The 72,089-nt window shown below is 44.5% G+C and overlaps 1 long non-coding RNA gene across 1 annotated transcript; it reads left to right on the plus strand.

The window, feature by feature from the left end:
• Positions 1 to 46,328: 46,328 nt before the first annotated feature.
• LOC142923750 (uncharacterized) lies at positions 46,329 to 54,357 on the plus strand. Its single transcript, XR_012940821.1, has 4 exons — positions 46,329 to 46,494; positions 52,758 to 52,874; positions 53,418 to 53,453; positions 54,214 to 54,357. It is a non-coding gene; the product is annotated as an uncharacterized LOC142923750 (long non-coding RNA).
• The last annotated feature ends 17,732 nt before the right edge of the window (positions 54,358 to 72,089 follow it).

Consider the following 72,089-nt stretch of genomic DNA (forward strand, 5'->3'; position numbering starts at 1 on the left):
CCGTTGACAACTTAGGCAATTCATCTTAAGTACAAGATACTATTTTTTGAATTTTGTGTACCGTGCCAAATCTTACTTAGATGTTTAGCTTTTTGCTTTTTCAAAACTCGAGCTCATTTCTCAATTACTCCCACGATATATGGTATTTTAATTGTTTAATAACCTGATTCAGCATTATTGCTGTTCGATCTTGGTTTAGCATGTATTGCTGTTAATTTGAGCATTATTGTAGACATTCAATCGTAGCGTTTCTTTGACATGTTCAATCTCTCTCCCCAGACATTCACCATCTGACACTGTTTTAGCCAGATGTATGAGCATCTTGATGAGAGAGGTTTTCTGTACGGGGTGATGATGCGAAGCTGCATTCAGATAGGCATCAGTATGCGTTCCCTTTTGGTAAACGCTGTGTGTGTTATTTTACCATTTAGGCCTCGTCCGATAAATCACCTCTCCCAAGGAAATAAGTATTTAGAGGCCACACGGGACGGGGGGGGGGGGGGAGTTTATCGTTGTGTCTGTTGCTGAGAGCAGATAGCGCGCAATGGAGAGCTTGCTCAGAGCGGAGCTGGGCACGTACTCGGCGAGGACGCTGGGCGCTTCGGCCAGTGGAGGCTGCATCAGCACCGGGCAGAGCTACGAGACGGGGCGCGGACACGTGCTCACCAAGATCAACGCCAAGAGCGGGGCACCCTCCTCTACGCCTCCTCTACGCCTCCTCACCACCTCACCTCCTCTACCCTTCTCCTCGCCTCCTCTACGCCTCCTCACTACGCCACCTCACCACGCCACCTCACCTCCTCACCACGCCACCTCACCTCCTCACGCCACCTCACCTCCTCACCACGCCACCTCACCTCCTCACCACGCCACCTCAACACCTCACCACCTCACCTCCTCTACCCTCCTCTTGGCCTCCTCTACACCACCCCGCATCCTTGCCTCAACCTTCATTCATTCAGCCCTGTCATTAATGTATCACTTTTTTTTTAGCTGCGACTACTAGCTAATTTGTCAGTTACTCCCACAATATATGGTATTTTAATTGTTTAATAACCTGATTCAGCAGTATTGCTGTTTGATCTTGGTTTAGAATTCACTGCTCTGTTAATTTGAGCATTATTGTAGACATTCAATCGTAGCGTTTCTTTGACATGTTTAATCTCTCTCCTCAGACTTTGACCATCTGACACTGTTTTAGCCAGATGTATGAGCATCTTGTTGAGAAAGGATTTCTGTGCGGGGTGATGATGCCAATCTGCATTCAGATAGGCATCAGTATGTGTTCCCTTTCGGTAAACGCTGTGTGTGTTACTTTACCATTTAGGCCTCGTCCGAGCAAAATATCCAGGAAAGGGAGTGTGTTATTCACCTCCATTTCCATGGTGAACTGGATGGCCGGTTTTTGTGAATTGAGATGATTTAGACATTCATTCATTAAGTGTATCCTTCCCATGTCGCCAGACAACCAAAGTGTCATCTACATATCTACACCAAAAAGTGGGTTTTAATGTACTTGAAGCAAGTGCTCTTGCAACCCGGGGGTTGAGGACCCCTGTGTTAGAGGCCACACGGGACGGGGGGGGTGGGGAAGTTTAACGTTGTGTTTGTCGCTGCGAGCAGACAGCGTGCAATGGAGAGCTTGCTCAGAGCGGAGCTGTGCACGGACTCGGCGAGGCCGCTGGGCGCTGCGGCCGGTGGAGGCTGCATCAGCACCGGGCAGAGCTACGAGACGGGGCGCGGACACGTGTTCACCAAGATCAACGCCAAGAGCGGGGCACCCTCCTCTACGCCTCCTCACCACCTCACCTCCTCTACCCTCCTCTTCGCCTCCTCTACACCACCTTGCATCCTGGCCTCAACCTTCATTCAGTCAGCCCTGTATCACTTTTTTTCGCTGCGACTACTAGCACCACCGTGGTGAATGTTGCAGTGAACTTCCCCTCGTTGATTCCCCCCTCCACCCACGTTAAGGGACTCGGTCTACCAGACACTTTGACCGCTTCGTCTCATCCACTCCGCGTTCAACCACCGCGCCTCACTGCAGTTCACAACAACGCACTCAACTAAACAACTCGGTCACCCACTCATCCAGTCACTAACCCAATCACCCTATCACACATTCATCCAGTCACTAACTCATCCAGTCACTAACTCAATCACCCTATCACACACTCATCTCGTCACTAATTCAATCACCCTATCACCCACTCATCCAGTTAACCACTCATCCAGTCACCCACTCATTCAGTCACCCACTCATTCAGTCACCCACTCATCCAGTCACCCACTCATTCAGTCACCCACTCAATCACCCTATCACCCACTCATCAAATCAGCCACGCATCCAGTCACCCACTCATCCAGTCATCCACGCAATCACCCTATAACCCACTCATCCAGTCACCCACTCAATCACCCTATCACATACTCATCTAGTCACTAATTAAATCACCCTATCACCCACTCATCCAGTCACCCACTCATCTAGTCACCCACTCATTTAGTCACCCACTCAATCACCCACTCATCTAATCACCCACGCATTCAGTCACCCACGCATCCAGTCACCCACTCATCCGGTCACTGACTCAATCACCCTATCACACACTCCTCCACTCGTTTACTCAAACACTCACCCATTTACTCACCCACCCACTCACCACCATGCAGGTCACCTCACTCTTCTTTTCAGATTTATCAGTTTGCACTGCTCCACTCTGGAATCCACTCCCGGTCTTCCTGTTTTCCCAAACTCTTGCAACAATAAACTTGATCAATTTAAGGAACGCGTTTCTTTGATCTTAATTATCTAATTACTCATTGGACAGTTATGTATTATTATTTTTTATTGTTACTGGCCGTTTGGCGTTTTGTATTGTGTGGGGTTTGCATCGCTGTCAACCCCTCATCAGTGCCTACCTTATTACAGAACAATTCAGACCTTGTTGGTCACCCCGTGCCCCTTATGAGTCCCATGACAAGGGAGAAACACACAAATAAACTTAACAAAAATGTTGCCCGTATTGAAACGGCCGTCTGCCGTATGGACCTGACAACTCACTTTCCCCCAACAGAATACGGGTAAACCGTGTGGGTTGGCGGCTATGGGTTTTGTTGTGTTTGCGAGTCCAAGTTATAGGACTGCACCCTGGGTTGTGCGTGGTTCTCATTGGTGGGAGATTCCCTTCGCTGTGTTGCACGCCAGTGGCTGGGGGCTGCCTGGGGCTAGTGACGTGTAAGCCGGTCCCAATGTGCACCGGCAAACATTTACCGCCAGGTGGCCCCAGTGTTTATTGCCCGTCTCCACGTGGATACCTGAAACCCACGTCAATCCACTGCTGGATGAGTCCCGCAATGAAGATACAATCAGTACATCCACTTTGCTTTTGGACACCACCTGTTCCATTGGCGGCCGAATGCGAATCTAAATGTGCATACGTTAGAGACTGGTTAATGCGCATAGAAATCAAACCAATTGACCTACGACATTTGCCCCATCAACTTTTGTAGAATTTTAGATGTGCATTACAGCTACTTTAGCCGGATGGTTGTGGTGGCTTTGTATGCCTGTAATCCACGACTACGTGGAGGTGAGGGTTGGTGGATCACAAAAATGTTGCGACAACTCCCACCCCTTGGTCGTCAAGGAGGTAGAGAAGGCGGTGTCGAATAATGTGGACTCCGCCTGTTCCATCTGTAGATTTGTGATAGAGCGTTGGCCCCCCATTTGCTTGGATTTCTCCAGGTGCTCCGATTTCCTCCCACATGTAAACACTCATTAATCTTGATTTGAAGCTTTCGTGACTGCAGGAATCCTTACTCTTTGGTTCTTTCGGTAAAGTCACGTAGGTAGAAAAAATAATAATGGATCACGACGTTTCGATCGCCACACAAGCAATCTCACTGAGTCTCAAGACTCTTGTTCAGGAGGGGCCTGACAACTTTTCGCAGGAGTAATTTGGATGTTTGGCTAGTACCAGTTACATTGTATGTTGTTGTTGTTTTGCTGTGGGAGTAAACCCATACAGAGAAAGGGACCAGAATGAGGAAAGCGAAGCCAGGCAGTCCTTCAGAAGATGTCATGCACGGGCGTGACCACTGCACCACCCTGCCGCCCAAACAAATGTAATTTAAATAATGTACAATACTGGCAAATAAACCCTATTAGTATCAACTGAATTTGTGGACAATGTGGCACGTGTATAGCTGCATCGGTGTTTCTAAAAGTCGTGTTCAAATTGCTTATTAAAAATATTATAAAGAACAGGTTTCTCACCTCTGGTTTCATTTGACTTACCGGTTGTCCTCATTATGTGTGTCACAGGTAATATGGCAAGGAAAATATGCAGCACGAGTTGTAGGATTAGGGCAATTATGGTGACACACGTGACCCCCTCTACACAAGTAACAGCTGAGAGTCAATGCTGGGATGTTGTGCGATTGGTGCAAGCGACACATCATTGTGTTTTGATGTTGAGCTGTTAAAATTGCACTGTTGTGAGGTGAGGTCAAGGCCGATAACTGCTTCCAGCGGTGTCAAGATCAGCATTTTGAAGAGGCTCGCGGAGGATGATACTGGGCACTGGGGTGCAGTCTCCCTCCATGAACAACAGAGGGCAGAGGAGCGACGCTCACAACAATAATTGGCGGAGCGCCGGGCGTATAAAAGACAAAGTTGGAAGAAAGTTTATCTCGGGGAGGTAACCCACAACACCTGGGTCTGTCCCGCGTGTTCACACGATAACGCGTTTTCACTACGTTGAGATTTATAAGGGCACGGGGTGACCAATAAAGTATGAATTGGTCTGTGATAAGCTCGGCCCTGATAAGGGGTTGACAGATATGAAATAATCGAGCAGACAGACACGGGCCTGACTTCATCCACAGATGCCTTGTTGAGTCTCTAATTTTTAGGATTCTGCTTGGGATGTCTTGCCAATTCCTCAGCAAATAATGTGTACGTGTGAGTAACCAGACCTACCTGAGATCTCACGCCTCGTAGAGAGCCAAAATAAATATCGTACGTTTATAGATTGCTCGGTAACCTCCGTTCCATGCTGCCATCGACTGGCCAAGAATGTGGCCTGTAGATGCTGCCATCTGCTGGCCACTGATGTAGATGGGAGCATGTAATGTGGTGAATTGCGGTCGTTGAGATGAATTTTGATTGGTGAGATGAGTGAGGTTGGTGCAGTGGATGAGATGGGTGCAGTCAGTATGGTGACTGTGTGGTTGGTGTGGTGAATGTAGTGGGTGGTGTGGTGAATGTAGTGGTTGGTGTGGTGAATGTAGTGGTTGGTGTAGTGAATGTAGTGGGTTGTGTGGTGAATGTAGTGGTTGGTGTGGTGAATGTAGTGGTTGGTGTGGTGAATGTAGTGGTTGGTGTGGTGAATGTAGTGGTTGGTGTGGTGAATGTAGTGGTTGGTGTGGTGAATGTAGTGGTTGGTGTGGTGAATGTAGTGGGTGAGATGAGTGTAGTAGGTGTGATGAGTGCCATTTGTGCGGTGAGTGGAGTTGGTGTTTGGTGAGTGAGGTGAGTGTGGTGTGATTGGTGAGGTGTAATTGGGGTGGTGAGGTGGGTGAGGTGTCATTGGTGAGGTAAAGTTGGTGAGTGTATCAGTGAGCACCTGGAGGATTCTCCTCCACGGTCGCCTTTGTCTCCCCCAGTAGCGGTGTTCACTCCACTCCTCACCAGGAACTCATCTGAGGCTGAGTCGACCTCACACTCTCTCACTGTCTCACAACAACAACAACAACCGCCATTCGCCACTAAGTGGCGGTGACGTCACCACGACGCTTGTGCCAGGCCATGTGCACCTTGAGGCCACGTGAAGTGTCGAACGCCCGCTGGCAGGAGGTCACGGGGCAGATCCAGGTGGTGCCACGGGTCGACTGACTGAGATGACTGAGATGACTGGCTGATGCACCACCTGTGCCCCCTGCTCACACTCACGCACGCGCACTCACTCACAAGCGCGAGTTCGCGTTTTCAGGCGATATAAAATAATTTATATTTCATGCCAGTTGGTTCTGAAGGGCGGCTGTTTGTAATTTGGGCGTTCGTAAGTCGAGGACTGTCTGTAAATAAAGATTCCGATTGTGGGGCTTTCACCGTGGGATGAGCTTGGCCCGATCCGCAGGGGCGTGGCTTGCACGACAGTGGGCGGGGCATAGCCGCGACGGGCGTGGCTTATCCAGGAAGTGGAGACCGCGATCGCCGGACTGCAAGCCAGACAGAAGCGCGCTCCTTTTAAAGTTAACAACAACATTGTTAAATGTAAGTAGCGCCTCTCTACTTTATTATTGTTTTATTTGTTTAATACATTACTTGTGGTGCCGTGAGTCGAGTGAAATCAGTCAATAACCTTGCTAGACATGGTTAATCTTTTAATAAGGGGCGCCGCGGTGTCGAGATGTTAACTACCTCGCTAGGCCTACAGCAGCGTGGAGGTTCCATCGAGACCCTGACGCCTGCTCTGTATTTGTTTATTTTTTTCCCCTGTGGTCGCGTAGATTCTTCTCCTGGTCCTTCGGTTTTCCCCTCCACATTTAGAAACGTGAGTTTAGAGTACTTGACTGCTATAAATGTCGACATGATAAGCCACTTTCGTTGAGCTATCATTTGTGTCCAGGTCGCTTCTGATAAGAGTTATATAGCTCAGTGGGCCTTACCTGGTTAAATAAAAATAGTTTATAGTTTAGTTTATAGTTCATAAGAACTCGTGACAAGGGTCAGTGTCTACTTCAAATATTGTTCAGGCTCTGGAGACCTCCAAAGTTATTCGTGATGTTATACATTTGGTTCGTTTTGAGCATAATCGCGACCTTATATAATTATGACGTGATGCACACGCTGAATATACGCACACAAACATCGTGTACACGTGTGTCGTGCCCTCTATTGTCCACATAGACGGCTTGTGCTGACGAGAGAACGGTCTTAATGTACAATGTCGTGACATGTATCAGCCCTTTGTCGATCCAGCGTTTTGATAGAGGCCTCCCCCACACCATGTCGTTCGTGGGAGTTGTTTAACCATACTTCACCATGCCGGTCAATGCGGGTTTGGTGAAGTGAGGAGGCCCAGAAACTTGTATATGCAGATACGAGTTTGCCTGTGCTTGCATCTGCAGAATTACATTCTCACACATCTTCAAGTATAGTTTAATACTTCTAAAATGCATTAATTATTGAGGATTCCATAAAGTACTGTGGTAAAAAGAAAATAACTTGATTTGAATACTTTGTTGAACAGGGAATGCTTTGAGTTTGTGGGTTGAATCCATTAGTGCGGAGTTGTGTTATTTCCCCATTTGCAAGGTGGGGTCTCTCTGGGTTCCACTCACACAAACATCTCAATGCAATGGGACCTTTCTGAAAATGCAGTACTTAGACTCAATGAAGCTTTCCTGGGTAACTATTTAACATTGTAATAATTAGCATGAGAGATAATGACGTTCACGTATAAGTGCCATTAATAGTACTATACTGTACTTTTATTGAAGACTATTTTACGTAGTTGTTTGTAAAAAAAGTGTCCATTCTCAAAACTTTTTAACTGGCCCTCGTACATAAATGATATTACAATCTTTATGGAGATTGCAAGTCAGAGTGTTGTGAATAGTGGAGTGAACGTGTGGTGCAATCATTATATTGTTGGTGTGTATATACAGAAAGGCCTATTTGGTGGGTAACATTAGGAAAATGGAGGTAGTTGGTCATTGTTGTTTAGAAACAAAATATTATTTGGGTGGATAAGAGGAGTAAAATCGTACATGATAGGAACTGCAATATTGTGGAGTTCTGGTATAATGAGTTGTAGTATATATGAATCTTATGTCACCTTAAGTATGCCTTTGTGAGTACACTCGTGACACGGGTGTCATGCGCGTGACCTTTGTCTTTGTTTCAGATGTGCGAGAGCAACTCCGCTGTGAGTCATGGTGGTGCTGGGAGAATTGCCTTTACCATCGATGGCACTTCATCAGCACCCATCTCAACCCCACCTCAATCCGGTAGAGTTACAAGACCGAAAAAACTTATCTCTTGTGACGTCTGTGGGAAAAAATTCCAACTGGCATGGTGCCTAGAAGCCCACGTAACAACGCACAAAGAGACCCATGACCAATGGTGCCGCATATGTGGACAAAGGTTTGAACAGCTAGGAAAATTTAAAAGGCATGTGAAGACCCACGAGAAGGATTACGTGATAAAGGGTGCACCAGGCTTGGTGAATAACGGCAGTTTTGCCAATGCGGTGTTGAATCCACCATCGCCCTATGAGATGTGCTCAGTCTGCGGAGTTTTATGTCCTATTGAAATCCTGAAAACTCATGAAAGTCTTCACGCACAGTTCTTGTACAGACCGAAGCCTGAACATGATTACGCTTCGACAAAAGATAGCGGCGTTAAGATAAATGACATGAAATCCAATTTTCCTGAATGCTTTGGCCTAGTTCCACATCAACAAACTGCTTCACCAGTCAGTGAGAATAAACCATACGCTGCTCTCGATCCTATTACGAGCATGAAAGTGTTGATGGCCTTGCAGCAGAAGAAGAAGGAAAAGCGACGTAGACCTAAGTCCATTAAAAGAAAGAAGACCACCACCAGCGTCACCAATTGCAGCAGTAGCAACAGCCAGAATTCGGACATCAAGAGGATGGACTGCACGGAAGCAGGAGGCTGCGTGGAGCGGAACATCCCCAAGGTGGATGAACCCAACCTGGCACCTTTCGGTACGTCCGAGTAATGCACACACTACATTTCATTTGGATGTAATTCATAATTTCACAAATTAGTTAATGTACGCATATGTTGACCATATCTGTATGCCTGCGCTGAGGAGTCTAGAGATCTGATGTGGTGCTGCTCGGATGTTGGGTTAAACCATGAAACTCTGGGTTTCAGTCACCGAGCCATGATTAAACTGGCTTCTCATTGATGGTCTTATCCAGTTACCAAACACTTCTTCCAGCAAACACTTCTGATGTCGCGTGATGTGTAGGAAATTGCAATAACCTCCTAGTGGATAAAAAACGGTCACGAAGGGATGTCATGAGCAGTGCAATGATATCTTCTTCCACGAGCTGTTCCCTTACATGAGGTGGTTCACTGCTGTGTGAGAGTTGCACAGGGATACTTCATCTCATGACATGGAGCCAATAGCACCATTGGAAGGAAACTGAGAAAAATACATTGCTTGACAAATTCCAAAAATTATCTATTTCTTAACCGGGGTAAATTTTACTTAAACAAGTGGGTAAATTTAGGGAACATTTTTGAATGTATAGACCGAGTCATTTCCACGATGGGAATTTCCTCTTCATTGTACTCACACCTAACTTCCATGTGTATTTACTCGTTCTATTGCAGGTAATTATTGTGTAATTAATGAGCTGTAATAGAATAATCTGGCTCAACCACCTCAATGTTAATTATAGTTGTTGCTCTGCATCAACATCAACCACACGAAGAAGTGCAAAATGTTGGGGCTTCAAAATAAGCCCCAAAAATGTATTATGATATTTTTCAGGAAATCAGTATCTTGCTTTTCTACTATTTGTACGTATGTTGAACTTCTTTCGTACCATATGTAGCCAACCGTGCTAATCGGAGGTATTTGTTGCTGGCCATTTGGCATTTTGGGCCTTTGGGCCTGTGCTCAGCAACCGTGATTGATAAAACGTCCCATATACATAGTAATGCTATGGCATCCACTGCATGGTGATAAATAAATTATGTATTAGCGCGTGCGTGTGCTCAACGGTGGATGTCTTGTGTTCCAGAGGAAAAGCCCTTCCCGTGCAGTGACTGCTCGTACGGAGCGATGCAGAAGTCGAAGCTCAAGAGACACGTCCTGAGCGTTCACCACGTGCCCTTCGATAGCGCGCTGGACTCCGACTGCCCCAAGAAGAGAAGGCGTCTGGCTGGGTGCCGAGACCACGGCTCAACTCTGGATTTGGAGCGCGCACGATGCTCACGGAGAACTCCCTGATGATTTATTTCATCCTGAGGCTGAGGTACCACGTGTGGGGCGATGAACTCAAGGTTTTGTGCAGCGGACATTTCCATGATGAAATTTCGTCACGTTCACTGCTGCGAGGTTACATCTATTGCCGTATATTTTTAGTCAATTGCTGTATTTTATGGTATACAATATATTTAATAAATTGTCCTAATTTCATAACCCATCAGGTGCAGAAATCAGAGGCGGGGAGGGGGATTATTGAAATTATATAATTGATTAGTAATCATTTAATTAGTATGTTTCCTCTATAAGTAATGATAAATGTGAGATGGCTTCTTCTTCCACGCGTTTGTTCCACTCACGTGGGGTCCGCCGTCCTTGCCACCTTCTCCACACCGCCCCGTCCCGCGCCATCTCTCCCTCCGCTCCTCGGGCCACCACGTTCGACCGCATCACCACATCGCCCCACGTCTTCTTCTTCTGCCTTCATCTCCTCATCTTACAATTACAATTACTTAATAATACGCTTCCAGGCCGCACTAAGCCTGTAGCTGTCAGAGAGGTTAAAATAATACAAATTTTCTCAGTTTCAATGGATTCTCGAATTAGTCTTGACCAGTAATAATGAGTTTTACACAACACTTCATCGTTATCAAAATACATTAAGTGTTCTTGTTGGCAAGCATGTACTGCAACTTCCGACAGTTATGTTTGAGAGTGTTTAATATTTATTTGGTGTTCCTTTAGTCTTACGCTAATGTTACGTCCCATCTGTCCAATATAACATCTGCCACATAAGCCATTAATCCGATACACACCATCCGTTGACAACTTAGGCAATTCATCTTAAGTACAAGATACTATTTTTTGAATTTTGTGTACCGTGCCAAATCTTACTTAGATGTTTAGATTTTTGCTTTTCCAAAACTCGAGCTAATTTCTCAATTACTCCCACGATATATGGTATTTTAATTGTTTAATAACCTGATTCAGCAGTATTGCTGTTCGATCTTGGTTTAGCATTCATTGCTGTTAATTATTTGAGCATTTTCTTTGGTTCTTTCGGTAAAGTCACGTAGAATGAGAATAAAATAATAAATTGATAAAATATCAATTTATTATTTGATAAAATATCAATTTATTATTTTATTCTCATTCTACGTGACTTTACCGAAAGAACCAAAGAAGATGAATCATTGCAGTCACGAAAGCTTTAAATCGATATTTGAGCATTATTGTAGACATTCAATCGTAGCGTTTCTTTGACATGTTCAATCTCTCTCCCCAGACATTCACCATCTGACACTGTTTTAGCCAGATGTATGAGCATCTTGATGAGAGAGGTTTTCTGTACGGGGTGATGATGCGAATCTGCATTCAGATAGGCATCAGTATGCGTTCCCTTTTGGTAAACGCTGTGTGTGTTATTTTACCATTTAGGCCTCGTCCGATAAATCACCTCTCCCAAGGAAATAAGTATTTAGAGGCCACACGGGACCGGGGGGGGGGGGGGGAGTTTATCGTTGTGTCTGTTGCTGAGAGCAGATAGCGCGCAATGGAGAGCTTGCTCAGAGCGGAGCTGGGCACGTACTCGGCGAGGACGCTGGGCGCTTCGGCCAGTGGAGGCTGCATCAGCACCGGGCAGAGCTACGAGACGGGGCGCGGACACGTGCTCACCAAGATCAACGCCAAGAGCGGGGCACCCTCCTCTACGCCTCCTCTACGCCTCCTCACCACCTCACCTCCTCTACCCTTCTCCTCGCCTCCTCTACGCCTCCTCACTACGCCACCTCACCACGCCACCTCACCTCCTCACCACGCCACCTCACCTCCTCACGCCACCTCACCTCCTCACCACGCAACCTCACCTCCTCACCACGCCACCTCAACACCTCACCACCTCACCTCCTCTACCCTCCTCTTCGCCTCCTCTACACCACCCTGCATTCTTGCCTCAACCTTCATTCATTCAGCCCTGTCATTAATGTATCACTTTTTTTTAGCTGCGACTACTAGCTAATTTGTCAGTTACTCCCACGATATATGGTATTTTAATTATTTAATAACCTGATTCAGCAGTATTACTGTTTGATCTTGGTTTAGCATTCACTGCTCTGTTAATTTGAGCATTATTGTAGACATTCAATCGTAACGTTTCTTTGACATGTTTAATCTCTCTCCTCAGACTTTGACCATCTGACACTGTTTTAGCCAGATGTATGAGCATCTTGTTGAGAAAGGATTTCTGTTCGGGGTGATGATGCCAATCTGCATTCAGATAGGCATCAGTATGTGTTCCCTTTTGGTAAATGCTGTGTGTGTTACTTTACCATTTAGGCCTCGTCCGAGCAAAATATCCAGGAAAGGGAGTGTGTTATTCACCTCCATTTCCATGGTGAACTGGATGGCCGGTTTTTGTGAATTGAGATGATTTAGACATTCATTCATTAAGTGTATCCTTCCCATGTCGCCAGACAACCAAAGTGTCATCTACATATCTACACCAAAAAGTGGGTTTTAATGTACTTGAAGCAAGTGCTCTTGCAACCCGGGGGTTGAGGACCCCTGTGTTAGAGGCCACACGGGACGGGGGGGGGGGGGGGAGTTTAACGTTGTGTTTGTCGCTGCGAGCAGACAGCGTGCAATGGAGAGCTTGCTCAGAGCGGAGCTGTGCACGGACTCGGCGAGGCCGCTGGGCGCTGCGGCCGGTGGAGGCTGCATCAGCACCGGGCAGAGCTACGAGACGGGGCGCGGACACGTGTTCACCAAGATCAACGCCAAGAGCGGGGCACCCTCCTCTACGCCTCCTCACCACCTCACCTCCTCTACCCTCCTCTTCGCCTCCTCTACACCACCTTGCATCCTGGCCTCAACCTTCATTCAGTCAGCCCTGTATCACTTTTTTTCGCTGCGACTACTAGCACCACCGTGGTGAATGTTGCAGTGAACTTCCCCTCGTTGATTCCCCCCTCCACCCACGTTAAGGGACTCGGTCTACCAGACACTTTGACCGCTTCGTCTCATCCACTCCGCGTTCAACCACCGCGCCTCACTGCAGTTCACAACAACGCACTCAACTAAACAACTCGGTCACCCACTCATCCAGTCACTAACCCAATCACCCTATCACACATTCATCCAGTCACTAACTCATCCAGTCACTAACTCAATCACCCTATCACACACTTATCTCGTCACTAATTCAATCACCCTATCACCCACTCATCCAGTTAACCACTCATCCAGTCACCCACTCATTCAGTCACCCACTCATCCAGTCACCCACTCATTCAGTCACCCACTCAATCACCCTATCACCCACTCATCAAATCAGCCACGCATCCAGTCACCCACTCATCCAGTCATCCACGCAATCACCCTATAACCCACTCACCCACTCATCTAGTCACCCACTCATTTAGTCACCCACTCAATCACCCACTCATCTAATCACCCACGCATTCAGTCACCCACGCATCCAGTCACCCACTCATCCGGTCACTGACTCAATCACCCTATCACACACTCCTCCACTCGTTTACTCAAACACTCACCCATTTACTCACCCACCCGCTCACCACCATGCAGGTCACCTCACTCTTCTTTTCAGATTTATCAGTTTGCACTGCTCCACTCTGGAATCCACACCCGGTCTTCCTGTTTTCCCAAACTCTTGCAACAATAAACTTGATCAATTTAAGGAACGCGTTTCTTTGATCTTAATTATCTAATTACTCATTGGACAGTTATGTATTATTATTTTTTATTGTTACTGGCCGTTTGGCGTTTTGTATTGTGTGGGGTTTGCATCGCTGTCAACCCCTCATCAGTGCCTACCTTATTACAGAATAATTCAGACCTTGTTGGTCACCCCGTGCCCCTTATAAGTCCCATGACAAGGGAGAAACACACAAATAAACTTAACAAAATGTTGCCCGTATTGAAACGGCCGTCTGCCGTATGGACCTGACAACTCACTCCCCCCCAACAGAATACGGGTAAACCGTGTGGGTTGGCGGCTATGGGTTTTGTTGTGTTTGCGAGTCCAAGTTATAGGACTGCACCCTGGGTTGTGCGTGGTTCTCATTGGTGGGAGATTCCCTTCGCTGTGTTGCACGCCAGTGGCTGGGGGCTGCCTGGGGCTAGTGACGTGTAAGCCGGTCCCAATGTGCACCGGCAAACATTTACCGCCAGGTGGCCCCAGTGTTTATTGCCCGTCTCCACGTGGATACCTGAAACCCATGTCAATCCACTGCTGGATGAGTCCCGCAATGAAGATACAATCAGTACATCCACTTAGCTTTTGGACTCCACCTGTTCCATTGGCGGCCGAATGCGAATCTAAATGTGCATACGTTAGAGACTGGTTAATGCGCATAGAAATCAAACCAATTGACCTACGACATTTGCCCCGTCAACTTTTGTAGAATTTTAGATGTGCATTACAGCTACTTTAGCCGGATGGTTGTGGTGGCTATGTATGCCTGTAATCCACGACTACGTGGAGGTGAGGGTTGGTGGATTACAAAAATGTTGCGACAACTCCCACCCCTTGGTCGTCATGGAGGTAGAGAAGGCGGTGTCGAATAATGTGGACTCTGCCTGTTCCATCTGTAGATTTGTGATAGAGCATTTGATTGGATTTCTCCAGGTGCTCCGATTTCCTCCCACATGTAAACACTCATTAATCTTGATTTGAAGCTGTCGTGACTGCAGGAATCCTTACTCTTTGGTTCTTTCGGTAAAGTCACGTAAGTAGAAAAAATAATAATGGATCACGATGTTTCGATCGCCACACAAGCAATCTCACTGAGTCTCAAGACTCTTGTTCAGGAGGGGCCTGCCAACTTTTCGCAGGAGTAATTTGGATGTTTGGCTAGTACCAGTCCTTCAGAAGATGTCATGCACGGGCGTGACCACTGCACCACCCTGCCGCCCAAACAAATGTAATTTAAATAATGTACAATACTGGCAAATAAACCCTATTAGTATCAACTGAATTTCTGGACAATGTGGCACGTGTATAGCTGCATCGGTGTTTCTAAAAGTCGTGTTAAAATTGCTTATTAAAAATATTATAAAGAACAGGTTTCCCACCTCTGGTTTCATTTGACTTACCGGTTGTCCTCATTATGTGTGTCACAGGTAATATGGAAAGGAAAATATTACGCAGCACGAGTTGTAGGATAAGGGCAATTATGGTGACACACGTGACCCCCTCTACACAAGAAACAGCTAGGATTCATATTCTTGGTTCTTTTGGGAAAGTCACGTCGAAGGGAAACAATAAAATAATACAAATATAAAACAATAAAATTCTCGCGACCTTTTGATTGCAACACAAGCAATCATCATCAGGTGTGAAAACCACAAGAAAATTTGAAAGAACCAAGAATATGAATCTCTGCAGTCACTAAAGCTTTAAATCAAAATGTAACAGCTGAGAGTCAATGCTGTGGTGTTGTGCGATTGGTGCAAGCGACCCATCATTGTGTTTTGATGTTGAGCTGTTAAAATTGCACTGTTGTGAGGTGAGGTCAAGGCCGATGACTGCTTCCAGCGGTGTCAAGTTCAGCATTTTGAAGAGGCTCGCGGAGGATGATACTGGGCACTGGGGTGCAGTCTCCCTCCATGAACAACAGAGGGCAGAGGAGCGACGCTCACAACAATTATTGGCGGAGCGCCGGGCGTATAAAACGCAAAGTTGGGAGAAAGTTTATCTCGGGGAGTTAACCCACAACACCTGGGTCTGTCCCGCGTGTTCACACGATAACGCGTTTTCACTACAACGCGTTTTCTCCGTCACAACGCGCTTTCTGAGCGGACTACTTTCTTGAGCTGCGCGGTTGAGCGAGATGAGACGGTAACGCGGCGGCGTCCCCTCAAGTTATTTGGACCCCCATCTTACCGTGCGTGGACATTATTATTATTTACGGGAGGAAAATAGTTTCCGCTTAACGCGGCACTTTTCAGGAACGCATCTACCGCGTTAAACGAGGACTCGCCGCGTACAGGTGCCGCGCACGCTGTATCGACCCTGGAGAAATCCGAAGCGCTATGAAGCTCTTGTTCACAGACGTCCAGTAAGGGGCGGGTGGTGTTGGTGGTGTGGGCGTCACCACGTGACACACAGCTTGTCCGTGGAGTCGATCGTGAGGGTGCCGACGTCGCCTAGGCAACGCCGCCCCCCCTCTGGCTCTGCTGCTGCTGCTGCCTCGCTCTGTGCACGCGAGGCGCCAATCCGTGACGCGGGCACTGTACGCGTTGCGTCACCGTTCACCGTGGGGGGCGGCGGGGCCTCAGCTACGTCACGTCGTGTACAGTGGCACATTAATATTGACACTTTTACTCGTGTTTATGTGCCTCGTTATTAAAGGTGAGTTTAATAATAATCATGCTGCTGCTACACAATGTGTGCATTGATATATACGTACAGTTTATGTGTTTAAACGCGATTGTAGTTTATGGGCCCTTGAGGGATTTTTCGCCTCGTGTGAGGTTTTTATGCGCAACCTTAATTATTGCGCTTTTGTTAATCGTTAACATTTGGTCAGGAATAATGCACTTAAGATAAATGTTCTGGCGACGATATTTTGCAAAACAGACGATGGCAAAATTTCGATTTAAAGCTTTCGTGACTGCAAGGATTCATCTTCTTTGGTTCTTTCGGTAAAGTCACGTAGAATGAGAATAAAATAATAAATTGATAAAATAAAATAACACAATAATATTCTCACGACGTTTTCGGCCACAACACAAGCGGCCTTCATCAGGTGAAGGGGACGAGACTGTCTGATGAAGGCCACTTGTGTTGTGGCGGAAACGTCGTGAGAATATTATTATTTTATTTTATCAATTTATTATTTTATCTTATTCTACGTGACTTTACCGAAATAACCAAAGAAGATGGCAAAATTGTGTATATATTGTGCGATATGTGCCACTGAAACGGCAAGAAGTCAATAACAATGACTCGTGTTGAGTGTTTAATATGCAAGCAATGGGCCCACCACAGGTTCGTTAATGTTATAATGGCAGCAGTGAAATTAATGAAAATCTTTTGCTCTGCCATTTGATTTTAAATTACGACTCTTCAAAGAGCTTTGGTTGTAGTAAGCAATATTTGAATTTGTTTAAGCGACCTGTATTCTCTTACAACATGTTTTATATTCCTAGGCATTAAATTTGTACTAAAGATTCAGACTAATTGTAAATCTAATGGGACCACTGTAATCTATGTCCGTTAATATATGTAGGCGTGGTAAGGTTTCGAGACGCACTCTGCGATGCGTGAAACACAGTCCGTGTCCTTCCTCATCCATTTGTCTTCATTCCAACGTCAACTTTGTTCTGCCGGTCTCTCTCATTAAGGCCACATGGCCACACTGTGTCTCTTAGTTCTTGCAAGCTAAGCTGGAGTCAGTCTCTCTCATTAAGGCCACATGGCCACACTGTGTCTCTTAGTTCTTGCAAGCTAAGCTGGAGTGAGTCTCATTAAGGCCACATGGCCACACTGTGTCTCTTAGTTCTTGCAAGCTAAGCTGGAGTCAGTCTCTCTCATTAAGGCCACATGGCCACACTGTCTCTTAGTTCTTGCAAGCCAAGCTGGAGTCAGTCTCTCTCATTAAGGCCACGTGGCCACAGTGTCTCTTAGTTCTTGCAAGCTAAGCTGGAGTGAGTCCCTCTCATTAAGGCCACATGGCCACACTGTGTCTCTTAGTGCTTGCAAGCTAAGCTGGAGTCAGTCTCTCTCATTAAGGCCACATGGCCACACAGTGTCTCTTAGTTCTTGCAAGCTAAGCTGGAGTCAGTCTCTTTTCAACATATGTCCCACCAAATTCTGTATTAATAATGTTCCAGTTTCTCTATATGTTTTTAAATTTAGATTTAAATTAATCTACATTTTAAAATCCACAAATCTGGCTGCCTCCTGATGATGATGGTTGTAATTACTGGCGAAACGTCGTACTCAGATTGTTAATGTTGTGGCTTTGCTCTCTAACACACAACCGGTGTGCTGTACTAGTAACGAATTGGCATGTTCTGTTTAAGTGACAAACCTTACTAATTGGCTGTGTCGGGTGGTGGTGGGTTTACCGACATTTTTTTTATATTTACGCGATCTTACCCAAAAAACCTGTATTATGTAAAAATACATTTATTTTCCTCCTTTCTTTTTGGACAGTTTAAAATCTCTAACGTTTTTCAAATTGTTCTGATGTACAGTGCTACATTTCAAATTACTGTCATGTTTGCAACGGGTTGTTTAAAATATATTTAAATGGTGTAGATTCATGTTTAAACTCGCTTCGAATCTGCATTCATCATTTTCTTCTTAAGCAGTCCGTAACCACAATTGGTACATCGATGCATGACCCATTTGATTATGGTTTGTTGATCTTAATTTATCAATTAAAATGTTATTGAGTGTGCCAAATCCTAAAGAGTGGCGTTTGAGTCGACCTTATTTCATATTCACATCTGAAACGCCTGTGCACATGAATGTAATCCAGTTACACACTCTCCTACTTGTTCATCAACTCTCTTCGTGGTGTAGATTTGATGGCTTGTATAGCAACCATAATCAAACACAACAAGTCCGGGTGACTCATGATCCATGATTCACGATGCCAGTGGGCCAGGTTTCACACTCAATTCTCTACCTGTGTGGCATGAATAAAACGCACCTGTAAATTTGACCTGAAATGATTGCACAACAATTGCCCCGCCTTCATGCGATGTTTATCCTCCACTGTTTATCTGGCTTTGACCTGAATTATATAAAAGTGCGGCTGTGCAACTGCTGTAGAGTCACATTGGTATAAACGCATTTTACAATATGAACAGCGCATTGAAAACGCGTACTATTTTAAGTATTGTTTAACAAGTGTGTTTACAAATCCACACTGAGAAACACGATGATTGACAGAGGGGAGTAGATTATGTTTTCGATAGTGTATTTAAATAGAGCTACTGTAGGTAAGTAGTTTTCAGTTTTAAAGGCATAGTTTAACAAGTCAACACTTGCCACCATCCTTCAAACCCATTGGTGAAAAAGACCACAGTTTATGTTTACATTATAATATGTTTACATTATATATAATATATAATATAATGTTTACATTATATATAATATAATGTTTATATATAATATATAATATAATGTTTACATTATAATACATTGTTTACATTATATATAATATAATGTTTATGCAAAAGCCGGAGACTTATGGGACCCCGGGGTCCCACCATAAGGTTCATATGAATGGTTACCTAATAACTTTTGAAACACGGTAATCGCTGTGAAGTGCAGTTTCCAATTCTTATTGTTGACTCAATCTCTCTGGCCTTTATATGCAATATGAAGAAGGGTCATTGCCCGAAACGTCGCTTATCGGATTTTTTCCCTTTTTCAAGGCACCAGTGCTACTGATGCATGAATTTGTTTGGCATTTGAAATGATACGAAGGCTCAGCAAGTGATTCCTTGCAGACATAAACAGAAGCGATACGCGCCACCCCAGCCACCCATGTCGCGAATCAATCGATTATCGCGATTGAGGGCTCGTGAATAAATTCTAGATTCAACGCCTTGTTTTAAAACGTGAACACAGCCGGCTCTAGTGACTGGAGTGGGTGGGTGTTGGACAATGTGAAACAATGACACGCAACGTATACAAATCAAAAACAAATTCTTACGCACGCGATCCGGTGTGCATATCGCGATCTTCAGGATGAATGATCACGTCCGAATCAATGCGTCGTCGTTGCTCCCCTAGCATGCGCTCTGCGTAACCCGCTCGTGTTGTTGTTGTTTGCGGCAGAGTTTAGGACCTTCGTGGCCAAGAGCCGCAGCTCCCGAGGCAAAGGAGTGATGGCACGCTTCAAGGTGCCGGACTTGCTGAAGCATCTCATGGAATGATACGGGGCTCCGGATATTCACGATCTGGGCATCCGTATCACCAGCATACCTCTGGGCATTTCCGTACGTGCCGTGCCTGCGTGTACGAGCGTGTGTGTGTGTGTACGTGTGTATGCATTGCGTCGCTTGTTGACTGCGAATTGTATTATTATTGGATGCCTCAAGTTATACTCTTTGGTTCTTTCGGTAAAGTCACGTAGGTATAAAATGAAATAAATCACGACGTTTCGGGCGCGACACAAGCGTCCGTCATCAGGTGGGAAAGCCTTGGTGTGCTGCTGAGGCAGACTGTTTTAAATGGTTTGAAATGTGTGTAGCCCATGGGTCATAAAGAAGTGGCCAGGGATAGTGATGTTAACATGAGAAATTAGCGTGTAACTGTAAGGTAGGAAAGCGGCCTCCTCCTCGATTTTACGTGACTTTACCGAAAGAACCAAAGAGTGTGGATTCCTGCAGTCGCGAAAGCTTCAAATCAAGATTGGCTCAAGTATGTATTGTTGTTGCCCTTGAGGGGGTTTACTTTCGGAATTAAATGCGTTCTGGAATTGCTGACACACAGCCACAACGTACGTGTCGCTGTGTTCACACCTGAGAGTGACACTGCATCAGCCTTTTACCAATATTCCCCCGCCCCTGCGTTTGCCTTACACAGCCACAATGCTGAGTTATCCTCAGTTGCTCAGGCACACAAGTTTCACACCTGTCTCCCTGTCAAGTGAATGTGGTGTATCCTTTTGTCATGCAGTCTGAGACAGACTTCCAACACGACTTCAGTTTTGGGGGTGCAGTGCTGCGACAAGAGCACTGAAGTAACTGCTCGTGTAAGTACATCATGTTAATATATCGTATTGAAGGCTGAGGCCTATTTTACTGTACCGCTCCTTACAGAAATCTTCTTTCCCGAGTGGTTGTGCATTTGTCGCTTGTTTCAGAGGTTCGCGATTCGATCCCAGGAGTCGCCCTAGTTAATATTGCGGGTGTATTATCCAAAACTGCATTTCTATATGCTTCACAAATAATGTAAAAAAATAAATCCCGTGTTATTAATGAATGAGGAGGACATGTGTGCTGGCGTCAGAATCAAAATTTGCAAATCTAAACAAGTACTCAGAAATGACTGGATTGGGTAAAACCACATGTATATATTTTGATTTAAAGCTTTCGTGACTGCAGTAATTCATATTCTTAGTTTTTTCGGTAAAGTCACGTTGAAGAGAAACAACAAAATAACAAAATATATATAAAACAATAAAAAATTCTCACGACGTTTCGACCATAACTCAAACGGTCATCATCAGGTGTGTCGGTTTGCATAAATTTATTTTGAAAACGGCATATTTATTTATATATATAAAAATAACGTTTGCGTCACGCGCAACGATGGCAGTTTGCCAGGACTAGTCCATCTATTTTTTGAAAAGAGGAGGGGGGAGACGAAATTTGTTTTTATGTATGCTGTCTGAAAGGCACTGTAAGCGTGAACAATCAATCAAGAACTGAAATGATTTATCAAATCTTTCCAATGATTGCTAAGATAGAATCCATCTTCTCGGTTGAAATTGTCTCTGTGTTTGTATATGTGGATAGCCTCATGAACGAATCTCTCATGGAAGCCAGATGGCTTACAAAGAACCTCCGTCTTGGAAAAGTCAATGGCATGTGAGCCTACTGAATTAGAACAATGATCTGCTACGGCCGAGGTGTTGGTCCTACCGTGTTTAAGGTCTGCTTTATGTTCACGAATGCGGTCCGAGATATGGCGTTTGGTTTCTCCAATGTAACTACTACCACAGAGGCAACTTAGTTTGTAGACACCAGGGTATTGTATGTCCGGAATCACATCTTTTACAGACGGAACCAGATCACGGATTTTATGTAATGTGTTGAAACGGACCTGGATCTTGTGTTTATTCAAGATTTTGGAGATCTTTTTTGTGATCCCAGCAATGTAGGGTAAAGTGATGGTTTTGAAAGGCTCCTCAAGAGGGTTCTTCTTCATGGTTTGAGTGATAGCTTTGCGGATTGTATAGTCGGAGTAACCATTAGCCCTAAGAGCTTGGTGTACGTGCTTGAGTTCACTGCTTATGTGTTCCTGGTCGGATATGCATTGGGCTCTATGATACAGAGTCTTGATGAGAGAATTCTTCTGTGATGGATGGTGGTGGGAATCCGGTTTCAGATAAGCATCCGTATGGGTAGCTTTCCTGTAGACAGAGTGGCTCATTGAACCATCAGGTCTCTTTTTAATTAGGACATCCAAAAAAGGTATCTTGCCATCTATTTCGACTTCCATGGTAAATCTGATGGCTGGGTGTATGGAATTGATGTGGTCGAAGAATTTGTCTAGAGCAGGCCGGCCATGTGGCCAGATGACAAAAGTGTCATCCACGTACCTCTTCCATAAGGTTGGGCGCAGAGTGGCAGTCTGGATGGCGTCAGTCTCAAATTTCTCCATGAAAATGTTAGCTATAACTGGAGAAAGGGGGGAGCCCATTGGGGTGCCCTCAGTTTGTTTGTAGAAAGTTCCATTCCAAGTGAAGTATGTATTGGTTAAACAGTGTCTCACCAGGGGGGGTACCTCAGTGTTTAGTCCTTGATGAACCAAGTCTTCAATGATTGCAATGGTGTCAGGTACAGGAACCTTGGAGAATAAGGAAACTACATCAAAACTGACAAGCAGGTCGTCTGGGGACAGGGAAATACCCTTGATTGTTGATACCAGGTGAGTAGAATTTTGTACCGCAGAGGTGGTCTTTCCAGTGAAAGGACGCAGGATTTCAGACAAAAAACGAGCTAGTTTGTAGGTGGGGGAGCTGATAGTAGAGACTATGGGACGAAGAGGTGTATCAACTTTATGTATTTTTGGTAAGCCGTATAATCTTGGTGGCCTGGCAGCAGAAGGTTTCAACGAAAACTGTTTAGATTGATCAATTAATGCGGTTGAATCAGAAATTATTTTGTTGGTTTGTGTGACGAGGCTGTTGGTGGGATCTCTTTTTATTTTTGTATAACTACCATCGTCGAGTAATTCTTTAATTTTGTTGTTGTATTCTATTTTATCCATGATAACAGTAGCATTGCCTTTGTCAGCTGAGAGAACTACAATATCATTCCTCTTTTTTAATTTATATAATTCAAAACGCTCATCTTTGCTGAGGTTGCTAGCTGGCATCTTAGCGTTTTTGAGGGTTGCAGCGATTTCAGATCTTGCTACGTCTGCAGCGATGTGACCCAGGCCCCTGAGAGCAACGTCTACTTGGGCAATTATATCATTAACTGGTATGTGTTTAGGTGTGACTGCAAAGTTTAGACCTTTAGCTAAAACGGATTTCAGACCATCGGAAATAGAACTGTTACTGCGATTAATTACGACTTTATTAACGTCTAACTTTTTGGTGTGTGGGTCCGGTCTTTTGTTTAAGAGGAGGTTAAATTTGGAAATCAGGTTTTCCTTACATTTGGTCGACATAGTAGCAGCTGAAGAGGCAGTCATATTGTCTACATGTTCCCAATCCGATGTGGACATTATTGCCGTCAATGATAAGTGTGATTTGTAGAGTGTCTTGTCTAACTGATCTAGTTCTGTGCGTATAAGTCTGATTTTTTCTGAGATAAGAGCTAAGCTAGTTTTGAAAAGAATTCGTTTCGCATTAGAAGAAGTTACAGTAGCAGAGGTGAGTGTAAATGCGATTGGTATTACCCCAGAGTCGCGGCATCTCTTCAGGAAGGTGAGAGACTCGATCAGCTGAGCTTTCTTATCCCGGAGTTTGTTGAAAGATCTTAAAGTTATGTGAAAACCCTCCCCGTAGAGGCGATTAAATTTTGATTTAAAGCTTTCGTGACTGCAGTAATTCATATTCTTAGTTTTTTCGGTAAAGTCACGTTGAAGAGAAACAACAAAATAACAAAATATATATAAAACAATAAAAAATTCTCACGACGTTTCGACCATAACTCAAACGGTCATCATCAGGTGTGTCGGTTTGCATAAATTTATTTTGAAAACGGCATATTTATTTATATATATAAAAATAACGTTTGCGTCACGCGCAACGATGGCAGTTTGCCAGGACTAGTCCATCTATTTTTTGAAAAGAGGAGGGGGGAGACGAAATTTGTTTTTATGTATGCTGTCTGAAAGGCACTGTAAGCGTGAACAATCAATCAAGAACTGAAATGATTTATCAAATCTTTCCAATGATTGCTAAGATAGAATCCATCTTCTCGGTTGAAATTGTCTCTGTGTTTGTATATGTGGATAGCCTCATGAACGAATCTCTCATGGAAGCCAGATGGCTTACAAAGAACCTCCGTCTTGGAAAAGTCAATGGCATGTGAGCCTACTGAATTAGAACAATGATCTGCTACGGCCGAGGTGTTGGTCCTACCGTGTTTAAGGTCTGCTTTATGTTCACGAATGCGGTCCGAGATATGGCGTTTGGTTTCTCCAATGTAACTACTACCACAGAGGCAACTTAGTTTGTAGACACCAGGGTATTGTATGTCCGGAATCACATCTTTTACAGACGGAACCAGATCACGGATTTTATGTAATGTGTTGAAACGGACCTGGATCTTGTGTTTATTCAAGATTTTGGAGATCTTTTTTGTGATCCCAGCAATGTAGGGTAAAGTGATGGTTTTGAAAGGCTCCTCAAGAGGGTTCTTCTTCATGGTTTGAGTGATAGCTTTGCGGATTGTATAGTCGGAGTAACCATTAGCCCTAAGAGCTTGGTGTACGTGCTTGAGTTCACTGCTTATGTGTTCCTGGTCGGATATGCATTGGGCTCTATGATACAGAGTCTTGATGAGAGAATTCTTCTGTGATGGATGGTGGTGGGAATCCGGTTTCAGATAAGCATCCGTATGGGTAGCTTTCCTGTAGACAGAGTGGCTCATTGAACCATCAGGTCTCTTTTTAATTAGGACATCCAAAAAAGGTATCTTGCCATCTATTTCGACTTCCATGGTAAATCTGATGGCTGGGTGTATGGAATTGATGTGGTCGAAGAATTTGTCTAGAGCAGGCCGGCCATGTGGCCAGATGACAAAAGTGTCATCCACGTACCTCTTCCATAAGGTTGGGCGCAGAGTGGCAGTCTGGATGGCGTCAGTCTCAAATTTCTCCATGAAAATGTTAGCTATAACTGGAGAAAGGGGGGAGCCCATTGGGGTGCCCTCAGTTTGTTTGTAGAAAGTTCCATTCCAAGTGAAGTATGTATTGGTTAAACAGTGTCTCACCAGGGGGGGTACCTCAGTGTTTAGTCCTTGATGAACCAAGTCTTCAATGATTGCAATGGTGTCAGGTACAGGAACCTTGGAGAATAAGGAAACTACATCAAAACTGACAAGCAGGTCGTCTGGGGACAGGGAAATACCCTTGATTGTTGATACCAGGTGAGTAGAATTTTGTACCGCAGAGGTGGTCTTTCCAGTGAAAGGACGCAGGATTTCAGACAAAAAACGAGCTAGTTTGTAGGTGGGGGAGCTGATAGTAGAGACTATGGGACGAAGAGGTGTATCAACTTTATGTATTTTTGGTAAGCCGTATAATCTTGGTGGCCTGGCAGCAGAAGGTTTCAACGAAAACTGTTTAGATTGATCAATTAATGCGGTTGAATCAGAAATTATTTTGTTGGTTTGTGTGACGAGGCTGTTGGTGGGATCTCTTTTTATTTTTGTATAACTACCATCGTCGAGTAATTCTTTAATTTTGTTGTTGTATTCTATTTTATCCATGATAACAGTAGCATTGCCTTTGTCAGCTGAGAGAACTACAATATCATTCCTCTTTTTTAATTTATATAATTCAAAACGCTCATCTTTGCTGAGGTTGCTAGCTGGCATCTTAGCGTTTTTGAGGGTTGCAGCGATTTCAGATCTTGCTACGTCTGCAGCGATGTGACCCAGGCCCCTGAGAGCAACGTCTACTTGGGCAATTATATCATTAACTGGTATGTGTTTAGGTGTGACTGCAAAGTTTAGACCTTTAGCTAAAACGGATTTCAGACCATCGGAAATAGAACTGTTACTGCGATTAATTACGACTTTATTAACGTCTAACTTTTTGGTGTGTGGGTCCGGTCTTTTGTTTAAGAGGAGGTTAAATTTGGAAATCAGGTTTTCCTTACATTTGGTCGACATAGTAGCAGCTGAAGAGGCAGTCATATTGTCTACATGTTCCCAATCCGATGTGGACATTATTGCCGTCAATGATAAGTGTGATTTGTAGAGTGTCTTGTCTAACTGATCTAGTTCTGTGCGTATAAGTCTGATTTTTTCTGAGATAAGAGCTAAGCTAGTTTTGAAAAGAATTCGTTTCGCATTAGAAGAAGTTACAGTAGCAGAGGTGAGTGTAAATGCGATTGGTATTACCCCAGAGTCGCGGCATCTCTTCAGGAAGGTGAGAGACTCGATCAGCTGAGCTTTCTTATCCCGGAGTTTGTTGAAAGATCTTAAAGTTATGTGAAAACCCTCCCCGTAGAGGCGATTAAATTTTGATTTAAAGCTTTCGTGACTGCAGTAATTCATATTCTTAGTTTTTTCGGTAAAGTCACGTTGAAGAGAAACAACAAAATAACAAAATATATATAAAACAATAAAAAACAATCGCATTTACACTCACCTCTGCTACTGTAACTTCTTCTAATGCGAAACGAATTCTTTTCAAAACTAGCTTAGCTCTTATCTCAGAAAAAATCAGACTTATACGCACAGAACTAGATCAGTTAGACAAGACACTCTACAAATCACACTTATCATTGACGGCAATAATGTCCACATCGGATTGGGAACATGTAGACAATATGACTGCCTCTTCAGCTGCTACTATGTCGACCAAATGTAAGGAAAACCTGATTTCCAAATTTAACCTCCTCTTAAACAAAAGACCGGACCCACACACCAAAAAGTTAGACGTTAATAAAGTCGTAATTAATCGCAGTAACAGTTCTATTTCCGATGGTCTGAAATCCGTTTTAGCTAAAGGTCTAAACTTTGCAGTCACACCTAAACACATACCAGTTAATGATATAATTGCCCAAGTAGACGTTGCTCTCAGGGGCCTGGGTCACATCGCTGCAGACGTAGCAAGATCTGAAATCGCTGCAACCCTCAAAAACGCTAAGATGCCAGCTAGCAACCTCAGCAAAGATGAGCGTTTTGAATTATATAAATTAAAAAAGAGGAATGATATTGTAGTTCTCTCAGCTGACAAAGGCAATGCTACTGTTATCATGGATAAAATAGAATACAACAACAAAATTAAAGAATTACTCGACGATGGTAGTTATACAAAAATAAAAAGAGATCCCACCAACAGCCTCGTCACACAAACCAACAAAATAATTTCTGATTCAACCGCATTAATTGATCAATCTAAACAGTTTTCGTTGAAACCTTCTGCTGCCAGGCCACCAAGATTATACGGCTTACCAAAAATACATAAAGTTGATACACCTCTTCGTCCCATAGTCTCTACTATCAGCTCCCCCACCTACAAACTAGCTCGTTTTTTGTCTGAAATCCTGCGTCCTTTCACTGGAAAGACCACCTCTGCGGTACAAAATTCTACTCACCTGGTATCAACAATCAAGGGTATTTCCCTGTCCCCAGACGACCTGCTTGTCAGTTTTGATGTAGTTTCCTTATTCTCCAAGGTTCCTGTACCTGACACCATTGCAATCATTGAAGACTTGGTTCATCAAGGACTAAACACTGAGGTACCCCCCCTGGTGAGACACTGTTTAACCAATACATACTTCACTTGGAATGGAACTTTCTACAAACAAACTGAGGGCACCCCAATGGGCTCCCCCCTTTCTCCAGTTATAGCTAACATTTTCATGGAGAAATTTGAGACTGACGCCATCCAGACTGCCACTCTGCGCCCAACCTTATGGAAGAGGTACGTGGATGACACTTTTGTCATCTGGCCACATGGCCGGCCTGCTCTAGACAAATTCTTCGACCACATCAATTCCATACACCCAGCCATCAGATTTACCATGGAAGTCGAAATAGATGGCAAGATACCTTTTTTGGATGTCCTAATTAAAAAGAGACCTGATGGTTCAATGAGCCACTCTGTCTACAGGAAAGCTACCCATACGGATGCTTATCTGAAACCGGATTCCCACCACCATCCATCACAGAAGAATTCTCTCATCAAGACTCTGTATCATAGAGCCCAATGCATATCCGACCAGGAACACATAAGCAGTGAACTCAAGCACGTACACCAAGCTCTTAGGGCTAATGGTTACTCCGACTATACAATCCGCAAAGCTATCACTCAAACCATGAAGAAGAACCCTCTTGAGGAGCCTTTCAAAACCATCACTTTACCCTACATTGCTGGGATCACAAAAAAGATCTCCAAAATCTTGAATAAACACAAGATCCAGGTCCGTTTCAACACATTACATAAAATCCGTGATCTGGTTCCGTCTGTAAAAGATGTGATTCCGGACATACAATACCCTGGTGTCTACAAACTAAGTTGCCTCTGTGGTAGTAGTTACATTGGAGAAACCAAACGCCATATCTCGGACCGCATTCGTGAACATAAAGCAGACCTTAAACACGGTAGGACCAACACCTCGGCCGTAGCAGATCATTGTTCTAATTCAGTAGGCTCACATGCCATTGACTTTTCCAAGACGGAGGTTCTTTGTAAGCCATCTGGCTTCCATGAGAGATTCGTTCATGAGGCTATCCACATATACAAACACAGAGACAATTTCAACCGAGAAGATGGATTCTATCTTAGCAATCATTGGAAAGATTTGATAAATCATTTCAGTTCTTGATTGATTGTTCACGCTTACAGTGCCTTTCAGACAGCATACATAAAAACAAATTTCGTCTCCCCCCTCCTCTTTTCAAAAAATAGATGGACTAGTCCTGGCAAACTGCCATCGTTGCGCGTGACGCAAACGTTATTTATATATATATAAATAAATATGCCGTTTTCAAAATAAATTTATGCAAACCGACACACCTGATGATGACCGTTTGAGTTATGGTCGAAACGTCGTGAGAATTTTTTATTGTTTTATATATATTTTGTTATTTTGTTGTTTCTCTTCAACGTGACTTTACCGAAAAAACTAAGAATATGAATTACTGCAGTCACGAAAGCTTTAAATCAAAATTTAATCGCCTCTACGGGGAGGGTTTTCACATAACTTTAAGATCTTTCAACAAACTCCGGGATAAGAAAGCTCAGCTGATCGAGTCTCTCACCTTCCTGAAGAGATGCCGCGACTCTGGGGTAATACCAATCGCATTTACACTCACCTCTGCTACTGTAACTTCTTCTAATGCGAAACGAATTCTTTTCAAAACTAGCTTAGCTCTTATCTCAGAAAAAATCAGACTTATACGCACAGAACTAGATCAGTTAGACAAGACACTCTACAAATCACACTTATCATTGACGGCAATAATGTCCACATCGGATTGGGAACATGTAGACAATATGACTGCCTCTTCAGCTGCTACTATGTCGACCAAATGTAAGGAAAACCTGATTTCCAAATTTAACCTCCTCTTAAACAAAAGACCGGACCCACACACCAAAAAGTTAGACGTTAATAAAGTCGTAATTAATCGCAGTAACAGTTCTATTTCCGATGGTCTGAAATCCGTTTTAGCTAAAGGTCTAAACTTTGCAGTCACACCTAAACACATACCAGTTAATGATATAATTGCCCAAGTAGACGTTGCTCTCAGGGGCCTGGGTCACATCGCTGCAGACGTAGCAAGATCTGAAATCGCTGCAACCCTCAAAAACGCTAAGATGCCAGCTAGCAACCTCAGCAAAGATGAGCGTTTTGAATTATATAAATTAAAAAAGAGGAATGATATTGTAGTTCTCTCAGCTGACAAAGGCAATGCTACTGTTATCATGGATAAAATAGAATACAACAACAAAATTAAAGAATTACTCGACGATGGTAGTTATACAAAAATAAAAAGAGATCCCACCAACAGCCTCGTCACACAAACCAACAAAATAATTTCTGATTCAACCGCATTAATTGATCAATCTAAACAGTTTTCGTTGAAACCTTCTGCTGCCAGGCCACCAAGATTATACGGCTTACCAAAAATACATAAAGTTGATACACCTCTTCGTCCCATAGTCTCTACTATCAGCTCCCCCACCTACAAACTAGCTCGTTTTTTGTCTGAAATCCTGCGTCCTTTCACTGGAAAGACCACCTCTGCGGTACAAAATTCTACTCACCTGGTATCAACAATCAAGGGTATTTCCCTGTCCCCAGACGACCTGCTTGTCAGTTTTGATGTAGTTTCCTTATTCTCCAAGGTTCCTGTACCTGACACCATTGCAATCATTGAAGACTTGGTTCATCAAGGACTAAACACTGAGGTACCCCCCCTGGTGAGACACTGTTTAACCAATACATACTTCACTTGGAATGGAACTTTCTACAAACAAACTGAGGGCACCCCAATGGGCTCCCCCCTTTCTCCAGTTATAGCTAACATTTTCATGGAGAAATTTGAGACTGACGCCATCCAGACTGCCACTCTGCGCCCAACCTTATGGAAGAGGTACGTGGATGACACTTTTGTCATCTGGCCACATGGCCGGCCTGCTCTAGACAAATTCTTCGACCACATCAATTCCATACACCCAGCCATCAGATTTACCATGGAAGTCGAAATAGATGGCAAGATACCTTTTTTGGATGTCCTAATTAAAAAGAGACCTGATGGTTCAATGAGCCACTCTGTCTACAGGAAAGCTACCCATACGGATGCTTATCTGAAACCGGATTCCCACCACCATCCATCACAGAAGAATTCTCTCATCAAGACTCTGTATCATAGAGCCCAATGCATATCCGACCAGGAACACATAAGCAGTGAACTCAAGCACGTACACCAAGCTCTTAGGGCTAATGGTTACTCCGACTATACAATCCGCAAAGCTATCACTCAAACCATGAAGAAGAACCCTCTTGAGGAGCCTTTCAAAACCATCACTTTACCCTACATTGCTGGGATCACAAAAAAGATCTCCAAAATCTTGAATAAACACAAGATCCAGGTCCGTTTCAACACATTACATAAAATCCGTGATCTGGTTCCGTCTGTAAAAGATGTGATTCCGGACATACAATACCCTGGTGTCTACAAACTAAGTTGCCTCTGTGGTAGTAGTTACATTGGAGAAACCAAACGCCATATCTCGGACCGCATTCGTGAACATAAAGCAGACCTTAAACACGGTAGGACCAACACCTCGGCCGTAGCAGATCATTGTTCTAATTCAGTAGGCTCACATGCCATTGACTTTTCCAAGACGGAGGTTCTTTGTAAGCCATCTGGCTTCCATGAGAGATTCGTTCATGAGGCTATCCACATATACAAACACAGAGACAATTTCAACCGAGAAGATGGATTCTATCTTAGCAATCATTGGAAAGATTTGATAAATCATTTCAGTTCTTGATTGATTGTTCACGCTTACAGTGCCTTTCAGACAGCATACATAAAAACAAATTTCGTCTCCCCCCTCCTCTTTTCAAAAAAAATAGATGGACTAGTCCTGGCAAACTGCCATCGTTGCGCGTGACGCAAACGTTATTTTTATATATATAAATAAATATGCCGTTTTCAAAATAAATTTATGCAAACCGACACACCTGATGATGACCGTTTGAGTTATGGTCGAAACGTCGTGAGAATTTTTTATTGTTTTATATATATTTTGTTATTTTGTTGTTTCTCTTCAACGTGACTTTACCGAAAAAACTAAGAATATGAATTACTGCAGTCACGAAAGCTTTAAATCAAAATTTAATCGCCTCTACGGGGAGGGTTTTCACATAACTTTAAGATCTTTCAACAAACTCCGGGATAAGAAAGCTCAGCTGATCGAGTCTCTCACCTTCCTGAAGAGATGCCGCGACTCTGGGGTAATACCAATCGCATTTACACTCACCTCTGCTACTGTGACTTCTTCTAATGCGAAACGAATTCTTTTCAAAACTAGCTTAGCTCTTATCTCAGAAAAAATCAGACTTATACGCACAGAACTAGATCAGTTAGACAAGACACTCTACAAATCACACTTATCATTGACGGCAATAATGTCCACATCAGATTGGGAACATGTAGACAATATGACTGCCTCTTCAGCTGCTACTATGTCGACCAAATGTAAGGAAAACCTGATTTCCAAATTTAACCTCCTCTTAAACAAAAGACCGGACCCACACACCAAAAAGTTAGACGTTAATAAAGTCGTAATTAATCGCAGTAACAGTTCTATTTCCGATGGTCTGAAATCCGTTTTAGCTAAAGGTCTAAACTTTGCAGTCACACCTAAACACATACCAGTTAATGATATAATTGCCCAAGTAGACGTTGCTCTCAGGGGCCTGGGTCACATCGCTGCAGACGTAGCAAGATCTGAAATCGCTGCAACCCTCAAAAACGCTAAGATGCCAGCTAGCAACCTCAGCAAAGATGAGCGTTTTGAATTATATAAATTAAAAAAGAGGAATGATATTGTAGTTCTCTCAGCTGACAAAGGCAATGCTACTGTTATCATGGATAAAATAGAATACAACAACAAAATTAAAGAATTACTCGACGATGGTAGTTATACAAAAATAAAAAGAGATCCCACCAACAGCCTCGTCACACAAACCAACAAAATAATTTCTGATTCAACCGCATTAATTGATCAATCTAAACAGTTTTCGTTGAAACCTTCTGCTGCCAGGCCACCAAGATTATACGGCTTACCAAAAATACATAAAGTTGATACACCTCTTCGTCCCATAGTCTCTACTATCAGCTCCCCCACCTACAAACTAGCTCGTTTTTTGTCTGAAATCCTGCGTCCTTTCACTGGAAAGACCACCTCTGCGGTACAAAATTCTACTCACCTGGTATCAACAATCAAGGGTATTTCCCTGTCCCCAGACGACCTGCTTGTCAGTTTTGATGTAGTTTCCTTATTCTCCAAGGTTCCTGTACCTGACACCATTGCAATCATTGAAGACTTGGTTCATCAAGGACTAAACACTGAGGTACCCCCCCTGGTGAGACACTGTTTAACCAATACATACTTCACTTGGAATGGAACTTTCTACAAACAAACTGAGGGCACCCCAATGGGCTCCCCCCTTTCTCCAGTTATAGCTAACATTTTCATGGAGAAATTTGAGACTGACGCCATCCAGACTGCCACTCTGCGCCCAACCTTATGGAAGAGGTACGTGGATGACACTTTTGTCATCTGGCCACATGGCCGGCCTGCTCTAGACAAATTCTTCGACCACATCAATTCCATACACCCAGCCATCAGATTTACCATGGAAGTCGAAATAGATGGCAAGATACCTTTTTTTGGATGTCCTAATTAAAAAGAGACCTGATGGTTCAATGAGCCACTCTGTCTACAGGAAAGCTACCCATACGGATGCTTATCTGAAACCGGATTCCCACCACCATCCATCACAGAAGAATTCTCTCATCAAGACTCTGTATCATAGAGCCCAATGCATATCCGACCAGGAACACATAAGCAGTGAACTCAAGCACGTACACCAAGCTCTTAGGGCTAATGGTTACTCCGACTATACAATCCGCAAAGCTATCACTCAAACCATGAAGAAGAACCCTCTTGAGGAGCCTTTCAAAACCATCACTTTACCCTACATTGCTGGGATCACAAAAAAGATCTCCAAAATCTTGAATAAACACAAGATCCAGGTCCGTTTCAACACATTACATAAAATCCGTGATCTGGTTCCGTCTGTAAAAGATGTGATTCCGGACATACAATACCCTGGTGTCTACAAACTAAGTTGCCTCTGTGGTAGTAGTTACATTGGAGAAACCAAACGCCATATCTCGGACCGCATTCGTGAACATAAAGCAGACCTTAAACACGGTAGGACCAACACCTCGGCCGTAGCAGATCATTGTTCTAATTCAGTAGGCTCACATGCCATTGACTTTTCCAAGACGGAGGTTCTTTGTAAGCCATCTGGCTTCCATGAGAGATTCGTTCATGAGGCTATCCACATATACAAACACAGAGACAATTTCAACCGAGAAGATGGATTCTATCTTAGCAATCATTGGAAAGATTTGATAAATCATTTCAGTTCTTGATTGATTGTTCACGCTTACAGTGCCTTTCAGACAGCATACATAAAAACAAATTTCGTCTCCCCCCTCCTCTTTTCAAAAAATAGATGGACTAGTCCTGGCAAACTGCCATCGTTGCGCGTGACGCAAACGTTATTTTTATATATATAAATAAATATGCCGTTTTCTAAATAAATTTATGCAAACCGACACACCTGATGATGACCGTTTGAGTTATGGTCGAAACGTCGTGAGAATTTTTTATTGTTTTATATATATTTTGTTATTTTGTTGTTTCTCTTCAACGTGACTTTACCGAAAAAACTAAGAATACACATGTATATATGTTGAACATCTTTCGCACTGTACATAGCCAACTGTGCTAATCGGAGGTGTGGAGGACAACAAACTGAACACAAAAAGCAGTTCTAAAGAAATTGTTTTCAATCTAGATTTAAAAGTGCATAGCTCCAATGGCTTCCTAATATCGGAAGGAAGAGCATTCCAGTTGGCCGCAGAAGCCCATCTGAAAGCGAGTGATGCGGTGACTGTCTTTGTTCGATGGCTTGCCAAAAGCCACTGCTGCTAGGATGATCCACCAATCCCATCTCTCGATTGCAATCGTGCATTAGCTGCACACCTTGCATTTGCTGTTGAACCACTCGTCCATCACGTGTTCCATCATCGCAACTACAGCACTGCCCTGCACCTGTGGCCGCCACAGTTGCTAACATTGTGTTGTTTGTTTAGGTGATCGGCAAGGCCCAGAAAGGCGAGCGGGAGGCGATGGACCGTGGGCTGGCTCGCATCGAGTGTGACATTAAGCAGGAGGTGGAGGGCCGGCCACACAAGATCAAGAAATACCTGTTGGAGTCGTTCCCCTTGCCAGGGACGAGCGCCGATCTTCGCCGACAGTTCACGATACAGCCGGCGGCCGAGATGGTGCTGCAGGTCTTCCAGAACGCCGAGGACATCTTTGTGAATAAGCTGAAGAAGGTGGGGCCATGGCGTCTGGACTTAATGCAACAAAATTACCTTGCGAGAACATTCATGCATTTGCTTAGATTTGTCAAAGATTTTCCATAATACATTTGTCCTCGGAATTATTTAATAAGTGATAATCGCCATACGTTTCAAGTCTGTGGATACTTCCACCATTATCAAAAGACTTGCTCTACCACTGAATTAACACTCCTCTATAATATTTAGGGCCATCGCTTTCACAAAATTCAGTCACACGTTGAAACAAAAGTAAGGGGGGGCATTGAAATCAGTCGGACATCTATGCATGTATCACCCTCTATTTGTCCCAACAGAGTGATATGGCTGCACGTGGTTTGGGTCCTTTGTTGTTTCTACCGACAGTGTGTGCAGGACTTCCTGGGGCAGGTGAAAGGGGACACGCCGGCCCGGAATATGTTTCAGTTGGCCCTGTGCTGTAGCTCCCTCGAGACTCCTCGCGACCTCGTGGTCAAGGAGAAACCGGCCGCGTTTCTCGGCAACATCAGCACTCCCGACACCAGACCGCCGCCTACTCCGGGGAGTAAGGAGACAAATTTGCATATACAGTAGACTCGATTATCTGCGCTAATGACGTGGAGGATGGCTGCGGATAATTAAAAATCTCGGATGATCCAAAGATATCTATTTTTTGCGGATCTCTATGCCACAAACTAACGATCAACCGATCGATGCACGTGCTGGGTGATAACACTTTCCTGCTAATTTGACCAAGTCCAATATCGGCTCAACTTTCATGTGACGGACATTACTCTCACGTTCAGAGTGGGTTAGAATGTGCTTCCCTTTACTCTGTAGACCAGAGGTCACTAGAAGCGATGTCAGAGGTAGCTTTGTGAAGTTCTCTTCTGTGGGCCATTCTCCAATAGGACGGGTTCCGCTGCTCCGTGAGAGATCCGAGTGGATACTCCGTCTCATGACACGATATCGAAAGCACAATCTGAATAAAATGTAGTTTCTCGTATTGTACATAAGGGATCAGACCACGGAGGACTGTCAAAATGCTGAGTGTGATCTTGAAATTTATCCTGGACTGGTTCGGGGGATAGTTGAACAATTTGAATATTGGGGCGATATCGTCTTGCATACGGGTGTGAGAAGTCTGCCAGTGGTTTTTTGAGTCCATCATCTAGATTTTTGGGTTAGATCATGTATACATGCACTAAATAATACGCGTTAATATGCACTATTTACGTGACCTAATCCAAAAATCTCTATTATGGATAATCATTGGTCGCGAAGGCCTTCGTGTTAAACTTGTTTTTTGAGTCATCTGGAGAGTGATGATGAAACTTATCGGGAGGCCGTAGATGAGACGTGGGGGTGGGGGGGCAGAGAGAGAGTTGCAGTTGTTGAGCCTATTGGAGCGAGTTACAGCATCGTTGTCCTCTCCTACAATGGCATTGCTTGTCTCCTTCGCAGAGGCAGTAGCCGAGCATCTGGTCCGTCTGCTGAGCCACGTAAGTAAGATGGCAAAGCCCCCGAGCCTATCTGCGCTGTTACGCGTGGAGAAGCAGCTTGCCGAGCATTTTGACTCGTGCGACCTCCCCAGCCTGGGCCTCGGCTCCTTGGACATCCTCCATCGCAACGCCCAGGTGCGTACGTGGCGTGCGTGAGCCCACCCGCCTCCAGCTGGTAAGAGGCAGTACAGCAAGTAGGTGTACGACACTGCCCGTGCAAAGTTTGAGTGTACTTACCGCCTCCGAGTGGCGCTCAATGTTAAGTTTGTTTCCAAAATTGTGCGCGGTAATATTAGTTTATTATTACGAACTTAAAACTCATTTGTCGATAACTCGAATACGTTTAAGCGTTATGTAATCACTGCCAATGCAGAGCACAACAAAGTGTCACGTAAGATGCATGGGTTTTCTCTTGTCACTCTTAAAAAATATCTGTGAATTTGGCAAACATCCCAAAGGTAGATATTGAAAATCACCGTTAAAATTGAGTGTACAGCGGTGACATTCAGATAACATTTATGATAACACTATATATGCAAAGTGGCCAGGTGGCTCAGATATCAAAGCGGTGCGATGACAATAATTAGATTCTGGGCTTGAATCTGGATTTTGACCACTTGGGTTGAAACCGAGGTCTCAAGTCTTATCAAGTCGATCGTCCGAGCCCAGTCACCAGCGACTGCACAAAATTACAGTCTCATTAAACTTGGGTTTTGCACTTCATTTTCCTAATTCCATCTCTGAGAATAACAATTTCAGCTTGACTCTCGTGCGCCGCACAATCTCATAACACAGCTAATGTGAAAGTGTTGGCTCCTATTGTGTACAAGATAAAAGGCCACCCATCGCATTTTATGACACAGGGCCTGCACGGCTATGCGAGATTTACGCATGGATGATTTATTTGTCTCTTGACATTACGCCGATAGTGCATTTGGAAAACTAAAATTGAGAACGAATTTTGTGTTAATTTGCAAACTTAAATCTGTAATATTTAATCAGTTTTTGTGCACTGCATTGTGAGATGCAGCTCCATGCGTATCGTTTAGCTTTAAGCCGGTGTTTGCCTTGCGGTCGCCTCGGTGTCAACCAACTGATGTTGACGGATTTGTTGTGTCTGTGGTAGCTGTTGGAGGAGACTGGGGTTGTGATCTCTGCCCTGGGTGGATCTGGAGCCACAGCGGGAAGCTTCTGTCCAAAGCGCGACGAGCTGCATGGAGTTCATCCACCAGTGCGGCAGCCTCGACACCGCAGCGGTGAGACACGGGCCCCAGTAGGGGCCACAGGGGCGGCTCAGAGATGGGGATAAGGATTTGGAGATATAGGGCGCTCACGTAAATAAACTCTTCAACTCAAAGCGCCTTACAGCAACGTCTCATCTCAACCATTCCATTGCTCTACGGCAGTCTACCCGAGGGGACCCCCCCCCCAATGGCAGCTGTTCCTATTTGGCACGTGGTGCACGCACTACCGGCCTGTGAATGGACATGTCTGCCATTCGGGAGCGATGTTTGATTTTCCTACGTGGTTTTTTCCCCGGTAAAGTAATTTGCAAGTATTTGATCTGATTTGGCAAATTTGGAACATGATGCGGTTACACGTGGCCAATTCAATTTTTTTAATACGGCGTCACAGGATTATTATCATACATTGTGAAACAGATCTCTTTGTTTGTGGTGAATAAACTGGCAACATTAACCAGGGCGGATGCTGGGCTTGATCCGAGAACCACCACTCGGCCATGTTTCCATAAATTTGTGCAGTCACATTAACGCTGTTCACGTCGTACGCAATGGACACTTTATTATTAGCACCACCTCTGGACCTGTTTGGCTCCTGGTCCATTTTGAGAGGTCTTGTAAGGGCGACGTATTACAGTTTGATTTTATATCGGCACAGCAAATGGCCAATGGAAAACCACCCGTTCCGTGGGGGTGCTACGCGCTGGCACGGATCGGATGCGCCAGTGGAAAAGGGCTGCTAGCAACTCGGCCGCCTCCAAACGAAAGAGAGAGGGTTCCAGGTCTCTGTTGTTGGCTGTGTGCTCTGCAGCTGCCGGCCGTGGACTGCGCTGTGGGGCAGCACTACGGCGTGCATTCCTGCCGCAACCTTGGGCACGGCCCCGTGGCCAACCTGGTAAAACTGGCGCAGAAGGCCAAGCCCGGTGGCAGCAGTGGCGGTGCCTATCGGTGCGCCGTCTTGTACGAGGAGACGGCGCTGTGTGCTCGCGACTCGAGGTTTGGCAGCCCCCTCCAAAGTGCCCTCCTCCTCACCCCTCTGCTCACCTCGTGATCTGCCTGACCGCCACGGGTCGCTCCTCAAAATTGTTGAGTCGGCGACAGACACTTGGGGTTCTTTAATCTTTCACATCAAAGGGTCAGTGAGCCACACCAATATGCCATTGGTAATGTAACTTAAGGATTCAATGTTCAAGGCAAGTGATTGTCTAGACAAACTGATGATTGTGTGTGTAACACCCCTCTGGCAGTCCACTGCCTGATGAAGGCCTCGCCACGTTGCTTTGGTCATGGGGGTTGTTGCACCAAACTTTACCACGCTTGGTGAAGGGGGCGGGGATTAGGTTCAGGACTGGTTCAGATATCAGTCACCACTGACTTTAGCCATTAGTATCGCAGTGCACCAAACATTGCAGCAGTGCTTCAGAAATCATTCCGAAGTTGCTTGATATTGCACACAGTTTGAATAAACCATCATTACTTCAGGAAGTATATTTTTTATTAAAATGTTACTTTGTACATGCTGTGATCGTAATAAAGAGTTGTGCTAGTTAGTAGTAACAGCGCGATACATCGGTTAAATCGATTAATATTTATTATTCAGCTGACAATTTATGTATTGAATTGCACGTGTAAGAATCAACTTCTAAAAAATTGTATCGCTTTTTATTTTAATAGTTTCACATTGCCACTGCAGAGAGTCGACATGATCAGTGTAAGTTCAAAAGAACTAACACACCTTGTGAAAAACCCAACGCAGAAGATCCCTGGGCTTGATATTCCACGAAGATCATGGTCCCCCTAAACCGCATCTGCACAAACCATGGCAGCTGCGGATACCTGATGCACAAATGGAAAATTTTAAACTCTCCAGTGTTTGACTGTGGTCATCCAGAACAGATCGTACAACGTGAAACGACGCAATAGAAAATTAAAGTCAAGCCACAGTGTGATTGTGACCATGCAACCCAAACTATGCACGATATTGTGAACCACAGTCGTCTGTGCTCCTTCAACGGAGTAGGAATAGTAACCCTACACGAAGTTTCTCCTGAAGCCCTCTCGTCGTGACCAGCAGACCTCAGACATTGGCTTATGGCTCCTGAACATGTTGCCCTCATGCGCTGGAATAGAATAGCTCAGGGGTTGGCAATCTGCGTCTCCCGGTGCCGCATGCTGCTCTTTAAAGACTGTTTGGTGATGTTATTTATGAAGGACCACTGTCTCGTATTCACCACAGTGCATTGCGCCTCTTGAAATATTGAGTTGAGTAATCCCGGTAGTTGAGAAACTAAGGTAGTTGAGTACCCCGGGAACACGCTGTGGTTCGTGTCGCGTTAATAGCTCCGTACCGTGCCGTGTAACTCACTAAGCAGCCGATTGCTCGCGTGCAGTGGTAGTGCCGTGTTCATTGATAACACTGCACACTCCGTGCAGTGGTAGTGCCGTGTTCATTGATAACGCTGCACACTCCGTGCAGTGGTTGTGTGAGGATGGCTCACTAATTGAAAGGGGAGTCGTAGCTATCGCACTGTGGGGTGGTCATCGCCCTCCTCCCCCTGGGCATGTGCCGTGTGTGTTGTGTGCGTCGTGAGTCGTGGCGATGTAAACCCGGGGTAGCTCCTCTCTCCGTCTCTTCGTTTGTTGCTGTTGGTGAGCGCAACGCGTGGCAGATCCGGCTTCACCCGTTCTCACTCCTCCCAGTCAGCGACTCCCAAACCCCCACTCAATAATCGCAGATCACTACCCAGGTCCTTACCAACCAAATTATTTTTAACTAAACTATTTTTTGTATTCTTAACAAAGTATCCACAGTTCAATTTTAAAGTACAATTTTACCGCGCACTGTATGTTTTCCTGGTGTGGACTGTGGCTGTTTTTGCTCTTGTTTTACTGCCTTTCCCAAGCTTGGAAATGTATGCATGAATGAAATTGGAACTTATATACTTCATTTATTTACTAATTGACAAACTATTTATATTTTACCAGGTAAGGCCCACTGAGCATATATAGCAGTTTTTCAGAAGCGACCTGGCCATCGCAAATGATAGCTCAACGAAGTGGCTTATCGTCACGTGGACATTTATAGCAGACAAATATACAGCATGCGTGAGGGTTGGGATGGAACCCACGACCTCCTGCGTACCAGGGGAGGTAGTTAACATCTCCCAGCCACCGTGGTGCCCTGTGGTCACGTGAGGCCTTCCACTTCTGAATGGCTTGCGATGCATATTTGAACATTACTGCAAGCGGCTTAGCCTCGTTCATTCGGTATTCGAGGGGAATATTGCCATTTAGTAACTTTGTTTCTAATATCGTGCATTGAACTTTCGATTTTAATTTGCAATGTAAGTGAGGGACTGTGCGTTGTCTTGTCGTGGTCTGGTGCTGTTGTTGTGTTGCTGAATTGCCCAAACTTGCATTTGTTGACAAATCGGCAGGAATCTATGTACTTTGTATTTTTAGCAACATGCTTACATTTTCTCTGTCTTGCCTCTCATATCGTTTTTGAACATACCTCGCTGACCCGCCCCTACTGGACATATGTGAAAAGAGCTTCATAGCTCATTGGATTCCTCCAGGATAAAAAAAAGATTCTGATTAATCAGTGGCACTGCCAACAGCCTGCATCCACACACGACCAAGCACCCTTTGTAATGCCATACACATGGTTCCTTTCCCATAGACATGTAATTTTGCAAATGTGCAGAAAAGTCTGTCGTATGAGAATTACTCCAGACAAGTTTAGAGTATTAAACGTGACCTGTTGTGACTCGTCTAATGTGTATCGCGTGGTCGTCAGCACAGAAAGATGCATCTGGTAACGTCCTAATGGACCAAACATCGTAAAAAGGCGGCTGGGTCTGCGTTGTTCAGAGTGACCACCATATACAGGGACTCTTCTACTTACGGACGAGTTAGGTTCCAGAAGTCTGTTCGTAAGTCCAACTTTACTCCTGTCGATTCCAAACATGTTGTACGGCGTGTACACTAAACACAGGGAATGGCTTTAAGAGTTGTATAATCTCCTGTAGACGTAGACGCCACTGGTTCTTCACGTTGTGTAGATGTAGATGCCACCACCACCATCTATTGCGTGGCGGTTGAACTTATGAATCTCGGTACAAACAGGCAACTGCACATATGGACAGGTTTCTTCGTATCTCTGAGACTTTCTAAATTGAATGTTTGTAAGTGAAGGAGTCCCCGTAAATATTTTTGAGGACCACTGGGATCTTCAGTTTAAACCGTGAGTCTTGGAGTCATTAGACCAGAAAGAAGTGAGACAAAAACGACAGTAACATTGAAAAATATGTACACAGGGCAGGGAGGGCCCAGCCGCATGACAGGATTTATTCAGCGGTATCGTCACGGTAACAGAAACAGTGCTCCCGAATGAATCGCAGAATCCCCCGAATATTCCGCCTCAGGCGGGAGAATCTCCGTGCAGGCCCGCGTGACGCCTTTGGCCCAATCTTGTCGACGGCATCATCATCATCCTCCTCGTTGTTGTTGTTGCCTGGTTGGAGAGCAGGGCCCCGCCTGGCAAATGGACGCACGCGCCATCGTTAGCACGGTCGGCTACAGTTAGCACGGTCGGCTATGGTTAGCACAATCGGCTACGTACGGGTGCAAAATTATTTCAACGTACACACATTCGCTTATTCATTATGCCACCGTCTGCCCCATCGTGCATTCTCGGCTGTGCTTACACTGGTTGCTGTACTGCACCTCATATGTGTTCGGCCACTCAAATGCGAGGTAGGAGGATGCCACACATCTCTCACTATGGCCAGTAGCGGAATGCTACATTCCTATAACAGGAGCCAATGGTGGTGTATAATTGGATGACCGCTGTTGACTTCCCACAAAATGGGATTCATTATTTGACTATAGCTCGGGTTGATAAATAAGCTGTTAACCTTCTTGACCTGGATTTTGAACTCGCAAGCGTGCAGTGATCGTGGAGTGCTCTAACCGCAGCACCTCCAAGTGGAATGCAGTGCAATTCATATATTTATAATTAAGATATATATTTTTTTTACTAGGAATGCATTTAGCTGCAGTTTGGTGGAGATGAGGTTAGGGATAAGATATTACATCCTGTGGAGCCCTGGGATATTTACATCTTCAAGTGAGATGAACTAAAGAGGTGAATGCCATTACAGAATCCTCATTTCACAACTCCTCATGAAACAGATTCCCCGTTCTTACAATACAGAACTTGTCTCATCTGATACAGAACCCAAATCTCATGTGTCCTCAATATTTTTTACTTCCTCTCAATCGTGAATACCACATTGTGGGAATCAACAGTGGTTGTAATATGAATAGACTTGCCCTTGCTATAGGAATGTGTGATTTACTCAAATAACTAATTTATGATGATCAATGGTGTTTGCTATATGCTAATTTATATCAGGAGACACTTTGTCTGAATGACCTCCCCAATACATATTTTTCTCAAGGTGCACTTCTGCGTGGAGACTCACTCTTGTCTCGTGGCCGACTCCATCTCCTTCTCCTCCGCGATGACGTCATTGGTGCTACCACTTTGATTGGGGAATTTTTCAGACAGGCGTGTTACCACGCAGTCACCCACCGACTCCACTCCCCGCTCCGACTTCATTCCCCAATCCGAGTTCGAATCCCACTCGCTCACAGAAACTGAGCCTGCAGTATTCTGATTTGACCAAGTGGACTTCGAAGTCTGCTCGCTTGCAGCAGGGACTTGGCAATCTCCCTGGCTGAGACGGAGGACTGCCGAGAGGCTGCAGGCCGCCACCGGCTCCGTGTCCATGGCTGGGCAAGGCGGGAAGTTCGCTTGTGGTGGCACGGCCCTGCCGCCCCACAATAATGGGTGGTTGAGGGCCTCCGTGGGTGTGAGGCGAAGTTGGGGATCCCACCTGCCAAGGAGGCAAACATTGCAAACATGATGCCTTGAATAAAGGTGTCAGTTTTTGTGCCAGTTAAAAGGGTAAAACCTATTCCTATCGCTTCATTGAATCGTGGTCTGGGGTGAAATGAGCAATTCCATCCTCAACACTTTTGTCAGAAACGATATTTATTATAAAAAGCGACGAGATGAAGAAACGATGCCCGGTGTGACACAAAACTTTGTAGTCCTAGCCCAAACGACACGTGAGGTCTAAGATCGTTTCCAGTAATGTTGATGGAAGACGCAAAGTGATTTATATTTAATCATTTGTACGAGGTGAAATGTAGACAAGAGTAACAAGTCTCTTACTGAAGGCACCCGCGGAGAAAATTGATGAACTTTTGATTGCGGGTTCCCAGAACCGCCTTCAAAGACACGGAGCACGGGACGATCCGTTTCCCGTTGACGACGGGGCGATTCTTTTTGTCTGTTTATCGGAGAGAGAAAAAGAGAGAAACACTGAATTAGTTGTGGCGATCAGTACAATGCGGCGGCGGTCCTTAACCCTCCAATTGCGATGTTTGCAAATATGATTCCATGTTGGCGGTCGACTACAGCCTGTCATCCCTCCAGGGTCGATAAAATTTGTAACCGTTTGTGAGACGTTTGCAGTAGTCGTGTGGAAAAGATGACTCCTAAGCGTGAAAGTGAAAGTCCCACTCTCAACTCTGGGCCACCGGAGGAGACGAGAACCTCCTGATACTTGTTTGAGCAAGGAGACACTTTGATGTTTATTTTAGAATTATATTATTATTTGCATCACTTGGAGAGGATGGTAATTTGTTGTACAAGCGTGCTTTTAAGCATAATATATTTCTCAATCAAGGACCCACAGTTTGTGTGGAGGGTTGTCCTCTGTGGTTGTTTTATACTATGGTAGAACTGCTCTATGCTGATTTAGGAAACCGTCGCATCTGCCACACAATTTTTAAAAATTGTGCTAAGTCATGCTGAAATAAAAAAAACGGCCACTCATCTTCATGAAAAATGTGATGGCCAGAATTCCATGTAATTAATACACACGTCCTCTTTTGGATTGCAAATCCCTATGGGTTTTCCAAATTTACTGTGCTACCTAAACATTACCGTTCCTTTAAAGTATTTTTTTTATAAGACTCCTTGCTGTCGCACTAATTCAACACGTACTGACAAGTACGTTGCCAAGACCGTTGTGACTTTTAAACCCAAATAAAGCACAGTTCATTTTTAAATTACGCGAAGCAGTTTCCATGCCTTTCTATTCAAGCACAGAGCACGAGACACGCGGCTGCACGGCCACGACTCTCCGGGCAGTGACAGCAGCAGCAGCAACAGCTACGAACTCCAACACCACCACCTCACCACCCCCCCTGTCCACTCACCAAAAGAGATAATGTTGTGGGTCGAGGCGTCAATCATGGCTTTGGGTGGGAGTCCCAACATCTGAAACCAAGATCACAAGAGGGATGAGTTGGATGAGGTCCGTCGCTCGAGTGAACAGAGCGTACATACGCTGCACTTTGTCTCATTGGAACGTCGATGTACAATGAACTTTGCCTGCTCTTGTACATACTGTTTGCAGATATTTATCTCTATCATCAGGCGAAGCATACATATTTGGTCTTTAATTGATGACGTGGTTACTACGTGCGGCTTCGTTGCTCTCCAACACAGGCTCTGAAAGCCTCGGGGATTAACAACAAACTACAATAATCATAACAATAGTAATCATTCCGAAGGACATCAGCCTGACGCTCTGATTATCTGGTATTACCGATGAACCCGAAATCTCTCTTTACTTCTTTACTCATGCAAATGGTGCGTGATCACGCAGTGAACACGTCCACTCCTCTCCCGTGTACCGGCAGCTGAGCGACATTTTGTGACCAGTGAAAGGCCCAGAGGATGACGACAGCCCTGCACGTAACCAGCTTTGTCGCATGAGCCATCGCACAGCGGGTCTGTACGCTGGTGGATCGTCGTGCGCCATCAGTCATAACCAACCCCCTGCTGCTGCTGCTGTTGTTGTTTATTGTGGACTCCATCGTTGGTTCAAATTCGAATTAAACCCTCCCTCCTCCTTTATATGGCGCAGTTGGAACGGTCCTATGGGAAATATGACGCCCGGTTTGGTGGTGCCGTATCGGGCTCGAGGTTTGTTACAATAATAATATAATTCATCAGTATGTATATATTATAATAATTAATATTTGTAAGGCGCATTTAATCCGATGATCCCAATGCGCCCGGTGTATGGAAAGCAGGGAAATGAGACGACCAAAACGAGGAAATGAGACGACCAAAACTATGGGGAATAGACCATTTTACCGAGGTGAGTTTCCATGGCGAGATTTAAATAGCTTTAAAAATTCTGTCTTGTTATCAGAGGCCAACGTGTTCCATAGTCTCGGAGCTGCACTGGCAAAAAGCCCGATCGCCCCCAGGAATTGAGACTTGACCTCAGAAAACTGAGTAGGAGATCAGAAGATCTCACGGACCTCATTGGTGTACATGAGTGGATCAGCTCCTGTAAGTATTGTGGGGCTAACCCACTGACAGCCTTGTAGCTCAACAGCAGGACCTTATAACCAACTGGATATATATGCAATGGTGTTTTCCTACGCGTCAGATACCTGGATGAAATAGCCGATGTGGTCTTCCGAGCTTGTCTTGAAGAGCGGGTTCCCGAGGAGCATCTCGGCCACCACACATCCGAGTGACCACATGTCCGCGCTGCATGTGACCGGGAGCCCAAAGTACATTTCGAGGGCCATGTACCACATCGAGCCAAGACACCAAGCTCCTAGCAGCACACGGACATACAGGTGACCAAACAAGGTGGCACTTGCACATTATTCACCTGTACTTGTGAAGTGCAGAATAGATGAGGGTATGCACACGCAGTCACGTATGGCACTCAAAATACGCACAATGACAAAGATCGCCCACGTAAATGCGTGTATCAGCTGGGTAGCACTTAGAAATGTAAATTATTTTCATTACACTGGTGCCAGCTATCATAGAGTGCAGCTGTCATGTCGCGAGAGTTCTCTGCGGTGAGTAACAACTTCTTTAAAAGCAACGGCGCTGCGACGCCTCTCTGAATAAAATTAACGCCGAGCCGCTTTGCGCGTTTCAAGATTCAGTGATGAACTGGGGACACCTACCACCACCCTGTAATGTGCAGACGTCTCGGAACGGGAAAAGGTTAAGTGAGGAATGAGGACATAGGAACTTAGGGCTGCCATGCGATCTGTACATTTGCAAACGTAAATCACATGTAAATCACACGTAAATCAGCCATCCGCGACGAAAATTCCAATGGGATTGGCTACTGGCTCCAGACTTTCAATACCAGCAATCGATTATGAAAATTGTTACTGGTTTACTGGCTCTTGTTTGACAACTACCCTCCTCAAAACTGGGAGGTTGAGAGTTGAAATCCTGGCCAAATGATTGACGAAATGTAACGTTTGAAGGGTATCAGTGTCACTACCACGCTTTGTTTAAGCGGTGCTAACCACCACGCCACCACAGCACGAAGACAAAGACCCCCCATATAGCTTAAACAGGCTCGTAGCGCAGCGTGCTAACCGTTAACACCACCGCTCCCCACAAACACTGTGACACGCACACACACACATGCTGCTACACACGTACACACACACAGGGCAGCTAGATCACTCACTTGGGCAGGTCTCGCTGATGCTGAGGCCAAAATCCGTGAGCCTGATATTGCCACTGATGTGGTCTTTGACCAAGATGTTTGCCTGCAAAAAAGACAGTGGTTGTCAGTGAAACTCGTGGTGTGTCGGTGAGATTGCGTCTTGTTGAATTGGTTCATGGCAGTTTACTCAAAGATTTCATGTACTCATTTTTGTTGAACACTTACTGCCCTTTGAAAATGTAATCATGCTTGAAGATCTCCCTACCCCATGCCGTGTTAATCAAGGCGGTTGTATGGCCATACCTCACCATGCTGCTTAGGGGGCTTTTGAAGGCAATGGGATCCAGGACAGGTTCAGATATCGCCCAAACCCTTGTTTTAGCCGTGGCCAGAAATCGAATTCGGGTCATTAACTTCTGAGTGCAGTTTGCGAACTACTACACTGCTACGCCCATCATTTAGCTTTGGCATTCGGAATTGTTGCTTAGGGCAGTGGTCGTTGTTTAACGCAAATTAGAAAATATTAAATGTTCCGCGGAGCGTTGGTTGTTGAGAGCAAACAGAGATCCACATGAAAAGTTGTATTTCTATGCAAGTTTTGGCTATCTGTGTTTATGAAATAGCAAGTCGTGGCATGTGTTGTTGCAGTGTAGAATAAGATATCTCGAAATCCTGTTACTAAGGTTTACAAGAGTGTTCTCATTTTCTACAACTGCACGAACTGAGGCACTAATTCCATACTGACGGACAAAAGTCGCAGCGTATAAGCCATAGGTCTCGTCCAGCTTCTGGAGGAGGTCTCCGCTGTGTGACGGCACAAAACGTGAACGGTTACAGTTTCTTCCTGCTTGTGACCCATTCCCTGATTGGCCCCTTGAACGGGAGCACACGTGCTTGACTGAGGCGAAGCCGCACGGAGTAACCATACACGGTTGCCGCTCAACTCAAAAGATAGTCAATGAGGCAGGAAGGCATTATAAACAGTTATGTCTGACCATGGAGCCGCGTACAAAGACAATAATTCTAGGGAATTCTGAAAGCCTACGGACATTTATTCTACATCCAAATGATTCATGTGTGTGAACACACGGACGCATCGGTGTTTGGGGGAGCGGTAGTGCAGCATTTAGCGCGTTGCTCTACAATTCCCGCTCACAGCCAAGACCAGTGACGATTATCTGAACCAATCCTGGGCCTCCCCTAGGTCGACTCAGCCTCAAATGAGTACCTGGTTGCGGTGTGTAAACATCGCCAATAGGGGAGACAAAGGCGGCCGGGCATGGTGCTGGCCACCCACCCCCTCGTGTGCCGTGCCGGCCTTCGTAGGTGCTCGCTAACAGCACTTGCCCCTACAGTCTGTTAAGGGTTCACTGGGGATCTTTGTTTTTGTTTGTTAGCCTGTGTGAGTGAGTTACTTTGTGAGTTCATGTGAGTTACTCCGAGTCTGTGAGTGTGTTACCCGGTGAGACTGAGTTGAGTGGGAGTGACTGTGAGTTACTGTGTAAGTCTGTGAGTGTGTGAGTTACTCTGAGTCTGTGTGAGTCCGAGTGAGTCTCCGAGTGTCTGAGTGAGTGACTCTGTGAGTCTCTGAGTGAGTGACTCTGTGAGTCTCTGAGTGAGTGACTCCGTGCGTCTCTGAATGTGGCTCTGTGAGTCTGTGGCTCTGAGTCTCTGAGTGAGTGACTTTGTGAGTCTCTGAGTGAGTGACTGAGCGTGAGTCTCTGAGTGTGGCTCTGAGTCTCTGAGTGAGTGACTGGATCTCTGAGTGTGGCTTTGTGAGTGCGTGCGAGTTTCTGAGTGAGTGACTGTGAGTCCCTGAGTGAGTGACTGAGCGTAACTCTGTGAGTCTCTGAGTGCGTGTTACTCTGCGAGTCTGTGTGTGTGTCAGAACTAGTATGTGAGTGTGAGTCTGTGTGTGAGTTACTCTGTGAGTCTGTGTGAGTGAGTCTGTGAGTGAGTCTGTGGGTCTCCTTGAGTGAGTGTGAGTCTGTGTGAGTGACTGTGATTCTCGGAGTGACTCTGTCAGTCTCTTGAGTGTGGCTCTGTGAGTCTGAGTGAGTGACTCTGTGAGTCTCTGAGTGTGGCTCTGTGAGTCTGAGTGAGTGACTCTGTGAGTCTCTGAGTGTGGCTCTGTGAGTCTGAGTGAGTGACTGTGAGTCTCTGAGTGTGGCTGTGAGTCTGTGGCTCTGTGAGTCTGAGTGAGTGACTGTGAGTCTCTTGAGTGTGGCTGTGAGTCTCTTGAGTGTGGCTCTGTGATTCTAAGTGAGTGACTGTGAGTCTCTGAGTGTGGCTCTGTGAGTCTAAGTGAGTGACTGTGAGTCTCTGAGTGTGGCTCTGTGAGTCTGAGTGAGTGACTCGTCATCACCATCGTCATCAACATCATCATCACCGTCGTCACCATCTTCATCACCACCTCCATTACCCAGGTGCCATGGGGTCGACACGCTGAGATGGGATGGGTGGCCAGCACCACGCCTGGCCGCCTTTGTCTCCTCACATTCACCGAACCTGGATATTCATTTTAAGGCAGAATAGACCTGGGATGGGACCGAGATTGGTTCAGATACTCGTCACCGATGTTGGCCGTGAGTTGGAATAGAACTCGGGTCGCCGGATCCCGTCGCACGGTGCGCTAACCACTTCGGCACCGCTCCCCATGTAATCCTCACTTCAAGCACACACCTCATCACCGACACAGCTTCCACATCGTCATATCCACCACTCCTCCCCCAGCCCCATCGCTTACAACACTCTCACCCCTTCCCTCTTCACAATGCCGATGCACCTCACACTCCCCACACCTCCCATGCTCCCACCAGCAGCTTCCACTCCCGATGACGCCTCCTCACAATACCCCTTCACTCCCTCCCATTGGACCGCCGTTCTCAAACTATAACTTTTAAACTAAACTATATTTTGATTTAAAGCTTTCGTGAATGCAGGGATTCATATTCTTGGTTCTTTCGGTAAAGTCACGTAGAAGGGAAACAATAAAATAATAAAAATATAAAACAATAAAATTCTCACGACGTTTCGACTGCAACACAAGCAATCATCAGGTGATGATGATCATCAGGTGATGATGATTGCTTGTGTTGCAGTCGAAACGTCGTGAGAATTGTATTGTTTTATATTTTTATTATTTCATTGTTTCCCTTCTACGTGACTTTACCGAAAGAACCAAGAACATAAACAATATTTTTTATTTTACCAGTTTGAGGCCCCACTGAGCTATGGAGCTATTTTTCAGAAGCAACCTGGCTATCACAAATGTTATCTTCAACGAAGTGGCTTATCCCGTGGAAATTTATAGAGGCCAAATACTCTAAACGCGTGATGTTTATTCTAAATGTAGTGAGAGAGACATGCAACCTCAAAATATACAGCAGGCGACAGGGTCCGGATTGAATCCACGGCCTCCTGCGTACCAGACGAGGTAGTTAACATATTGCCACTGTGGTGCCCTGTGGTCACGTGAGGCCTACCACTTCTGAATGGCTTGTGATGCATATTTGAACATTACTGCAAGCGTCTTAGCCTCAGTCATTAGTCAGGTATTCGAAGGGAATATTGTCATTTGGTAACGCTATTTCAAATATCGTTCATTAAACGTTCAATTTTAATGCAATGCAATTGAGGGACTTTGTGGAGTCTTGTCGTGGTCTGGAGCTGTGGTTGTTGTGTTGCTACCTTGCCCAAGCTTGCATTTGTTGACAAATTGGCAGGAATGTATGTACTTTGTATTTTTAGCAATTTGCTTACATTTTCTCCATCTTGCCTCTCATCGGTTTTGGAAATAGCTCGCTGACCCTCCCCTACTGGACATATGTGAAAAAGATCATCATAGCTCATCGGATTCCTCCAGGATATAAAATAGATTCGGATTCTGATTAATCAGTGGCGCTGCGAACAACCTATTCCCTCTATTGCTGCGGGAATCTGCATCCACACATGATCAAGCACCCCTGTCTAATGCAATAGACATGGTTCCTTTGTCATAGACATGTAATTCTGCAAATGTGCAGAAATGTCTTCCTTCATAATAAAGGTTTTTGGGTTAGATCGCGTTTATTTATAAATGTGTCGTAACCCTCCACCACCCGACACGGCCAATCAGCAAAGAAAAGTGTCACGTTGACAAAAGACAAATAATTCACTACTTCAGCCCACCGGTGTGTTGAAGAGTTAATCCACATTTACAGTTTGAGTACTCCACCACCCGACACGGCCAATCAGCAAAGAAAAGTGTCGGGTGGTGGAGTACTCAAACTGTAAATGTGGATTAACTCTTCAACACACCGGTGGGCTGAAGTAGTGAATTATTTGTCTTTTGTCAACGTGACACTTTTCTTTGCTGATTGGCCGTGTCGGGTGGTGGAGGGTTACGACACATTTATAAATAAACGCGATCTAACCCAAAAAACCTTTATTATGAATAATATTGGTCGCGAAAGCCTACGTGTTAAACAGAAATGTCTTCCGTATGCGACTTACTCCAGACAAGTTTAGACTATTAAACGTGACCTGTTATGACTCGTCTAATGTGTATTGTGTGGTCGTTAGCACAGAAAGATGTGTCTGGTAATGTCCTAATGGACCAAAAATAGTAAAAAGGAGGCTGGGTTTGTGTTGTTCAGAGTGACCACCATATACAGACTCTTGTACGTACAAACGAGTTCGGTTCCAGAGGTCTGTTCGTAAGTCGATTTGTTCGTGAGTCCACCTTTACTCCCGTCGATTTCAAACACGTTTTACGGCTTGTACACTAAACACGGGGAATGGCTTTAAAAGTTGCCTCAGGTTCTTCACGTTCTGCAGATGTAGATGCCACCATGAACTTGCGACTCTCGGTCCAAACAGGAAACTGGACATACGGACAAGTTTGATCATATCTCTGTATGTTCGTAAGTCAAATGTTCGTAAGTAGAGGAGTCCCTGTGTAGTGGCATACAGCCCTGACGTCAGCAGGCCAGGTTATACACCAGAGGGGGATCTAGGGAAAGGTCGCAGAAGGGGCACTGAATTCATAATGATACAATAATTCAGTAACACTGTACAAGTGTACAGCACGTCAGATCATTACATGGCCTAACCCTGGTTGGAAACACCGTGGGAGTGAAGAAGAAGATGGATTAATAATCATAATTATTTACATTTGTAAGGTGCATTTCACCCGTATGCCACCAGACTTAACTTGGAGTGTCTAAATTATCTTTGCCCACCAGAATGAACAGACCTCATCTTTCCCACCCCTGCAGACTTGGTATTAAAGTAGATACATGCTAATGTTTACAAAGTAACGGACTCTTGACCAATTTCATTTCCACATAAATCAATCATTCGGAAATAGGCCCCACTATACCCCACCGACTACAGCACTCTAATCTTGCCTCCTCGTTTTGCCTCTTCCACCTGCCTCAGGCTCGTCAGCACCGCCTTTCGTGCAGCCATGCGGGTGTGAGGTCATCATCACGAGAGGCCGTGCACTTCATCGTTCGCACGCGGCGGAGGAAGCACTGAAGTCAAACGTTTACATACGTGCGGTTTAGTGGGGTCATTTCCGAGCGAACTCGGTTTGAAAGTGTTTATCGTTGAATGTGGAAGGGTTTGGGTTCGTTTTCGGGTTACCACCTTTTCCACTATGGAGATCAAACCCAGACCTATGTTTCAGTCGGTCTAGGTCTGTCAACAACCATGCAGTAGTAAAGTTCAGCACAGTACCGGTACCAGATCTCGGTACAAATTAATTCATGCCACCCAAACACAGATGCCAATTCACAGACTGTCTCGGCTGGACCGAGACAGGAGATAACCCAAGGGTAGTGGGAGGATAACCGCTTTGTGAGCTATTTGTAAGTAATGCGTTTAGAGTATTTGGCTGCTATAAATTTCCACGTGATAAGCTACTTCGTTAAGCTATAATTTGTGGCCAGGTCGCTTCTGAAAAAGAGCTATATAGCTCTCAATGGGCCTTACCTGGTAAATAAAAAATAGTTTACTTTAATCGTATACATACTTGAATTTTACTGCGGATGTTTTAAAACATGTCCTGTCTAACTGTAAACTTTGTTTGAATTTCAGTGGGAGAAGATGCTTCTCACACAGACGTTAAAGCAGGTACCAGAGTCCACCTGAAGCTACTGCAGTGTGCGCCTCATATAGGATTCCGTCCATTACTGTTGGTGCGATGGTTTGGATTTTCAAGTTGAAATCTACAAGTTCATTTTATTTTTACCCAGGCGACAACTCAATTGTCAAGGGTAGTCCTGTTTGGCAGAGGCTATCCTCTTCTCTTGAGTTCCACATCTTGGAGAGGATGTGATTAGTCAGCATCGATGCCATTTTAGTTGGTGTCACGCATCATGCGTGCATTCTTAAATTACTGACGCCGACTGAAGACTGAAGATGCAAGTGTGCCATCTGACAATGAAAGTTATGAAGCCATTTTTTGTCATTGCCAATCTTCCTTTGTGCTCTGTCAGAGTCTGGGATAACACGGCCTTGGTGAAGTCCCCTGGACTTGTGTAATTTTTGTATTATTATTTTTTTTCATTTTGACACCTCTGCTCCACGTCCTTCGATTGCATCCATCTGCACCTCCGATTAGCACGGCTGGCTGACGTATGGCGCGAACGAGGTTCAACGCACATACCTACAAGGAGTGTAAATTCATACGGTGCCAGAAACTCTGCACGAGTTCGTGCCGCGTTCTCCCGATGTTGCCGTCGATGTTTGTCCAGCGACAAGCCATTCGTTGCCACGCGCGAACCTGTCTCACCTCCACAATCACAGGGCCGAGTGTGTGACGTGTCTGCCAAGCCGTGTGATGTGTCTGCGGATGATAATCTTCAGCAGAGGCCTGTGCCTTCTCCCACAGACGCCGCGCAACTGACGCCGCTCCCAGCGCCGCCGACCTCTGCTTCCCCGGCCACGGCCCCGGGGAGTTCCTCTCCTCTGCTGGACACCCCGTGTGCTGGACCTGCTGCTCCACCACACTTGCCTGCCCACTACACAGGCACAAAGAGGTACGGGCAGAACTAATGCATAAATGCTTTCAACATAAGTTGGAGAGAGCTGAGCCTTTCTAGGAATTCGGCAATGCTTTCCCACCTGTGACTGCTCCCGATATATGACTCGAGAGCATGTAGGTTTTGCTTGCAGGCCACACACACACATGAATGATGTGTTTGGTATTATCTCATGGAAAATAATAAATTGCACAAGGGCCAGGGTCATGCCCCATTCATTCTGAACGATTAAACCAAACTGACCCACGTTCACACACGAGAGCAGAGAGGTTGGCTGCAGGGTGACGCACGCGAAGAACGCGTCGCTGTGAAAGTGTTAGAAGGTTCCCCTTCGTACCTTCTTACTCTCCCTCCCCCCTCCTTCCGGTCAGGTGATTTTGAAGTGTCGTCGTCGTCATGCGAGGACGTGGACCAAGACAGCGCGTGGAACCAGTGGCTGCGCTCCGAGATCCCGGGGCTCTTCCTGCTGGCCCTGCACACATTTACCGTGAGTCGGTGCAGATGTGGCCTCGCGACTGGGCTGCCACCTGTCTGCGTTTGACCCCCGGACAGTGTTCGGGTGGCAGCAGGAATTGATTTGTGTCGACATCTGGTACCCCGGGTATGGCTATGGTTGAATTTTATCACCGTGAACTGCACAGTTTTAACAATAGACCTCGGCTCGCTGAGAAATGTGTCTGGGTTTTCTCTGTCGTGGAAATGGTGGCAACTGTACTTGGGGCATCGGCACGTTTATTCGCGCTTCGGCTCCATTTACACCGAGAGTCACGTGTTTGTCTCGTGTGGGGAGTGGTGGTGTAGCTGTTAGGGGGCATCCATTTAGTATGTATGCATGGAGGGGGGAGGAGGGGTTAACCCACATGCGTACGCTTGCGTATGGGGGGTCTACTGACAATGTGTAAGCCGACTGCAACGGCATGAATCTGCCCATCGCAGTGACATGGGGAAGTAATTACTTCCGACAAAGGCGTTCTATGACCTTTTAAATCGTACTCAGATTTGAGAACGGGGACAGTTTGCATTTATGATCCTGAATCATGACAATTCCTTGACTCTCCGGCAGTGGTGAATCGTTCCAACCATCAGTAGGAATCGTGTATATGTGTGTACGTGTATGCACAGCTGTACCCATTGGCTTCTGTTTTGGTCACGTACGTTTCTTTTTTATTTCGTGGAATATCACTTGCTGTACTCCACGCGGTGAGTGCTTTGTGTATATAGGAATCATGTTATGTAGAGAATATAAATCTAATTCAGTACCTCTATATGTCTCCCACAGACGAGCGGGGAGACAGCAGCCAGGCAGTGAGCCGGCACTCCCAACAATCGCCCAAGCTCTGCGGTTCTCTTTACATTCCGATATTTGCAGCCACTTACTGAGTGTTTACATGTGGGGGGAAACCAGTACACTCGCAGAAAACGAACGAATGTGAGCAAGGGGGCAACGTTCTATCCCGTGCAGATGGAAAGGATTCCACAGTTGTGATCCACTGCCTCCTGGCAAGCCACTGTATGACTCATCCTCGATGCCCACCGGAAGGGAGATTGCACACTTGCAATTGAATTCCCTGAGATTATTTATATCATGGGGTAGGCAGTGACAAAGCCCCTGACTCACTTAACACGAACATGCGGTCCAGTGCATTGTACGTGCAAGGATACTTGCTTTCCAAAATGTATAAATGTGTGTTGAACTTGAATCTTGACTTAAAGCTTTCGTGACTGCAGGAATTAATATTCTTTGGGTCTTTTGGTAAAGTCACGTAGATAGAACAATAAAATAATAAAAATAAAGTGAATACAAAATAATAATTAAAATATCACGACGTTTTGATCACAACACAAGCAATCGTCATCATTTTTCTCTTGATGACGATTGCTTGTGTTGCGATCGAAACGTCGTGATATATTTTACTTTTTTATTCACTTTATTTTTATTATTTTATTGTTCTATCTACGTGACTTTACGGAAAGACCCAAAGAATATGTGTTGAACTTCTTTCACAGTGTGCGTAGCCAACCGTGCTAATCTGTGGTACATTAACACCTTGCCACAAATGCCCTGTTGCTCATGAGCACAGCGACTAAAATGAATCAGGCGCAAGGTTTGCGTGATTAATTCTTACAAAGTGGGGTCTATAATGAACAATATGGCTGAAGCTCGAGTTCTATTCATTTAAAACCAAACGTGTTTCTTACCAACCATACCTGGTGTTTGCACACAGATACAGATTCTGGGCGATGCGTTCTACATCATTCGGAATGCGCTGTTGCAATGTGCAGCCACAGCTGCTGCAAAAATATTCGTCTCGGTTTGATCCACTGAACAATATCCACTGACCACACCGCACGCGCAACAATGATATAACTATGAACAAAAATATGAATAAATTAAGATGGTTTATTAAATATATTGCACGTAAGAAAATACAGCAATAGACGTAAAAATACATGGGAGTTTAACACGTAGGCTTTCGCGACAAATATCCATAATACAGGTTTTATGGGTTGGATCAAGTAAATATATAAATGTGTCGTTAAAGCCGCCACCACCCGACAGCCAACTAGTAAGGGTTGTCACGTAAACAGAACATGCCAATTCATCACTAGTACAGCACACCGATGTGTGGTGTGTTGGAGAGCCAAGCTACAACATTTACCATCGGAGTACGACGTTTCAGTAATTACAACTAGCTTCATCAGGCAACAGCAAGATTTGGGAGAAGTCCACCTGTTTAATTCCTTATATAGAGGCGTAGATGTGATGACAACATTTGTGCTCTCTTTGAGCGCAAAGTGGGGGGGGGGGGATTAATGAATCAACGTACATTATACATGCACATTATGCTAGCCCATTCATCTTGTACTTAGTGTCCATTGTGTGTACTAAAATAGCCATACAAACGGTAATTTGATGATTCTCTTCCATGCAGCACTAAGTCGGTAGCTATCCAAACGATTACAATTATTTTTATTTCTTTAAATTTAGATAGATTATGTAATTAGTCTTGGCCAGTAGTAACTAGTTTTGCACAGAACTTCAACATTATCAAAATCAATTGAGTGTCCTTGTGGGCACGCGTGTTTTGCTACTGCTGACAGTTGTATTTGTGAGCATTTCATATTTCTGTGGTGTTCTTTTAGTCTCGTGCTGATCATTCGTCCTGTTTGCCCTACATAGCATTTGCCACAAGTGCAATTATTCCGGTACACACCTTCTGTTGATAGCTTCAGTAATAGAACAGCAAAGAAATATCAAATAGTCCTTTTCGTAGGTTTCCATATGCCTTTTGAATTTGCCTGGCTGATCAAAGTTTCGACCGCAGATGCCATTGGTCAGGGGTCTCTTTGTCCGTTCTCATGTGGGACTCTAGGCATGATGGCAGTTGGAATGCTTTCCCACAGACTTGGCAAGACATTTGTTTTCTCACTCTAGTGACTATGGGAGTGAGGTGGAGTCGAGACGGGCGCTGGTCAGGCGTGGCATTTCCCAGCAGGCGCCTTCGTTCCATGCGCGGTTGCTGTGATAGCAATAACTTCGTTGCATGCAGGTGCGCCCTTTGCAGAAGGTGGCATTGTCTGCAACTCTGCCACCTCACCACCAGGACTCGACAAGCTGCTGCTGCTGGAGCTGCTGGTGCCATCCATGGCAAAGCCAATTCTTTCAGCACCATGACTCGCAGCCGAGTAGCTCTGACACACCTTCAACACAGCATTGGCAAAATTGCCGTCATTCACCATGCCACGTGCGCCCCTTGAGTTATTTCCGTGGGTCTCCATATGCCTTCTGAGTTTGTAGGGCTGATCAAAGCTTTGATCGCAGATGTGGCATCTTTCACCACCGGTCTTGTGCATTCTCATGTGGGACTCTAGGCACCATGCCAGTTGGAATGTTTTCCTGCAGACATCGCAAGAGATTCGTTTTCTCACTCTAGTGACTCTATCGGATTCCAGTGGCTCTATCAGATTCAACACCGCATTGGCAAAACTGCCGTTATTCACCAAGCCTGGTGCACCCTTTATCATGTAATACTTTTCGTGGGTCTTCATATGCCTTTTGAATTTCCCTGGCTGATCAAAACTTCGTCCGCATATGCCGCACCATTGATCACGGGTCTCCTTGTGCGTTCTTACGTGGGATTCTAGGCACCATGCCAGTTGGAATTTTTCCCACAGACGTCACAAGAGATGAGTTTTTTCGCTCTTGTAACTCTACCGGATTGAGGTGGGGTCGAGACGGGTGCTGGTGAAGTGCCATCGATGGTAAAGGCAATTCTCCCAGCACCACCTTGACTCGCAGCGGAGTTGCTCTCGCACATCTGAAACAAAAGACAAAGTTCACGCGCATGACACCTGTGTCACGAGTGTACTCACAAAGGCATACTTAAGGTGACATAAGATTCATTACAACAGATTCATTATAACAGAACTCCTCAATAGTGCAGATCCTACCATCTTCTATTTTACTCCTTATCCACCAAAATAAGTACTCTTTGGTTCTTTCGGTAAAGTCACGTAGGTAGGAAAAATAAAATAAAAAATAATATATCACGACCATAAATGACGTCACGCGATTTTAGACGATTTTTGACCCCCCCCCCCTCATCACACGGCGTCACAAAAAGTCAGACCCCCCCTCAAGTATGACGTCACAAAGCTCTGCCCCCCCCCCCCAAACCATATTTTCATTTTGAAAATAAAACATGCTTCAAATCGCTTTAAACTATTGTCATTGTATTTAATGTGGCGCTGCACTCTGATGTTGTAGGAGAAAACATTTATTAAAAAGTCTATTTAACTAAATAGAACGTGTCGTCTATATTTATTTAAAGTTGCGCATTTTGACGTGACGTCACATTTCTCAAACCCCCCCTCCTCGTCACAAATGTCTGACCCCCCCTCCCCAGGTGTGTGACGTCATTTATGGACGGCCCCCATCGCCTTAAAACGCGAACTCGCGCTTGCAAACTGAAACCGCGGAAATTTTTTTGTTCAGCAGCGTGATCCTCCGCGAGATGTAATGAGTCGGCCTCGCGCTGTGAGTGAGTGTGAGTGAGACAGCATCGTCCCCCACTCCTCCTGATGTCGAGGGTAAATGGGTGAGGTTTAAGCCTGTGACTCATGCAGCTGCAATGACTGCTTTGTGTACGCGGTCCAGACCTCCCCAGAGACCCTGGCTGACAGAGGAGGTGTTCAGGATTGTTGAGAAAAAGCGACAGGCTCACTCTAATCGTCTACAGCATCCCACGTCAGAGAATGAGGAGGCTTACCGCAGCCTTCGCTCGGAGGTTCGGAGAGCCGTGAGGCGCTGCAAGGATGGGTGGTGATCGCGGGTTGCTGAGGAGATGGAGTCTGCCTCAATGGCCCGCGATCACAAATCCCTATTTAACTCCATCAAAAAAGTAACCTACAGCGCCACACCTATTACCATTGTAGGGGTAATCGTCACTCACCACTCTGTGGGCTGGTAGCTTCCCCTTATCGTCAATAGGGGGCGGAAGCGCTATCACGCCAGGGCTAATGTCCATGGCCCAAAAAGGGGCCAACGACAAACCCTAGCAAACGGATCCTGGAACACATTCCCCGGGGCCCCGGGAGGGGGGAACCGGGGGATGATGTCACCTTCCAGAACGTTCTAGAAGGGAAGCGTGGCTAGGGCGGAGCAAGCCACGAACCATAAGCCGGACCTCTCAGAGGTCTGGCTCAGTCATCTGCAAGCTGAAGAACGAAGACCTGGGCTGAAGATAGGACTCTGGACCCCAAGCACCATTGTCCTTCTAAGGGCCGGAGCTCAGTGAGGCCAGTGGTCAGGACCCACGGACCGGGTACGGTCAGGCCAAATAGCCTCTCCTAGGGTCCCAGCCGGAGGAAGGGTAACGGGGTCCCCAGTGATAGGGCCCGCATAATCCGGAGGCCATACCTCCCCAGGTATCGGGTAAAGGGACCGATATACCCTTTGTGTTAGAGACTTGTAAGGAAGACAATAAATATCGTGTTACCTCATCAGAACTTTATTCGTCAATTTATACCCACTACACCACCATTAGGGGAACGAAGGGTGATCCAATCTCCGACCCCCAGGGACAGGTTTGCAGATTTGCTGAGCATTTCTGTGAGGTCCTGGGGGAGGGGGAATCCCTCAGCCTGGAAAACATCATGGGACAAAGTGGGGATGACCCTGCTGAGGATGCGGTACCTCAAATATTAGAGGAGGAAGTCACCCCCTGTGAGTGGCTGGCTGAGGTACCATCCATTGAGGAAGTACTGAGGGCGATCCAGAGTCCGAGAACAGGAAAGGCACCGAGCAGAGATGATCTCCAAAGCGAAATGCTGAGGGAGGGTGGCGTTTGTGCGTAGACTGCCCTACATGACATCATAACAACAGTCTGGGCCACTGGACGGGTTCCGCAGGATTGGAAGGATGCCCTGGCGGTCCCCCTCTTTAAGAAGGGGGACCGCACAGACTGTAACAACTACAGGGGCATCTAACTCCTCAGTGTGCCGGGAAAGGTCCTGGCAAGGATTATTCAACATCGCCTTGCTAGGTACGCTAAGGAGAGGCTTGCGGAGCCCCAATGCGGTTTCAAGAAAGGGCGGTCCTGCAAAAATGTCATATTTTCTGTCCGTCTGCTACAGCAGAGGTGGAGGGAATTCCAACTAGACCTACATCTCTGCTTTATTGACCTGGTTAAGGCCTATGATACCATCAGTAGGCCTGGGCTCTGGGTTGTTCTTCGTGCTTTCAGAGTCCCTGACCCTCTGCTCACACTCATTAAGGACCTTCATGATGGTGAGCAGACCCGAGTAAAACTACATAGCCGGGAGTCAGAGCCATTCCCTGCAACAGGGATGTCCTCTGGCTCCAACATTATTTAACATCTATTTCGACCACATAGTTCGTGAAGCCTTCAGTAGCTGTACCAGAGGAATTTACGTCTGGTACAGATACAATGGGAGGCTGATCGATGCCCAGGTGCGGTCAAGGGATGTCTCCCTATTGGTCAACCACATTATGTATGCCGACGACCTGGTAATTGCTGCTCATTCAGAGGAGGAGTTGGAGGCGCTGCTGCTGAAACTGGAGTGTGCCACTAAGAGGTGGGGCCTTACCATCAGCCCCACCAAAACGAAGCACCTGCCTGGGTATTTTGTGCCATCGGGCACTCAACCCCCACAACTCCCAATCGGTGATGGGGCAGTTGGGGAGAGAGTGGAGAGTTTTCCATACCTGGGCAGTGTGCTCATGATCGGCTCCGGTTTAACAGCAGAGGTCTCACTCCGAATTAGTCGAGCGGCATTATCTTTTCATCGGTTGTGTAACGTTGTGTGGAAGCTACCTGGTCTGTCGCTCCGCATGAAGCTTCGGTTCTTCTCGGCCACAGTCATTCCCTCCCTTCTCTACGCTTGCAAAACGTGGACCCCCCTAATGCAGCATCTTCACCGGTTAGAAACATTTAGGCTGGCCTGCCTACGATCAATCCTGGGTTTAACCAGGCTGGATTGTGTGAGGAGCTCACAAATCCTCGAAAGATCTGGACAAAGTCCCATCGGTGAGCTCCTCCAGCAGGCAAGGCTGCGTTGGCTGGGCCATGTAGCCCGCATGCCCAATCACCGCATGCCCAAACAGATCGAGGGAGCTAAACGGGCGTGGCACGGACTAGAGAAGAGATGAGTGATGTGGTACAGGAGGATGTGGAGCTGAGTGGACTTGCCAATGACTGGTACCAGCGGTGTCTCTACTGGGCAGTTGGAGGCAGTCGCCCTCCAACAACAACGGAGGGCGGAGGAGCGACGCTCAGAAAAACGAGCGGAGCGTCGGGTGGCTAAAGCTCAGCAAGTTGGCACAGTAGGGGGCACAGGTGGTGCATCAGCCAGTAATCTCAGTCATCTCAGTCAGTCGACCAGTGGCACCTGGGTCTGCCCCGTGACCTCCTGCCAGCCGGCGATCGACACTTCACATAGCCTCAAGGTGCACATAGCCTGGCATAAGCGTCGTGGTGACGTCACCGCCACTTAGTGGCGCATGGCGGTTGTTGTTTTGAGACAGTAAGAGAGTGTGAGGTCGACTCAGCCTCAGATGAGTACCTGGTGCGGTGTGTCGTAAACATCGCTACTGGGGGAGACAAAGGCCGCCGTGGAGGAGAATCCTAAAATAATAAAAGCTTTGATTATAATAAAAGCTTTGATTATAATATTATGATATTATAATAAAAGCTATACTAAAAGCTTTTAAATTAAAAATACAAAACATTTTGAAATAATGAAAGCTTTTATTATTAAAAATGTATTATTTAATTTTTAAATTGGCAGAATCTACACGCCATATTCTTGGTTCTTCAGGTAAAGTCACGTAGATTTGAAAATAAAAATAATAAAATTTAATTTAAAAATATAAATTATAATATTTAAACTAATAAAAGCTTTATTATTTTCAATTTATTATTTGAAATTTTAAAATACAAAAAAATAAAATACAAATAATAAATTGAAAATAATAAAGGTTTTATTATTTTATAATAAATTTCAAATAAAAGCTTTTATTATTTTCAATTTATTATTTTAATTTTATTAACAGGTCCCTGCAGGGTGGGCTGGTAGGGCAAGTCTCTGCGCTGCCTATTGCTGATTTTACACCCAACAGCACGAGATTTCACTTCGTTAAAGTATTGAAAGGGGACGGACGGACACATTAATCTATTGCAGGCTGGTACACTCAGTTTACAACTTCGTTCCTACCAGTATTGACTTTACCGAAGGAAGCAATAATCTGGCGTGTAGATGCTGCCATCTGCTGGCCACCATTGTTGGGTGTAGATTGTGACTTAAAACTTTCGTGACTTCAGGAATTAATATTCTTGGTTCTTTCGGTAGTCACGTCCATAGAAAATAAAAAAAATATCAAATCAAATAAAAATGTGAAATTTTAAATAATAAAAGCAAAAAACCCACATTCATATTCTTGGTTCTTTCGGTAAAGTCACGGAGATAAAAAAAATACAATTTTAAAATAATCAATTAAATAAAAGCTTTTAATATTATTTAAGCTTTTGTTATATTCAATTTATTATTTTAATTTTTAAATTGGCAGAATCTACACGCCACGTTGGTGGCCGGCAGGTGGCAACATCTACACGCCGAATTCTTGTTTTTTTCGTTAAAGTCACGTAGATTTTAAAATAAAAATAATATAATTTAATTTAAAAATACAAATAATAAATTGAAAATAATAAAAGCTTTCATAATTTTCATTTTTTAATTGTATTATTATTTTCTATCTACGTGACTTTACCGAAGGAAGCAATAATATGGCGTGTAGATGCTGCCATCTGGTGGCCAACAACGTTGGCAGGTGGCAGCATCTACACGCCAGATTCTTGGTTCTTTGGGTAAAATATAAATAATAAAGAAAAGTAAAAAAAATAATTCATGATTTAGTATTTTTTCATTTAATTCTATTATTTTCATTTTCAAATCTACGTTACTTTACCGAAAGAACCAAGAATATGGCGTGTAGATTCTGCCAATTTAAAAAAAATTTACAAATTAAAATAATAAATTTAAATAATAAAAGCTTTCATTATTTTCCATTTATCTTTTGTATTTTTTATTGAATTTTATTGTTTTTATTTTCAACCTACATGGCTTTACCGAAAGAACCAAGAATATGAATCTGGATTTTGATTATTATTTTCAATCTATTTTAATTTTTAAATTGGCAGCATCTACACGCCATATTCCTGGTTCTATCGGTAAAGTCACGTCGATAGAAAATAAAAAAAAATAATCAAATAAAATAAAAATAAAAGTGTGAAATGGAAAATAATAAAAGCAAAAAACCCACATTCATATTCTTGGTTCTTTCGGTAAAGTCACAGAGATAAAAAAAAAATGAAACAAAATTTTGATTTTAAAATAATAAATTGAAAATAATAAAAGCTTTTATTATTTTCCATTTATTTTTTGTATTTTTAAATTGGTAGAATCTACACGCTACATTCTTAGTTCTTTGGGTAAAGTGACGTAGATAGAAAATATAAATAATAAAAGAAAAGTTAAAATTTTAATAATATTTTAAAAAATATTTATTTTATTTTATTGTTTCCCTTCTACGTGACTTTACTGAAAGAACCAATAATATGAATCACTGCAGTCACGAAAGCTTTAAATATAATAATAACAATTCATGATTTTCATTTAATTATTTTCTTTTTATTTTCAAATATACGTGACTTTACCGAAAGAACCAAGAATATGGCGTGTAGATTATGCCAATTGAAAATTTACAAATAAAAGTAATTTTATTATTTCCGTTTTTTTCATTCAATTTATTTAATTATTTTTTAATATACGTGACTTTACCGAAAGAACCAAGAATATGAATCTGGATTTTTGCTTATTATTTTCAATTTATTATTTTAATTTTTCAATTTGCAGCATCTACACGCCATAATCTTGGTTCATCTTCTTTGGTTCTTTCTGTAAAGTCACGTAGCATGAGAATAAAATAATAAATTGATCAAATAAAATAACACAATAAAATTCTCACGACGTTTCGGCCACAACACAAGCGGCCTTCATCAGGTGAAGGGACGAGACTGTCTGGAGGACAGCGCTGGAGCGAACAAAGCCAAGCTCAGATCGAGACCTTTAAGCTGTGTGAGAAGGAACAAAGCGCCTTCACAAAGGAATTAGCATTGAATTTAGCATTGAAATGGCTGAGTGATTAGCTTGTGACTGGTCACAGATATGGCTATGTTAAAGTCAAAGCATACACATCCACAGAGGCACCCCTTGACAAAGGAATTAGCATAGATTTTAGCATTGAAATAGCTGAGTGATTAGCTTGTGACTGGTCACAGAAATGGCTATGTTAAAGTCAAAGCATACACATTCACAGAAGCACCTAGTAAAAATCAAACAGGAAAATTTAGCATTGAAATAACTAGGAGAATTTAGCATTGAAATGGCTGAGTGATTAGCTTGTGACTGGTCACAGATATGGCTATGTTAAAGTCAAAGCATACACATCCACAGAGGCACCCCTTGACAAAGGAATTGGCATAGAATTTAGCATTGAAATAGCTGAGTGATTAGCTTGTGACTGGTCACAGAAATGGCTATGTTAAAGTCAAAGCATACACATTCACAGAGGCACCTAGTAAAAATCAAACAGGAAAATTTAGCATTGAAATAACTAGGAGAATTTAGCATTGAAATAACTGAGTGATTAGCTTGTGACTGGTCACAGATATGGCTATGTTAAAGTCAAAGCATACACATCCACAGAGGCACCCCTTGACAAAGGAATTAGCATAGAATTTAGCATTGAAATAGCTGAGTGATTAGCTTGTGACTGGTCACAGAAATGGCTATGTTAAAGTCAAAGCATACACATTCACAGAGGCACCTAGTAAAAATCAAACTGGAAAATTTAGCATTGAAATAACTAGGAGAATTTAGCATTGAAATAACTGAGTGATTAGCTTGTGACTGGTCACAGAAATGGCTATGTTAAATTCAAAGCCTACACATCTGAGCTATTAATAGTAACTGGGTCAGTGTCTACTTCAAATATTGTTCAGGCTCTGGAGACTTCCAAAGTTATTCGTGATGTTATACATTTGGTTCGTTTTGAGCATAATCGCGACCTTATATAATTATGACGTGATATACACGCTGAATATACGCACACAAACATCGTGTACACGTGTGCCGTGCCCTCTATTGTCCACATAGACGGCTTGTGCTGACGAGAGAACGATCTTAACGTACAATGTCGTGACATGTATCAGCCCTTTGTCGATCCAGCGTTTTGATAGAGGCCTCCCCCACACCATGTCGTTCGTGGGAGTTGTTTAACCATACTTCACCATGCCAGTCAATGCGGGTTTGGTGAAGTGAGGAGGCCCAGAAACTTGTATATGCAGATACGAGTTTGCCTGTGCTTGCATCTGCAGAATTACATTCTCACACATCTTCAAGTGTAGTTTAATACTTCTAAAAATGCATTTATTCTTCAGGATTCCATAAAGTACTGTGGTTAAAAGAAAACAACTTGATTTGAATAAATTTCGATTTAAAGCTTTCGTGACTGCAGAGATTAATCTTCTTGGTTCTTTCGGTAAAGTCACATAGAAGGGAAATAATAAAATAAAACATAATAAAATAAAATTCTCACGACGTTTCGGCCACAACACAAGCAGCCGTCCTCAGGTGAAGCAACAGAACTGTCTGAAAGACAGCACTCCAATGAACACTGCTAAGCTTGGCAGCGTATTTTAAGCTGGGTGGGAGGAGCAGAGCGCCTTGCCAAAAGAGTTTACATATCAACAGAATAATTTAGCAGTGTTAATGTGAGATATTAGCAGGATGTTAAAGTCAGAAATTAGCATGTAACTGGGAGATTAGCATGATGTTAATGTGAGGAATTAGCATGTAACTGGTCACGGAAGTAGCTATGTTAAAGTCAGAGTTTACATATCAACAGAGGCATTTAGTATATTGACGCTAAAGAACTGCAACTACCCAACTATCATACAATAAACCGATGTGAAAGAACTAAATATAAACTACATCAATATAATCAATGCACTCAATATATTCTCCACTAAGCTGAGCTACTAACAATAAGTTATTATACATTACACTTCTATGTCGCAAAAAATATTATAATATGCCTCCAAATAATATTTTTATTATAAACTGGCATAGACAGACCACAACATTGAATTATACACTGAGTTACTATACACTACCCTATACGTTAGATTATAATAATATTAGACTTGTAATATTACACTATGTATTATTTTACCAACCCTACTGTATACCACACTGCTGTAGATTCACTATACAATTACGATACTATAAATTACCAAATAAATTATATTAAACATTACACTGAGTACTTTGTTGAACAGGGAATGCTTTGAGCTTGTGGGTTGAATCCATCTGTGTGGAGTTGTGTTATTTCCCAATATGCAAGGTGGGGTCTCTCTGGGTTCCACTCACACAAACATCTCAATGCAATGGGACCTTTATGAAAATGCAGTACTTAGACTCAATGAAGCTTTCCTGGGTAACTAGTTAACATTGTAATATTAGCATGAGAGATAATGACGTTCACTTATAAGTGCCATTAATAGTACTATACTGTACTTTTAATGAAGACTATTTTACGTAGTTTTTTGTAAAAAAGTGTCCATTCTCAAAACTTTTTGATCGGCCCTCGTACAGAAATTATATTACAATCTTATATGGAGATTGCGAGTCAGAGTGTTGTGAATAGTGGAGTGAACGTGTAGTGCCATCATTATATTGTTGGTGTGTATATACAGAAAGGCCTATTGGGTGGGTAACATTAGGAAATTGTAGGTAGATAGTCATTGTTGTTTAGAAACAAAATATTACTTGGGTGGATAAGAGGGTAAAATCGTACATGATAGGAACTGCAATATTGTGGAGTTCTGGTATAATGAGTTGTGGTATATATGAATCTTATGTCACCTTAAGTATGCCTGTGTGAGTACACTCGTGACACGGGTGTCATGCGCGTGACCTTTGTCTTTTGTATCAGATGTGCGAAAGCAACTCCGCTGCGAGTCATGGTGGTGCTGGGAGAATTGCCTTTACCATTGATGGCACTTCACCAGCACCCGTCTCAACCCCACCTCAATCCGGTAGAGTTACAAGAGCTAAAAAACTCATCTCTTGTGACGTCTGTGGGAAAAAATTCCAGCTGGCATGGTGCCTAGAAGCCCACGTAAGAACGCATAAGGAGATCCGTGAGCAATGGTGCGGCATATGTGGACAAAGGTTTGATCAGCCAGGAAAATTCAAAAGGCATTTGAAGAGCCACAAAAAGGATTATATGATAAAGGGTGCACCAGGCTTGGTGAATAACAGCAGTTTTGCCAATGCGGTGTTGAATCCACCGTCGCCCTATGAGATGTGCTCAGTCTGCGGATTTTTAAGTCCTATTGAAATCCTGAAAACTCATGAAAGTCTTCAAGCACAGTTCTTGTACAGACCGAAGCCTGAACATGATTACACTTCGACAAAAGATAGCGGCGTTAAGATAAATGACATGAAATCCAATTTTCTTGAATGCTTTGGCCTAGTTCCACATCAACAAACTGCTTCACCAGTCAGTGAGAATAAACCATACGCTGCTCTTGATCCTATTACGAGCATGAAAGTGTTGATGGCCTTGCAGCAGAAAAAGAAGGAAAAGCGAAGTAGACCTAAGCCCATTAAAATAAAGAAGACCACCACCAGCGTCACCAATTGCAGCAGTAGCAACAGCCAGAATTCGGACATCAAGAGGATGGACTGCACGGAAGCAGGAGGCTGCGTGGAGCAGAGCATCCCCAAGGTGGATGAACCCAACCTGGCACCTTTAGGTACGTCCTAGTAATGCACACACTACATTTCATTTGGATGTAATTCATAATTTCACAAATTAGTTAATGTACGCATATGTTGACCATATTTGTATGCCTGCGCTGAGGAGTCTAGAGATCTGATGTGGTGCTGCTCGGATGTTGGGTTAAACCGTGAACCGGGAACCGGGAAAATGTTCCCGGTTAAACCGGGAACATTTTTGAATGTATAGACCGAGTCATTTCCACAATGGGAATTTCCTCTTCATTGTACTAACACCTAACTTCCATGCACATTTACTCATTCTTTTGCAGGTAATTATTGTGTAATTAATGAGCTGTAATAGAATAATCTGGCTCAACCACCTCAATGTTAAATTATAGTTGTTGCTCTGCATCAACATCAACCACACGAAGAAGTGCAAAATGTTGGGGCTTCAAAATATGCCCCAAAAATGTGTTCTTCTGATATTTTTCAGGAAATCAGTATCTTGCTTTTCTACTATTTGTACGTATGTTGAACTTCTTTCGTACCATACATAGCCACCCGTGCTAATCGGAGGTATTTGTTGCTGGCCATTTGGCATTTTGGGCCTTTGGGCCTGTGGTTAGCAACCGTGATTGATAAAACGTCCCATATACATAGTGATGCAATGGCATCCACTGCATGGTGATGAATAAATTATGTATTAGCGCGTGCGTGTGCTCAACGGTGGATGTCTTGTGTTCCAGAGGAAAAGCCCTTCCCGTGCAGTGACTGCTCGTACGGAGCGACACAGAAGTCGAAGCTCAAGAGACACGTCCTGAGCGTTCACCACGTGCCCTTCGATAGCGCGCTGGACTCCGACTGCCCCAAGAAGAGAAGGCGGCTGGCTGGGTGCCGAGACCACGGCTCAACTCTGGATTTGGAGCGCGCACGATGCTCACGGAGAACTCCCTGATGATTTATTTCATCCTGAGGCTGAGGTATCACATGTGGGGCGATGAACTCAAGGTTTTGTGCAGCGGACATTTCCATGATTAAATTTCGTCACGTTCACTGCTGCGAGGTTACATCTATTGCCGTATATTTCTAGTCAATTGCTGTATTTTCTTGTATTCAATATATTTAATAAATTGTCCTAATTTCATAACAAAGGTTTTTGGGTTAGATCGTGTAAGCATAAATGTGTCATAACTCTCCACCACCTGACACAGCCAATTAGTAAGGAATTTGTCACGTAAACAAAACTCCACTTAGTTACTACTTCAGCCCACCGGTGTTTTGGAGAGTAAATCCACAAGATGAGTACGACGTTTCACTGGTAATTACATCCAGCATCATCGGGCGATTTGCCAGAATAGTGAAGCCATCCCCCTGCTTCCGGTCTTAAATAGAGAAAGGCGATGTCATCACTGAACCCATCAGGTGCAGAAATCAGAGGCGGGGAGGGGGATTATTGAAATTATATAATTGATTAGTAATAATTAAATTAGTATGTTTCCTCTATAAGTAATGATAAATGTGAGATATCTTCTTCCTCCACGCGTTTGTTCCAATCACGTGGGGTCCGCCGTCCTTGCCACCTTCTCCACACCGTCCTGTCCCTCGCCATCTCTCCCTCCGCTCCTCGGGCCACCACGTTCGACCGCATCACCACATCGCCCCACGTCTTCTTCTTCTGCCTTCATCTCCTCATCTTACAATCACAATTACTTAATAATACGCTTCCAGGCCGCACTAAGCCTGTAGCTGTCAGAGAGGTTAAAATAATACAAATTTTCTCAGTTTCAATGGATTCTCGAATTAGTCTTGGCCAGTAATAATGAGTTTTACACAACACTTCATCGTTTTCAAAATACATTAAGTGTTCTTGTTGGCAAGCATGTACTGCAACTTCCGACAGTTATGTTTGAGAGTGTTTAATATTTATTTGGTGTTCTTTTAGTCTTGCGCTGTTACATCCCGTCTGTGCAATGTAACATCTGCCACGTAAGGCATTAATCCGATACACACCATCCGTTGATGACTTAAGCAATCAATCTTTAGTACAAGATACAATTTTTTGAATTTTGTGTACCGTGCCAAATCGTACTTAGATTTTTAGCTTTTTGCTTTTCCAAAACTCGCGCTAATTTGTCAGTTACTCCCATGATATGTGGTATTTTAATTGTTTAATAACCTGATCACTTTCAGCAGTATTGCTGCTCGATTTTGGTTTGGCATTCACTGCTCTGTTAATTTGAGCATTATTGTAGACATTCAATCGTCGCATTTCTTTGACATGTTTAATCTCTCTCCTCAGACTTTCACCATCTGACACTGTTTTAGCCAGATGTATGAGCATCTTGATGAGAGAGGTTTTCTGTGCGGGGTGATGATGCGAATCTGCATTCAGATAGGCATCAGTGTGTGTTATACCATTTAGGCCTCCTCCGAGAAATCACCTCTCCAAAGGAAATAAGTATTTAGAGGCCACACGGGACCCGGGGAGGGGGGGGGGGAGTTTATTGTTGTGTCTGTTGCTGTGAGCAGATAGTGCGCAATGGAGAGCTTGCTCAGAGCGGAGCTGGGCACGGACTCGGCGAGGCCGCTGGGCGCCTCGGCCGGTGGAGGCTGCATCAGCACCGGGCAGAGCTACGAGACGGGGCACGAACACGTGTTCACCAAGATCAACGCCAAGAGCGGGGCACCCTCCTCTACGCCTCCTCACCACGCCACCTCAACACCTCACCTCCTGTACCCTCCTCTTTGCCTCCTCTACACCATCTTGCATCCACGCCTCAACCTTCATTCATTCAGCCCTGTATCACTTTTTTTTCACTGCGACTACTAGCACCACCGTGGTGAATGTTGCAGTGAACTTCACCTCGTTGATTCCCCCCTCCACCCACGTTAAGGGACTCGGTCTACCAGAAACTTTGACCACTTCGTCTCATTCACTCCGCGTTCAACCACCGCGCCTCACTGCAGGTCACAACAACACACTCAACTAAACAACTCGGTCACCCACTCATCCAGTCACTAACTCATCCAGTCACTAACTCAATCACCCTATCACACACTCATCCAGTCACCCACGCATCCAGTCGCCCACTCATCCAGTCACCCACGCATCCAGTCACCCACGCATCCAGTCACCCACGCAATCACCCTATCATCCAGTCACCCACTAACTCAATCACCCGATCACACATTCATCTCGTCACTAATTCAATCACACACTCAGCTAGTCACTCAGTCAATCATCCTATCACACACTCATCCAATCACCCACTCATCCAGTCACCCATTCATCCAGTCACCCATTCAATCACGCACTCATCCACTCACCCACTCATTCAGTCACCCACTCATTCAGTCA

This window comes from Petromyzon marinus, unplaced genomic scaffold (assembly GCF_048934315.1).
Source record: "Petromyzon marinus isolate PM22_M1 ecotype Great Lakes invasive population unplaced genomic scaffold, UKy_Petmar_22M1.pri1.0 PM_Scaffold_65, whole genome shotgun sequence".
NCBI lineage: Eukaryota > Metazoa > Chordata > Hyperoartia > Petromyzontiformes > Petromyzontidae > Petromyzon > Petromyzon marinus.